At 31.7% G+C, this 60,948-nt stretch overlaps 1 protein-coding gene across 1 annotated transcript; it reads left to right on the top strand.

Moving 5' to 3' along the window:
• Positions 1-22,658: 22,658 nt before the first annotated feature.
• slou (homeodomain transcription factor slouch) lies at positions 22,659-47,250 on the top strand. Its single transcript, XM_085954470.1, has 3 exons — positions 22,659-24,217; positions 44,887-45,245; positions 46,684-47,250. The coding sequence occupies exons 1-3, from the start codon at positions 23,215-23,217 to the stop codon at positions 46,939-46,941; spliced, it is 1,620 nt and encodes a 539-aa protein (XP_085810596.1). The 5' UTR covers positions 22,659-23,214; the 3' UTR covers positions 46,942-47,250.
• The last annotated feature ends 13,698 nt before the right edge of the window (positions 47,251-60,948 follow it).

Below are 60,948 nucleotides of genomic sequence, written 5' to 3'. Positions count from 1 at the left end.
ATTCATGGAACAATCAATTAGATTTGATATACTATGGATTTTATGAACCGAGATAGCACATTGGACTTCAGATATTTATAGATTCCAAAGTAACATTTGTTGGCTATCTTCTGATTTCTGTTTCCATACCGTTATTAGCGGTGACAATCGAATCAGTATATGTAAAGTGGTCGTGTTTTTTGGATAAGTCAATCTGAATGGTTATATTTTCATGTGCTGCATAGGGTTTATGACTTATCATGTATTTGGTCTCTGTGGCATTAATTTTAAGGCCATTTTTTTTTGGCTTCACATGCGAGCTTATCAAAAAAGTTTTTAATCTCCACTTCCGATTGGCATCTATAGGTCGTTTGCGTATGCCATGATCTGTATATGTCATGGTAGATGGTGCAATTAAATTTCTGAAAAAAATTTTAAAGCGGTTTTTTAATTTTCGAACGAAAGATACTGAGAGCGATATTTCGAACAAAGAATGAAGGTGGAGTGTGGTGTATACGTCACAACCGCAAAGTCTAAAAATAATTTGAGAAATCCAACACAATCCGAGACTTTACCATTATTTATCGGCTGAAATGTATGGACCTGAAACGGCTAGTCCGGAAGGTTTTTGTTGCAGAGCCATTTGGGTTCAATTGTTTTGAAAGACCCGAGTTGCTGTAGTTGGATGGCATGGCCCAGGATTCTCGAGCGATTGGAATTCAGGCTGTTGCACCACAAATAACCAAATAACGATGGCATAGATTAGATGATTTTAAATGTGGTGCTGGATAAACATGCTAAAATTCTCGTGGACAGCCAAACAGAAAAATGAGTCAGCCATTAGTGAACTCCAAACTCGAGACAAATTCTTTACAGCTGTCGGTTACCTGCGCTTAACTCTAGCCCACAAGGACAATGACAACCTGGACAAACTCATTGTATTTGGTTAGACCGAAATCTAAATGAATGAATAAAATTATGCTGAACACGGTCTCTGGGACTACCCGCTGACGCGATCTGTTTGCCGGGGTCCGTCCACACACGGGTCTAATTGGCTACGCCGACTTAATATCAACCAAGGTGAACTTTGAGGCATTTAAAAATAATTCTGCGTCATTTGGAGGACGAAATAATATCGATCCCTCTTTAGATTCATCAATTTCAACTTCTCTGTTTCGGCAAAGTGTACACGGATACAGAGGATACGTCTTTATGTCACTGAAGATAAATGACGGTAGGAGTAAGTCCAGGATTCTAATTTTATTTTCTAAACTCTTTCTTTACGCACCAAAGTGCATAGTTGTTACATTAGTTCCGTACAGCTTCATTTCAGGACAAGGATGTAAGTCACTAAAATCTTTTTATTCAGATACATTTATAGCGTCATGGAAGGTGTACAAATCGCGGCTGCAAATGACGGGTGGAAATGGGGTAACTCAAATCATTGGACCAAATAAGTATCGTGATCTTTCCATTGAGACATGTCCAAATGAAACACTCCGACGCGACGGCCAAATCATTTGAATCACGAAATAAAAAAAAATGATTTAGTTAAAAAAAAAAAACAACTTAATTTGAGTAGTTATACCTATTATCTTAATTCTGCTCTGTTGCGTGTTTTCGGTATTCGAGAATAGAATTTCCTCTTAGTAGAATCTTATTGCGTGTGGTCTAAAAGGCGGCGAATCGTCACATTATAACTCGAGTTAAATTGCTGTCAGCCCGAGCTAAAACTACTACTTATAATATTGGTAGGTACTTTTAGATCTCAAATGTCTCCCTGATGATGCATTTTAAGTTAGTAAAAACGCTATAAAATTAAGCCGTATTGCTGAAATAGCGACCGATATTCTTAAGAGCTTCCGATTGTGCGGAAAGATGAAAGAGAATTTTTTTGATAGGTAAAATAGGTACCTAATAAATGACATTAGTAAAGTTATTGGTAGATGGTATTTCTTAGTGCTTTGAAGATCCATAGCTAAAGAGTTTAATTAAAATACTTATATACGAGTAGGTACTACTAAAATTGATATTTAGGTTGTTTCTTTTGTTAACCTATATTTTTTGTCTAGAGTTCATTTTAATAACAAAAATATGAATTACGGAAAATTTATCAGCACATCGATTGACCGCAGATTTCTCTGATTACTTGGATTACTTAGATACTTAGATTTGCTGCATTACCTATTTAGAAATGGATAAACAGAAAAATCTAAAAATAACTAATAAAGCTTGAATCATCCCAATCCATATTACGAGTATGAAACATATTTGTGGTGAGTGTAATGAAGAGATTTTTAACCAATTCATAGTTTTATTATTTTTTTATATTTATATAAAAAAAACATCGATTTTTATAAAAAAAAAATATTTTTTTATAAAAAGAAAAATATAGATAGTTGTCTTGAAATCGTTTTTATTTATATCAAATTTTAATTAGGTATGGTCACAATATTGAAGCTTGATTTGATATAAATAAAAAGGATTTCAAGTTAACCACATTTATATATTTATAAAAATCGATATTTTTTTAAATAAATATAAAAAATAATAAAACTATGAATTAGTCAAAAATCCCTTCATTAAGATATATAAAACTTAATAAACTAAATTCCAATAATAAACATGACCATAAAATATATGTAATATAAGATCGGACCCTTTAACAAATTCACATTTTATAACATTTTTTTAAAATTGTAAGTTTATCTTTGACTTAAAATATTTTTTTTTCTGTTTAATTTTTTTACATACATATTTATTTACAGTTGAAATTATAAATTATTAAAAAACTTTCTCAAATTGCAAGCTTCGTATTTTTCCGCTAGGTCCCTCTGGTAGGTAAAGACTTCGCCTTAAAGGGACGAGAATTTTCTAGTATACATAATATTAATCGATATTCAATACAATGTGAGACAGGTACTCAACGTATGTATCCCAGTGAGAGAATGAGTTAATGTCCTGCTTACAGAAATGGAAAATGCTGTCAGCCAGTGTAGTGTATTGAATTTAACGGTACCTTAAAAAAGACAGTTGCTACTAGTATACAATTCTAAGCGTATATTTTATAATGGTGCATTCCGAGAATTTAATTGCCACACCACGTTTTGTATAAAAAATTACCAATATTCATTTCATATTATTCTTCTTCTTCTTACGCATTTTGATCTAGTTTACAAATAACCGGATATATAAGAAAAGAAATTTTGATTTATTATTTAAATTCATATTTTTAATCGGAAATAGTGTTTTTGTATTATATTTTATTCAAATAACAACTTAAAACAAAGTTAATAGACACGATAAATCTGTCACCACATCATAAAACGATTCTTATATCAATGTGTGACACAAATCTTAGGTACCTACTTAGCAAAAACATAAAAGAATTTGAATCGAATAAACATATCCACTTTCTTATAAAAATAATTAAATTTTTAGATTCCTAAATAGCTTTTAGTATTAATAATGCAATGCTCTCTTAAACAAACTAGATTTCAGAAATAGTCGTTCATCACTAAGTTAATTAGTGTTAGAATAATAATACCCAGCTTTTGAAAATGGTTCAATTTGTCGGCAGACTAGGCTGACGGCCCTGCAATAGTTTGTCTGTCGGCAGGAGTCTATTATTCAAATCGTTTGAAGAGTTCTTAACACAATAATGCCTACTGCCGATTTAAGCAGGGGTGTGAACCTACTGTAAGTTTGACAAAAAAAACTCTAAATTAATATTTTTTATGTATAGTATAATATTGTTTAGTCACCAGTAAACAACAGACTGCCATACAAAATTATCCGTAAATTGATTAAATTTGATAAACTATATAATAATTAAAAAAAAAAAACTATTGAGTACCTAAATACTAAAAAAATAAATCTGTATTGTTTATATTACAATAGACTTCCAGCAAGAATTAACAGTCACTCAAGTTAATAACTACATTGAGTTATTATTACATCAAAATAAAATACGCAGGTACAGTTCGTGTGATTCATGAGATCACATCCTCTGGAAGTGTCTAATCAGCAGTTGGACCAGTCGGTCATTGCTACTTAGTACATACGAGGAAAAATTTTTAGGTTTTAAAAACTTTGCAGCATTTTTCGATCAGCGAGGAGGTATTTTCTCATCAAGAATTGACCGTAACAGGATATCAAAAATAAGAATTAAGCCCGCTCTAATGCACGTCAACCTTAATATATGGAATGTAATGCTCTCAGCACAACTTTAAATTGCACCTGACGTTCATTACGCCACTGTATATGTCCGCATAACGGGTCTGGAGACGTAGTGTAGTGGGTGGTAGAGGGAAAATCATGTTGGGAGAATTCCATGTCTACTATTAAACTGTTTGATTTTGTTTAAAAATTAGACGAAGGTACCAATTTTTTAAAAGTTCAACCCTAGTTTTTATAAAACCAAAATGTAATGTAATGTTGTTATTACTTATGTACCTACTAATTAGGTACCTACTACTAGTTAAAGTTGTTAACCATTAATAAAACTATTGGGTTTTGTGATAAAGCTTGTTTACACGGGCTTAGTGCTAATTATTAGTAATCATTACTCTCATTGATACGTGTAAAAAGGCCGTATTAGTAATAAGCATTAGTACCTTCAGGCCTGTTAGCACGTATCGGGATTAGTGTAAGTAGCGAGTACTAAGCTCAACAAACGAGCCCTTAACTAGGTAGGTCGGTATACAAATAATTGAGCATGTAAAAATTCTGTTTATATTGTAACAATAATGTAATCAATGCAAATAGATCATTTTTTAATTTAACGTCCACGTTTTGCATATATACCTGTGCTTGTACTGAGAGATCATATTGGCAAAACACTTGACGTTTCAAGCATTGTGAAAAGTTACTAAGTATTGAATATTTTTTGTCAGTAATGTATATTATAACATAAACAATTAGTATATTGTGTTGGTAGATACTATGAGAAAAATAATTGTTTAAATAATTTTGAACACTTCTGGGTAACGTTTAAGTGAAATAAGTAAAATTCAGTTAGTAACTGCGTTGCTTATACTTACCTTAAGATTTAATTTTGAAAGCAATGTCAAATGTGATCCCTAGTTGCCCGCGTAATTAAAAAGATTTATCGGTTTTACGCGGACATCTGTAGGTTTCGTGATTTCAAGTTTCCCCACCAAAGCAATCCAGAAAATAAAATTTGAAAAAAAAACATCTCGGAGTTTCTTATTCAGTGACAGGAAAATATTTAAACAAACCAATTTATTTCGAAGAGAAGATGGAATTTATTTGTGAAGAGGAACAAATGACATAATAGTCTGTTAAATTTCTTGAAACGGCGAATCCGTGAGGTTAAATGACTCTTGGGATTTTGCCATAATTATTATGGAAAAGGATTATGCGTCATGTACTTATATACCAATGTAAATTTTTGGCAACATTAAAGTATGTAAATGCATATTATAATATTCAACATGATAGAAACTCGTTCGGTACGTAGGTACGTAGTACGTACCTACCCAGTGGTGTAGTGCTAAGTTAAATAATGTTAGATCCTATACCGATTTCAAAAATTCAAAATACCGGTATTTGCGGTATTAAGAAAGCACACAAGTTTATATTTTCCGAAAATAATATTTAATGTTATTTTTTCAATACTTACTTCTATGTTGTACCTATACCTATCCATTAAATTTTGTGTAAGTATAAGTTTTATGATGCCAAAACACAAAAATATTGACTGAAACCAACAAAAGTTAAATAATGATAAAGCAACATCCCTCAAATATAGTTGTAGAATTGTCAAAACAACCGTGCCATATATTTCCAATTATTCTATAACTATTAACCCAACGTTAATAGTACATCCAACAAGAGTTGAATTTGGGAGAGATTTTCTTGCACTCGGACGTATTTGTAAACATCAATTCTACAATAGTATGACCTATACATCATATTTATAAAGGTCAACATAATAAATGTAGGTAAGTATGTAGTTTAGGTTGCTATAAAATAATGTTATAAATAGATTTTAATAGCTATATTTATTGATATGTACATCTTTTATCATACACCAATACCAGTATTCAATAAGAAATACCGGTATTAATATATTCAGTCACTACTCCAATCCCTACCCCCCTACTTTTCCAAAGGTAGTTTGCTTAATATTTCGATGGTTAGGTATAAAACATTGAATTTCATTTAAATATGTTTAATCTATTATGATAGGTACTTATATATATAATATATTTAAGGTCCTTCTCGATTTTCCTATGTACACGTGCATACTATTTGCACTATTAACGTGATTATTGTGTGTAATAGAATACAAAGAAAACTAGTTGGTTGGTATGTACAAACAATTAAATACAGGTAGGTGGTGCCCACGATGACCGAGCGACTTACGCGTCGGTTTATAATGTCCTGGGTACCAGGTTCGAATCTTGTCTGGGAAATATACATATTGTTTTTCAATTTATGTTTGGAGTAAAAGTATAGTGGTTAACATCGATTTCTCGTAAAATTAAGAATCTGTTAATACACACCTCAACTCTGTGGAGGCCCATGTATGATATATTAGAATCGGACATGGTCATTGATTTTTTTATGGTTAATAGAAGTCACAAAATAAATAACAATAGGTATTTTTAGCTAAAAATATAAGTAGGTACTTATCCAATCGAAGCATTTTTAGGAACTTCTATTAAGTATAAGTACAATATTTAAAAAATAATCGGATTATAAAATTATTTTTTCGTTAAAATTTTACGGTCAGTGATTTCCGGGCAAGAATACTTTCAAAATCCTTTGTAGGTACGTAATACACTACAAAACGAAAGACAATTTTTATTATCACTATTGTGGATGGCTTTGTATCATCGGTTCCCAACCCATGGGTCCCGCGATTTAAGGAGGGTCGCCAACTAAAAAATTGTGATGAAAAGTAACATATTCATATACTTAACACAAATTTATACAGTGAATAGTAAAAGACTTTCTTCACGTTTATTAAACATTGCAAAATGTGTGATTATGCGATAGTACCTACGTATTATGTAATTTTTAATTATTATCTCAATAGTTAATCAATTTAAATGATGAACAAACACTGTAATTGTGAACTATGAACATTAACTTTTTATCTAAATGGGAAATTAGAGGTATCTGTGTGGGATAAGGAGAGCGGCGCGTTTAGTGACGTAGAGGCCCAACGAAATGACTGATTTTGAGGTCCGCTACGATAAAAAACGAAGAAAAAATAAAAAAATTCATTTAAGCGGTTTTTTTTTATTTTTTTTTAAATTATACAACCTTTATTCAAAATCTTTAATATAATTAACTAAGTATATCTTATATTATAGTTCCACTAATAAAAATTCATGTCAAAGAATTTTACTATCAAAGACGTATAATTTAATATTGGAACTATCTGCCTTAATTCTCAGTCACCAAGCAGCGCATAGCCTGCTTAGTCCCACTGGATGTCACTGATTTTAACATGATTTAACAGTAAAATCTAAATTCATATTATTTAACAAGCTATTTGCAGGTCCTTTTCAAAATAAAAGGTTATGTACTTTCTTCCTATCTGTAACTACTACATACCTATTTTTAATTTAATCTGATCTAGGAACTCGGCGGAGGCGCCTGAAGTAATATATTTAAACATTCGATTGTTAAATTATCGAATGACATTTTGACAGTGAATCTCGAATGACAGTGGATTGCACCATTAAAAACATTATTTCTGTTACGGATTCTTTAAATATAAATATTAATGATATTAGTACAGTATTAACAAAAACAACATGAAACAAAGTAAAAAGATTTATGATAATTGATATTATAATTAAAAGTCCAATGAATCTCTTTAAAAATACAAAAAATCACTCAAAATTGACGGAATGCCTTTAATTATACATTGTGGAACCCTGATATTTTGCGAAACACCAGTTGGGAACCACTGCTGTAGAACAGCACACTGCCCTAAACTTTAGCAATAGGTAGGGTGGCTGCCAAAGATCTTGACCTGAGGGCTCGTTTCAGGATGTGGGGGCCATGGTTAAGCTACTTCAGTCAGTAAACATTGCGACCCTCAGCAGTAACTAATAACGACTCCGAAGAAGAAGACAATTAATCGCAAAATAAATGTATACTCAACGGAATAATAACATCATTTTGTTTTTTGTTGAAAAATTTGCTTTTTCCGATTGGCCTACTTTACCTCTCGAATCCAGAATAATAATACGATTATTATTTGTCTCACGATTTGGTTGTTATCATTTTGTTATACCCTTAAAAGATGGCAGTAGATACACTGGTCATCGTATTATTGTAAAATAACCCAAAACACCAAAGTACATATTTAACAATGAATTGTTATCATCAAGGAATAATTTAGAGTGATTTTATAATAAAGAATTAAATTTTATATGCACCCGTCAATGACTTCTTCTAGATCAGAGTTTCTTAGTGTCAAGCTTATGATGTATTAGTAGCCAGGGTTGCGAGACTAGCCAATGCGCACCCCGAAGACATATAGGTACCTACGTTTTCAGTGATGTGCTGTGAACTTTGTTTTTAAGACCTAGTTAATAGTTATCGATCGTGCTAAACTTCTACCAGCGGCAAGTATACTCCAAAACTTTAGAACAGTGTACGAGTTTGTATATCTGGAATTGACCATTAGTAGAAAAGGTGGATGTGAAGCAGAAATAAAGAGGCGCAGACAGATTGCAAGAAATGTAATGACATGTAGATATTACTATTATAAAGAAGAATCGGGGAATTTCAATTGTCACGAAAATGATGCTTGTGCAAACATTAGTGCTCTCCATATTGTTGTACGGTGGCGAGTCATCGATCCTGAAGGCAATAGAGCGGAAGACAATTAATGCCTTCGAAATTTGGTGTTGGCGCCGAATGCTTCGTATTTCTTGAACAGAGTACAGGACCTATCAAATAAACTGGTCTCGACAACAGTGACGTCCCGTGGGGGTAGGCAGATTGAGCATCGCTTAGAAGCGGCAGTTACTCGAAGGGCGGCAAATTGAGGAGAAACCATTGGTATAATATGTAGAAATAGCTATCTAAACTGAGTACCTACCTAATAACGAATATATCTTTCCTTTAAAAATTTCGGCTCACTGGTTGAAAACATAATGTATTAATTAACATAAAAGATTTAACAGGACTGTATTTTTGTCGGGTTCGCGATGTCTAGTTTCCTTCCGTTGCTCTTCAACGTCCTTGGTGACCAGAAACGACACGAGCACGGATGATATAAAAAAAAATATAAAATATAAAGATAATATATATATGATAAAAGATTTTTTGGTGCGGACCGGATAACCTGAAGAAACTGGTGGGTTTTGGCTATCTTCTAGATACAGGCAAACCAGACAAAGAGCGTCGGCGCGCTGGAATGACCAAGCGAATGAGTCTACTGGGTACAGCCTTCTCTCTGATCTGAGAGAAACCAAAAGGGGTGGAAAGTATTGTTCGTTCAGAATATGACGAAATTTTAAGGTGATCACGATCCTTAACCATGAGGAAATGACAAAGAAGCGAATGTTGATAATGTGAGATTAAATAAACAGATATTTAACGAGGAATTGGTGCAAGCAATTTAACTAACTCATTAGATCATATTTTCTTCAGATCAAAAGCACACTGATAATAATATTTGAAGTTTCCCAGATGCAGGATTACAGCTCACGCCCCACGGTTTCAGAGACGACATTGCCACAACTCCACAGTATTTTATCCACGACAAAAAGTATGCATAAATGCAAATTCTGTACACATATAATTGCAATAGTTTTTTAGGAAAATAGACGAAATAAAGTTTGTAGTATGCAGATAGAGTGAAAAAAACTTTAAATAATATGTTTTATTTTATATATGCATGCAATGTACCTAGTGAGACTCTTTTGACTGGGTCGTGACGACTTTTTGTACAATACCACGTACATCGATTATTGCTTTACACAGATCGAACGAAAGTTTTAAAAAGTTAGTTTGTATTAAATATTTACTCTAGGTGAAACGCGTTTCTGATGTTTTATTACACCTCCCATAGAATATCTATGAAACGAAACTCATGAATACATACATACACAGAAAAGTTAGTGTTATCATTATTTTTGTTAAGGGTAGACATTGTCCCTCACTAATTTGTTTTATACTTTACTACCAACAGTACCTACTGTATAATCTTAACATGATTTATTTTGCATTTTCCCTTCCTTTATAACAGATAATTAATTTCTATTCTTCAGCTATTCGGTATTTTTCCAAAAAAATATTCTATAAGGAATGTAGTTGTTATGTGTTTGGTCAACTAGCCGGTTATTATTGTATTGAGACGGTTGCATTTAGATGTGAGATGTGATATTACATAATAATCTTATAAGGAAACACGCGTGAGTATTTATACCATTTTGTATTTTGTACATAGCACACTTACACTGGTGATATTACACAGCAGGATAACACGAAGGTATATTAATCTATATTTTACACATAAACGTCTATCGTGCTCCTTTTAACTTATTACCTCTATATATTGAAGATATCTAGATAACTGAAATTTCCGTGTCGTTATTGTCTATGCTCAAAAAATGAGCATAGACAATAACATGTCAGTTGTAGAGTTGGGTTCTCCACAATTCAAGCCACATTGCAAAGTGATCGCACTAAATCCAATTTAATCGTAGTTTCGTATCGTATTTTTTGTTCTGTGACAAAATATAATATACATTGATTTACTTTTTTCGAATACACGCACAGTTTTTTTAGCCATAGTTATTTTATCAGCAATGAATCGCTTTAATAAAAATTCGACATTTATTCTTCTTTCTTTCTTTAAGCCATTTCCGATCCTAATAAGATCATATAGGCCTCCACAGAGTGGAGGTTTGTATTAACAGATTTTGTTTTTACGAGAAATGGATGTCAGCCACTTTCTCAACCTATTAGGTCCATACTCTGAGTCATACACAAATTGAAAAACAATATGTGTACTTGTCAGACCCAGGATTCGAATCTGAGACCGACAACGCAATACGCCATCGCTTAATACTTTGGACGCGGAAGACGCACACGGTGTGTAATGACCAGGCGGCCGATCGATATAATTAACGTGCATTTTAAAGGGGGCAATTAAAATCTCATTATCTCTTCAGCAGCGAAAGCGTTAAGCCGACATTTATTAGGTACCTAAATTTCCACCAAGTACCTACCACATTCGACGGATTTTCTCTTGGAGAGACTACTTTCAATATTCCGCTTTTTTAGTCTAGGGATGAACACCTGGCTTGCATCTATAACTAAGCGTGCTTGCTCACCTACGTTTGGTTATCGAATACGCGTGGCTGTCACATAACTCTCATAAATATTACGATCGTTAGTGTATATTTGTGTCGTCCGTGGATTAGATATCTCAAATGATTGCACTAATTCATGAATGACCCAAGTCATTCAATGATAGGATTTTCGTGTCGTATAATGACAAGAGAAAAAAGATCGACCCATTGAGAAGGCTGTACGACACCCAAATCAAAAGGGTTACGATCCTCAGTCATGAAGTCATGACGAAGAAGAAGAAGTAATATTCCATTCATCTAAATATTTTTTTTCATTCCCGGGAGATCCGGATCCCCACCCCCCTCCCCTCTTGTGTGCGCTAGGGGATCTAGGGTTATTGCGTTTCTGACGATGATAATTTTTTACTATGAGGAAACTTAAATTTACGGCTTTTTCAATAACAATAATATTAGTATAAAATTTGTAGTAATAACGCACTTTAGTAAACTCTTAGAACTAATTAATCAAATCATTATTTTTTTTATTTAAAACTAATTTTATTTGTTTTGTTTCCGTTTACCGGGGTTTCGGTGTGTCCTGTTGTTAGTAGTTATCCGAAACTTAAATTTAAACGTAAACCGGCAAAACGATAGCAATTGACTTACCTTTACCGAAATGCCGACAAAATCGCTCTCTGATCAAAGGCCCAATCGAATCAGTTGCATCTAATAATAAAATAATAATATCAGATTCGATTAGCCAAGCTTCGAATCACGACTTAGTTCCAATTACGCCCCATAGATGGTACCGCTCGGCTTTTCCACATGAAATGAAAACGCCGCAAGAAAATACCCGAATTATCAATACGGATTTGGACATCATTTTATTTAACTAGTTTTCATGCAATCGTCGCAATCGTGCAATGAATGCTGATATTGCTAGATAGGTATAAATATATTATAATTTATTTATTAACACAAGAATTGGATAGATACTATAAATAATATTACGTATTTTAGGTATAATATTCAAATACTAAAACATAAAATATCCTCGAAAACAAACTCGCTGCGCGTTATACCTATTAGGCCATTGACTTATTAGATTAAACGATTTATTTTATCCAATGAATGATTCACAAGTAGTTACATACATAATTTGAAAAACCTCAGAAATATCAGAAAATATATATTTTTTTAATATTAGTATTGAGCGGGTCTTGAACCCACACCCACTGGATGTGCTTTACCAATTAAGTCATTTGTGCCATACCTTCAACAACAAAAAAAGGGCGTCCGAGTTGTTTATCAACATTAATATTAGCGACTATATTAATGCGGCGACCGTTGAATTAAGAATAGGTACTTATATAATTTCTAAACGGCGTCAGGATCTTTCCAAACTTTAGTTTTAACGTAGTACTTTTAACGTTACGCACATTTTCTAAATATTTTTAATTAAACTATTTTTTATTCAATGGATAAATCGCAAGATGTTAAAAATTAACATAATATTAAATTTTATAATACTTATATTATATTTTTTAGGAATTAAAGTAAATCACAAATAATGGTCGCCAATATTAACAAAATTTGATGAACATCCCGGAGGCATAGTTGTTGGATAATTTAGACGTGATTAAGTATGACTCAGATGGCTTAATTGATAAAGCATATTGAGCTGAATGGGTTAGATGTAAGTTCAACTCAGCTCTATTGATAACAATATTTTTTGTTATTTATGTTTCTCTGATAATCCAAATTATAATAATTTTATGTTAACTCAATATTTCGGTAATTTGAAAATTGTTGTAGGTACCTTGGTACGCGCCAGAGACTGGTATGTATCTATATTTCTTCTATTGTGGAACATAAATTATTCATAGTAGGTACTTATAGTTAGTAACAGCTGTTTGTATTATTATAGGTATTTGTTTTTAAAGTATTGCTTTCCGTGACCGACTGCGTATTAGGTACACGCTTTAATTTAAATTTTACTTGAAATAAAATATTTTAACTAGGTACCAATTACCCTTTAATATTAAATTTATATGCCAATCATTTTTTTTGTTCAAATTTGCATGGGATATCTACTTTAACTTTCAAAATATTGTAATATAGACTAAAATTAATAAACGCTATGGAACCATTAAAGCTAACTACTATTGATATTCATGATTTACTAAAATATAGATAGATTGAGGTGGCATAGTTTTATAAAATGAAACATTACCTACTATAGATACTATCCCATGATATATATGATTATTGATTACAAACCCCCATAACTTAGATGCCATAGTAAATACCTACCTACTTAGTAACTTAACTTTGAACGAGATTCCTGAAGCGCTTGTGCTGGACAGATAGACTTCATCCCTTTGGGTAATTTAATGATCGTGTTCCGATTCTGTTCACAATCCGTTACTGGCCTGCAAAACACCCTTATTTCCACCCCCCTCTTTCAACCCCTACATGCTCCATCAAAGACTCGTTATATTTTCGACCTGCGATTTACAATATGTTATGTTATGATTCTGTATATTACGTATTTTTAATTAATACCTATCAATTTATTGACAGTAGATACACGTAGGGATTGCAATACCGGTATTCCAAAACCGGTATTCCAGTTTTTATCAATACCGAAATTCTGGTTTTAAAAATCCAAAACTACCGAAATTTTCGATATTAAGAAACCATACTCGTTTACGTTTTTGGTCGATGAATTTAATGTTATTTCTTAATTAGTTTGTACTGTATTTCCTTTCAATTGAGTGTATAAGTTATGTACTGATAAAATGCAAAATATTGACTGAATCCAACATAGGTGAAATAATAAAACACAATTCATTATATATACCCATTTATAAAATTGTCTCGAGAAATAAAAACATCCGTGACAAATGTTCAATTATTCTAAAATAACATTATTGATGGTTGTACAAGTAGTGGTGAAATGAAGAAGCTTTTCCTGCAGCCTTATCAGCTTATTTACACTTAATGATTTTTCAATATTTTCAAAATATTTGTTAAAATCACCAATAATTCCACAATATTGTGATTAATACATATTTTTAAATGTCAACATAATAAATGTAGGTAAGCAGGTTTTTTCTATAAAATGGTGTTTTTAAAGGATTGTAATAGCTATATTTACCAATAAGTACTTATTTTTTAACGAATACCGGTATTTATACCGGTATTCAATGAGAAATACCGAAAAACCGGTATTGATATTTTCATTCGGTATTGCAATCCCTAGATACACGTAGGTATTGATTACGTATCTGATGTATTCCCTTGATGTAATAAATTAAAATGCAAGCCAAATACATTTCTTGTTTGTTTCTGTCATTATTAATCGTCATCAGTACCTACTTTTAGTCTCCTGGGTAGGAAATAACTTCCTCAAATAATTATATTCTTAACATGTCTCCGAAGTATTCGCTCTTTAATTCTGAGCTCCAAGCATACCACGCCATATAACCACTGAAAGTTATTGAATCTTTTACCTAGAATCGAGTTTTCACTGCACTATAATATATGAATATAAACAAATAATACATTTTTATTGACTTACCAACATTTTACGAGAATGGAAACTGCCATTTATGTATCCAACATTCGATCGCAAAAGTAAAATCACTGCCATTTTAATATGCCTACATATTTAATTCGGTTGAATGCAATCATCGCGTACCTAAGTAAAATCGACCATTAAGATATTTTAGCCAAAATGCATACTAAAATGTACATATAATAATGTAGGAGCAAAAATGGTAATTCACTTTTTTTATAAATAAGAATATTTAAAAAAAATCAATGTAACAGAAAATAATTCAATATCGTATACATACAAAAAAGTAGGTAGGTACATTGAGTAGGCTAAATATACCCATATCTCAATAGTTTATAAAACAACGCCACCCTTAACTCGCCAACTAAGCTTAACACACGTAGCAATTTAGTTGAACACAAATATTGCTCTCCCAATTGGCAGCACCAATGAAGAGTTAAAAGAACAAATATTTATTATTATAATATAGGTACCTAATGTTATCGATATTTTCGATTTTGTTTTTGATAGTAGTCTTATGTAGGTGCTGTTTTGATTAAGTTTTTTGATAATATTTACGTAATCAAGCAAAAAAACAAATGAATAATTTGAAAAGTGAATAAGTAATAGCAGAACCGATTTAATTTTGTGTTCTTCATAGTCTTGTCACTAGTGCGTAAGGCACTGGTTTTTCATCCGGGGACTCCGGGCTCGATCCCAATGAGGTTACAATATAAGTATTTTTCTCAGAGTCTGCTTGCTTGCAATTGTCTCGCTTATATTTCTAATTATACTACTGTTTCACTACACTACTGTCATTCGACTCCACGGCTAGTTGTAGTGTTAAAAATAAAATAAAAATTATGCTTAAGTACCTAGGAATATGTATAATAATATGCACCTACTTAGGTATATCAATAATGTATTTCATTGACTTTCCATCGTGTAATAGTGTAATAGATTCTTATTGGAAAATATTGGTAATATAGTTTATCAAATGAAAAAGGGTAGGTATGCAGTGAAAATTTTAATACAGATTGAAACGCTTTGTTTTCTATAGGGGGGTGATGGCAGTTTATTTGACGGGATGGCAAACAGCCGGCGGCAAGCTGTAGCTGTTTGGGGGATGATAGCAGGAGAGTAAAAAACAACCCCATGACTCTGACGATTGTCTGATTAACTTATGCATATTGCATTATAATTATTTTTATTGAACGCCCAGTAGGTTGAGGTGGTTAAAAAAATATTTACGTATATCTATGAATTTAAATAAAAATACGACAACCAAAATGTATATATCTTGACATAGAATGTTTAGTTTTGTTGCTTTAGTCTTTATAATAATAATTGCTATAATTAAATGGTGAACTGTTACTAAAAAGAAATCGTGAAAAATATCTGATAATTGACTAGGATGGTTTACCTACTTACTAACCGTCTTACTCCATATACGCACCAGTATTAATGTGTACCTATAGCGAGAGTATCTACAAGACCGCATCATTTCTCCTGGACCATTCCCACGTCCCGCATCTCCTGCCATGTCAGACTTAGGTACAACGCGGAAATTATTCTTATGGCAAAACTGCAGTGAGGCAATAAAAGTTTCCACTCTCAGGTGACATTGGGAATAGTACATCCGCCACCTAGGTCCGACGAACCTATTTACGAACTTTTTACTTAATATTTTCCACATTTAGGTTTTGAGAATCGGTAGGTATATGCACCGGATCTTGTGGCTTCGTAGTGACGTCCCTAGGTAAAATTCCACCCTTAAACAGACTAACAATGCCGTCCTCCTTTACTTTTAGTTAAAATTGTTAGGTTCCTAGATAAGAAATCTTATTGTGTATTAATACCATGGCCCCCATATCCTGAAGCGGACCCTCAGGCTAGGATCTTTGACAACCCCCCTACCTATCGCTAAGTTTAAAAGCAGTGTGATACACTACTTTATTATTTTTCAAATTGTGTTTCACCTCAAATTAAGGGCACCTATTCACTATTCAGTGTATTATTAACATTTTTTTCTATTTTTAATACATTTACTTCAATCACGCAGTTGCCGAGTATCGACACGCAATAATACAAAATTACATCGTTAAATTATTATATATTGTAAAATGTTAATGTTCATGTAGTGTAATATCGCCACAGGCGACTTTTTTTACTATTAAAGCGAATTTGTGATTTGTGATTATCTTACTTATTTGATCAAGTCGCCACGCGTCCCCCCCCAGATCCCGGGCCTCCAGGCTAGAGCCCTGTCAGTCCCCCCCCTTGTGGGGGCCATGATTAATAGGTACACCAAAAATCTTAAATTCACATAGGAATATATTGTGAATTAGAGCATTTCCACGACAATTAGGTACTCTCAAACAGAGGTGGTTTTAGGTACGTGAAGGTCTGTGGCGCTGTGGTTAAGAGGCACCCTTGTGAAAATGTTGCTTGTGTAATAAACCACCATTGAAATACTTATGTATTATACCGGGCATCAATACGACAATAGTGACAGTATTGTCAGAGTTTTTTTATGCTTCGATTATTTATTAAACTAATATGTATGTCAATACTTTCTAATGACGCGACCGCATCGTTCGTTTTATGGAAATCACCCACTGCTGTCATAAAAGATTTGTATCCGTTTCTTCATGGTGCAGCCTCTATGCAACGCATGACCTACCTACTCCCACAGGACGTCACTGCAGGTACGACTGTGTAATAAGATTACATAATAGGTTTTATGTAACTCTGTAAAATATCTCATACGTGAGACACAATTAAATGAACGCATTTTGAAATAATTGTGCCGTTTCCGATATTATTGTGACGTTAAGAAAGATGCAGATAAGATAATTATTTTTAAAAACATGTCTAAATAAAAACGTAGTTATGTCAAAAATCACCTAGAACCTAGGTACAAAAAATCTTACTGAAATAAAATGTATACCCTTATATATGTATATTACTAGGTAATAATTAATTTTAATTGTTATATTTATTTTTATCTCGTCATGATAAGTTGCATCTTTGGTAAATAATCATGATTTTAATCAAATAATATATATACAATAATTAAAACAGTACAAAGCACTCCATACATCAAAATAATATAATATACCTATAATGAATAGTTCAGGAAAATATACCTACATACCTACATCAAATTAAGAAATTAGCATTAACAAAGGTACCTGCCTATAATGATTTGACAATAAACATTTAGGCCTACATAAATGAAAATTTGCTTGCTTTAGTAAAAACAACATTCTGGAAGACCACGCATCACCACCTTCAATGAAAAAAAAAATCCTAAACATGGCTACACTTCTTTTCACGAAATTTGTAAGTACTACTATAATAAAAATACCACGTAAGCGATAGTTTTGATAGAAAATATGACGTAGTTAGAGCCAGAGATAAAAAACGATGCAATAGGATTTCCTGCAAGAGCACTCGGAAATAATAATGGTAACACTAATTAAATTTATTATTATATTATTTAACACTAATTATAATAAATTGCAATCTGCACAATTTGAAGGTTAAGTTGTTTCACTATAAGTACATGTTTTCCATTCCGCAACGGTCATTTGTGTAAAAATACTTTCTGCTTTTATACCTACAACTTTTTAACAGTTTGAATTCCAAAAAAACTTGATAAATAGGTTAGGTAGTTAAAGGTAGGTGTATAATGGATTAGATATAAAATAATTTTCATAATCTTGATTAATTTTATTCGACATTTTTCAATTTGCTGCTTTAACTTATGAGTTTAATTTGAAATCACGATTGTTATTTATTCATTTCAAGTTATTGTTATTTGATATTTCATTCGTGAATACGAATTTCACGCAAGTAACTACAACGAATAGATAATTAATTTATTATTATTATTAATCGTAATAGATTTCTTTAATTTTCAATTTTGGGTAGGAACTGCGCAAACACCTACCTACCTATAAACCTATCTACCTATTACCTGTATTTATCTCTTCATCGCTTCAGGCATAGTCTGCCAATATAATCTCTAATTCAGTCATTACCTACTGGTTTGTTGAGTGTAGGTACGTTTAAACACTTTATTGCACATTTTACAACGTTTTTATTAGCTCGTATTCTTATTTGTCCGGTGGTTGTTTATCCGGTACAAATCTTGCAATCGATTTTTAACTAACTTCCCGACTAGCTAGACATTTGAAACTTTTAGCATCAGAACACGATGCCAATGCATTCTTTTAATACTTTTAGCCATCTTTAAGTAGAATTGAATTCATTTTCAGTTAATTCTGTTTTGTATGAAAAGTTATTTCGGAAGAAATCCGTAATCCAATCCACTATTATTGGTTGCTAAGTGGGTGGTCCTAGCAACTAAATTATGAATATATACGTGCGTTACTATGGAAATCAAAATGACATTTCAGTATTCTATATTTGTTTGGTTGTTTCTTATTTACTTCATATCAAGTACCTACTAGTTTTAGCACAATAATTCAATAGAAAATTTAAAAACGTTGTATATAAAAAAATCTTTTTATCTTGTATTTATTACTGTACTGATATGCCTTTTTGCCGGATTACCTCGCATAAAATTAAAATCAAATAATATTCACTTATATGTATATAGTATATACCTACCTACGTATGTAATAATAAGAAAATAAATAGACAATAATATTATATATATTACATCATTTTTACCATAGAGCCGGAGTGCAAAGTTATGATTGTTATGAAGATTATTATACGCGAATAAGGGAAGGTATGGTAGGAAATTACAAAAAACCACCGCCCTGGATCTAGGTGCAGATTGGTAGGTAGGTACATATTGATTAAAAAAGAATTGATTTAAACCAATTTACGGTATTTAAACGACACAATCCAATAGATAGATAGATAATCTGTGGTAAAATTATAAATGTAAGTATCTAAGTAACAGCCGCGAATGGAGACTTGTGAGAAGGGATGCTCTTGAATGCTGCTGAAATTAAGTCGTTTTATTTGTCAAAAGCAAAATAGCTTGTATCTATCTAATATTTATTAAGAATTACATATTAAAAATATTTATTATATTTGAACTTATTGTCGATTTATGTGGAATGTAGGTACCTACTTTAATATATGGAAAAGGGGTAGGTATGTACTTTTCTGGATATTTTATAAAATTTTATTTAATTGTCATTTATTATATACCTGCCTTATTAGATAGGTAGGTATAATTAAAATTATACGCTCCCCAGAATCAGACATTGTTAGTGATTGTACCTATTACCTATGGCTATTTTTTTCCCTATGCTTTCTGATATTTTTATATTTAATAAGTATATTTCATTAACACCAGTTCTTTTAAATTGTAGATGGCATATTTTGAACATCCTAAATGCCTCGATTTGTTATGTGTGCATACTTACATTTTTTTGTTTTAAATGTTTTATAAGAGGGAACTCAGAAATAATGGGAACTGAAATACCTAACGGGTGTGGAGTAACAGTCAACCGATCTCGAGTGTGGAAGAATATGGAATAAACTTTAACACGTATGAAGAATTAATAAGCCTGTCCTTCATTCTGACAACTGCTCTCGGTTTATGCACTGACGCTCATTCAATGAGGTTGCAACAAACACTATTGCACGTCTATAAATAACGCCTGATTTATTTTTGTAGAACACTCACACATTCAAAACCCTGCGTCAAAATATAGTGTATTGGGATATAGCCTATCGGAATTCTATTTATAAATCTGTTCTGTGTTTTATACATAATTAACTTCTTTTAAAACATTTTTCTTGTTTCAATTACCTACTTACCAAACGATTTTGATATTTATATATTTAGGGGGATTCAAAGGCACATCATTAGTGAATACATCCACAGCATGATTAATATTATTTGAATTATATGATCATTGTGTAAGGTAGGTCAAAAATTCAGTGGCGAAGGGTGGAGGTAGGCTGTTAAGATCCGCCATAAACAGTGCACATTAAACTTTTTCAGACATACATATTTGTTTTCATTGAAATAAGACTACAATTTACAGATAGTGTTGGTTAGTTGTTAAAATTCAATTAAACCCTGAGAAACAAAGCCATAATAGATAATAGCCCAAAAATACATGTCTATCTATAAAATATCTAAAATTATGCAATTAAATCATACATAACTTTGCATATTTCATAAATAGAATAATATTTTCTATTTATTATAGTTTGGTTTCGTCAGGGCTTAATGAATTAAAAAAGTTAACCAACAATATGTGTAATATGTATTTTTAATGCAACGAAAGAAATAACTATGAATGAAAAAGTGTGCACAATTTTGTCGTAATGCCCAAATTAGACCAAAACTATTATGTTTTCGTAAATAAATGCGTTTACAAATTAATAAATCTAAAAATTCTCAACACCACTGCACATGGATGTACTGATAAATATGACTATATTTTAAAACATTAGATCGAGAGGTTTAAAAGAATACTATTTTATGTAATAAAAATACTTTATGCAGTCATCAAATGTTTAAAATAAAAATAAAAGATAATAAGGCTTCAAAATTATATAAATAGATTATCTACAACGTTTAAGGAGTGTCCAGGCTTATGCTCTGAAAATACCATAATTCTCCATTTTGACCTACGTGACGCATGTGGGCCCTAAGCCCACGAAGGTATAGATATCTATTTATATCTAGGTATATACCTAAGTAAATGCGTATTACCTGGACATCGTGCAAAATAATCATTGTTGTCACACTATTACAGACAATGTTTAATTATAATTACTAAGAATAAAGTTGGTTTGATACTAACCTACCTACCTAATTTAATTTGCCTAGATAGATAGCTACAACTTTTATTTATTTTCAAATATAGTTACATAGGAACTCCATCGAATATGAATTAAGTATCTACCTTAATATTATCAGTTTATGTATAGATAATATTATAAGAAGTGTACTTTCGTTAATTATAATAGTAGATAGTAGTTAGTTAATTCTACTTATTTATTTGTTATCAAAACATTGGACACCTTTTAAATAATATACTTATTGTACCTACTTATTAATCTGCAAACCGGAATAATAATATAATTAATATTTACTAATTATTCTGACATTGAAAACATTCCCAGTGAACTAATCATTGTACCTAATTATTACGAAAGTAATTTTCCATACACCACAAATCTGCGCGAAGATCGTCAACAGACTGAAAACGAAACCCCCTGTCTTTTCGCCTCCCGCCACCCTTTACCCGCCCCCGGATCGATTAAATGTTCTAATACGTTTAACTAAATTGTTTAAAGTATATCGGTTCATTACCCATGCAACCTACCAGCTACCGTCTTAGTATATTTCTCGTCTCACTCTTAAAAACGGATCTCTCACGTAAACGTTCCCGCCCAAGTCATTAAAACTACATTAGAAGAGCTTTTACGTAACCACGCCCTCCGGCGAAAGCCTGCCAATGGCAGGCTAAGCTTTTGTATTACCCCGATCACGTGACTACGGCTCTTATATCCCACTCTTTCTACCAAGGCGTCTTTCTCGAAGAGGCATAACGCCATACTTTTGCAGGAAGGGGGGTTATGTTACCGAAATCATGGTTTATTTATCTACGGAGCTTAAAGCTCACGTCAGTATAATGCTAAAAGCCATGCGAGTGTCACGTGAATTTCAACCGTAAATACACGTAATTTAAAATCTGTTATCGTATTTATTGTGGTGAGATTTTCTGATGTTTTGCGTCTGGGGTTATGTTTGTGGAGTTGCTTTTGGGGTTTTTGCATGGGGCGGGACAGGGTTAACAAGAGGAATTTAGTTAAACGCAGTCAGACGTTCGTGAATGTTTGCGGGGTGAATGTTGAATTAGTGTTGCCACTGGAAAGGTTTTAAACCTGCGGACTTAAATAGTGCAATCGTGTTGTGGGTTTATTTAATACTACCTAAGTGAAATGATTAGTTGATTATGTTTGCTCACCTACATGACATTAGTGACTTTTAGTATTTTTTCTAAATTGACTGAATTTAATAAATATATTTTAAGTCGTTCGTTTAAAAGAATATTTTTTTCCACCGATTCATTAAAATATACGTACGTTGCTTTATATAAATAATTACAGAATTAATTAATTTCAAAAACATCCACATATATGTCCGTGAACAAGTGAAGTTATTAACAAATATACCTAATAATTATGAATCCACTCACTTAAACTGTCCAACTTCAACCAAATAAAAATAAATAACAATAATCACTTAGGTACCTACATACGAATAAAAAATGAAGTTCATTAAAATATACAAGTTATCCTGATTCTTTTAAAATGACATCAAACTTTACTATAGTCGATATAGATAATACTTTCTCATAATCAACGTGACAAATAATGACAATGGTAATGATGCAGAGACTTGTGGAGACAAGACAAGAGCCTCAGCAGCATCAGCAACGGTCTCCAAGGAGCTCACCAAAGCTTCTCGGAGACCATCCTTCTCATCTCCACAATACGGAGACCAACGATCCCGAAAAACTCAACGATAACAACAATAGAATACTTGACCAACGCTTAGAATCTCCTGAAGACACATTAAAGTATGAAGCATTCAGAAGAATATCGCCAGAAATAACTGGCAGCCATGATAAAATATTTGTACACGAAAAAAGAATGCCAATTATTCCAACAACTATAAAAGTGACATTACCTACTGAAATTAATTTAATTGGACAAAGAAGATTATCAGAATTAAATTCTGCAAATAGAGAATTGTATTTGCAGAGGACGAAAAAAATGAGGGACAGGTGCGATTTGGAAAATAAAATGGATACAACAGTTGATAACTCAGAAAATGGCGACGATTACGACAGACGCAGTGATGTTAGTGAAGAATTAAACGTGGACGAAGTGACAGATGATGTATTATCACCGGTGGATTTAACGAGGCGACAAATGAATTCAGCTAAACATTATCCTTTTACACCACAAGGCGGATTATTTTTACCTAAATCCGACATGGCTGGAATTAGTTTATTCGGAAGTCCACAAGATCATTATGGATTGGGTCAGAATCAAGATTACAAATTCAAACAAAGCAGTATTGATAAAGAAGAGAGCATAGGAGCGAGTGAAGGAGAGAGGCAAAGACCTGATAGCATCTGCAGTGATTTAAGTAGACATTCCCACAGCCCGAAGGCGGGGAGTCCCAGGATACCGACCGTCGGGAGTTTAAACCCTCACAGAAGATTGGCGTTTTCTGTTGAGAATATTCTAGATCCTAACAAGTTTACTGGGAGAGTTGGCGAGATGGGTCCAGGTTTGAGGCTTGCTGCACTTCCGCAGGCGTATTGGAGGCCGCATTTTGATTCTCTTGAACGAGATGGAAGTGAGTCAGGTAAAATATAATCACTATTTTATTTCATTATTTTCTACATCTAATAAGCATCTACATACTACGCAATGTTATACTTACTTTAAGGTATATACCTACTTGATGGAGAATGAACTGGTATTCAAATTTATACAATTTTATTATTTCATAAAGTTCAGTTTTGGCGATTTGGGTTTAGTGGGATAGTTCTGGACTCAAAGTATCGTAAATAATGCAGTTTTTTTATCTGTGGGAATAAACATATTTATTTCTGTCACTGTCTGCCATTATATATTTTTCAATGACTATTGGAATGATGTATGCATTTTAAATGAAAGGATTTAGTTTTGTTGTGAAAAATACGTTTATTTATTTAAGTACCTACTACATTCACTTCTCATATCTATACAGTGACGTCCCTAAGCATAATGACATCCTTAAGCAGACTAATAATTCAGTCCTCTTTCATTTTTATCTTAAAATCGTCTCTAAATTCATTAGGTTCCTACTAAGGTATCTATCTATTTTATTATTTATTTGCTATCTTAAACATCCACAAAAATCTTTATATTGACATATTTAGGGTATGTACTACTGATAATGAGAGCTTTTCCACAAAACCTGCTCTAAAATCAGTGATAGTTTTAGGTACCCAAGCGTTGGTTTGTGTTGAAGGCACCCTTGTCAAAATTATGTATGTGCGATAAACCGTACAATATGTATTACAAGAACTTTTAGCTATGTTTTCAGGATTTTTATCCTTGGATTATTTATTTTAAAGTAAGTTATTATATAGATATATAGATATATATAGATATTTTCTAATAAAGGGACCGAATCGTCTGTTACATGGAAAACTGACACTGCTCTCAAAAGTTTTGTATTCATTTCATCATTTACCTACCCTCCTTTAAATGTGTTGCTCCTATGTACCGCATGGCCTGCCTACTCCCACGGGACGTCACCGTATCCATACTTGTACTGTTGTACACCCACACTCCGTAGACAAAACTCAGCTCTCTTATTAATCGTTGTTATGTAACTATATGTACCTACATCCCACGTTGGCCGCGCGGCTTAAGCGTCGGAGTATAACGTCGTGGGTCCCAGTTTCGAATCCGGGGTCTGGCAAGTACACATATTGTTATTCAATTTGGTTATGACTCAGAGTATGGACCTACCTAATAGGTTGAGCAAGTGGTTGACATCCTTTTCTCGCAGAAACAAAATCTGTTATTACAAACCTCTGCTCTGTGGAGGCCCATATAATATGATCTTACTAGGATCGGACATGGTCGGATATAGGTAAACATGTATAATATTATAATGAGTATGAGATAAAAAAAATATAAGTATAAGTAGATACCTTAAAATTACCTACAATTCTACAGTTGATTATTTTTAAATGTTAAATTGTTGTCTTGTTTAAATGCCAAAAATATTTGATGCCAGGTAGGTATATATTATTATAATTTATAAGTATTAAATTAAATTGATACCATTTTCAATGAAAAACAATATTTAACAATGTATCGTTATAAAAAGTTGTAATGTATTGGGAGTAGGATAATTCAATATTTTCTTAGTATCAGATTACTTTCTAAGCAGAAAAGTATTGATAAAATAAGATAAAAGGAATGAATAAAATTCTAGATTGAGCAGTTCTTGTGACATTATATTTCTTACAGAGAAATAATTAAATTCTAAAACGTGCCTAATACGCATTTCTTTTGTCAAGTCTGAGAAAGTACTTAGTACCTAATTACAGACATGTGAACAGTATATGGTAAGCTATTCCCTTATTCGAAAGAAAAAAATAACAATTAGTACCTAACCATAATATATATTAGGTATACTTATTACATTTATTTTTTAATCACTTGTAATAATTGGGTAGATATTTTAATAATTGAACAAATAAGTAGGTGGGTACATACTAAATATTATTCCTACCAATGTAATAAATTAATCACCCATAGTAAATCAATAACAATATACCTACAGTTATAATCAACCAATGAGCGTATCGACTGAATCGTAAGATTTTTAAAATAAACTGTAGCATCGTTATTTAAGAAAATGTATAATCAATAGTTACTAATGATAAAGATAGTATTTAACACTAATTGTGTATTGAATACTTTGTTAAGCAAAATAAACCTTTCATTGTATGGATTGGAGTTTCTCTGTTAGAATAAATATTGAATGATTTAAATTAACAACCAATTGAACGAGTTAAACGAATATATTTTCCCATTTCTGAATAACGCAGCAACCATAAGCATAAAGTAAACAAAGACGTGACTAAAGATCGTAGGATTAAAATATACCTTAGTTTGTGGTCTGTGTTCATTTGTCCGAAATGGTTAATTTTCAATAAAAATTACAAATTCATGATTCATTCATATCATGGTTGTTTTATTTTACACTCATTTAATTGTACGTAGGTATCTACGTAGGTACATTATTAGCTCGTACTATCAAGAAATCATTAAATTTTTAAACATAGAACAATTTTGTTTGACATACGGAACTAGTAGAGTTATAAAATAGGTACCTACATGTGCAAAAGAAAGGAAATAATACTGAATCAATGCCACTGAAATAGTTTTATAAATTAAATTAAATGATTTACATCATTGACTTTTCTTTTTAACTGTTCACGAATCTTGTAGCAAACGTGTAACAATAGAGGAAATAGACACAACTTTTTCTTCCGTAGTAAATTTTCCATGAACCATCCATAAAGGTGGGCGCGAACCAAAATCTTCGTAATAAGCTGCTATCTCAATTTTATACTAGATAAGTACCTATATACCTAAGTATAAATAAATATATTCAAAATAATAAAAAAACGCTAAATCGAAATAGCGCCATAAAATAATGAAAATCGGTGTAGCGTAACGGCGATCAAGCCCCCGGCATTTTAGTTTATGATCGAAACAGCAATCCGGATCGCCGATCCGTTTCCAGATAGCGCTAATCTGGCTTCCGAATCGCGCCTTTTCCAGAAGGCTTTCTTTTATTCCCCCCAAAATTCCCCGTCGGCCGGTTTCCGCTTGACCCTTTGTGCAGGGGTGTGGAAAATCAGGTAGTCTTAAAGAAAGCGGTCGGGTTGCTTTATTGCCGTAGAGGGTGCACTGCCTGAAACACGGTTTAAGGAAGCGTGGAAAGTTTATTACGGCTACGTACCTACCAATCAGATCGGTGTGTTGATGTGATTTTTGAAGCTGATTTTTTGTGAAAGTTATGAATATTTCATTAAAAAATCGTTTTTACTTCATTTAATATTATAATTTAACATTTGTGTAAGTACAGTTATAATCATCAATTAATTTTACTTAAATATTGATACATACAATTTTTTAACTACTTAAGTCGTTTCTTTTTAAATTCCTACTTTTTTGAAGAGCAGAATCGCTGTTTCTTTTCTACTGTGTGGAGAAAAGGCGATAACAGTATTACGGAAATGTTTCTATTACTTAAAGGTGCTTATTTAAGTGTCAAACTCAAACGATTTCAATTCAAAATGCATTATGTCAAACATAAAGCATTAAGTAATAAATTGTATATTATATTTCACCATTTATATTTGTCAAATACATCAGGCGTTTTGCATAACAATAAAGTGAGTTTCACTTCGTGGTTACATACGTTAAAAATAAACGCATTTTTTAACATACAAGTACAGCACCGTACATTGACAATTCAAATGGCGTTTACATAGCAAACCTCATTATATTTAATATCATTATTAAACAACCTAATTAAAATGGAATGAAAAAAGTTGTCTGTACGATTCTACAATTATTATGAGTTAACGATATTGACACCTGTAAACCAATGAATTACCTACTATCCCGCATCTAAAAATATGAAAGGGCCCTCGTCAACGACCCTACTGCTGCATTGGTCTATCGGCTACACTCTACCCCTATACAAAATTAATTCTTTCTCAAACCATCAATGTCTCAAACAGACAATTTTTTTTTAAATTAAAACTTCCTAATTAGTATATCGACTTTTTCGAGAATTTTAATGAATTTAAATTCTAAAGGATTTACGTTATCTAGTTATATATCAAACATTATTTATTTATTTTGTATTTCATATTATTTTCTTATATACTTACTATATATTTATTATATATACTTACTATATATGAGGCGTCTAATTACAAAAAGCGACAAGTCCACAATTCGATATTTGCGGGAAACAACGTTTTTATGTTTCAAGCTTCAATTATTTGTTTTAACGTGAGATTATTTTTAAAATTGGACGTAGCGCTACTTGAACCTCACTTTTTAATTTATTCCGCATAAGGCACATATTTCCGTGGCACTGTCATGAGTTTACCGGATGGGAGACGCCATTTCCAACATTGAACGTTCCCTTATTGGCTGACTTAAACACGCGCGAAATCAACCAAGCTTTAAATAATATGAAACACGGACTTGGCGCTTTTTGTAATAAATCGAGACATAAAATATTTTATTTCGTAGGGTTTTGTCGCGTTTTGAAATGTATAGATTAATACATATTATGTAAAATTATACAAAGAATACGTGCGTATTTTTTTCTCGATTTTGACCAAATGTGGACTTATCGGTTTTTGGAATTAGACGCCTTATATATACTATTATTACTTTTTGTCAACATGTCCCATTAAATTCCTGGTTAGATTGCTTATAAGTTGTGGCATTTTAATAGGCTTGTTAAATGTATTAACCGTGGAAATATAATAATATGTAAATCCTAATTAGATACGTACTACCTATAGTAAGTGAAAACTAACTACACCTAATCTGTGTCATTGTGCGTTGGCTATTGAAGAATGTGCATAGTGCCTGAATGAGAAAAAGTCTAAGGAAATTGCACCGATGGGCGAAACTTTGGAAGCAATCTAAAAAATATGTATGACCTGGATAGGAATGAAAAAAGTATAGCGCTTAGTCGAAACAAAAATTGCTTTTGTAATTTAATTAAAATCTTCCATTATTACACACATTTTTTTTCTTTTTAGTCCCTATATATAAGCCCTAGTATAGAGTATAGGCAGTTGAAATTGAAGATTTTTTTGAGCAAAATAACCTAATCACTAATATAAGTTTAATTCAATTTTGAGAAAAGCTTGATAAATTCTTAAATTTAATAATCACGTACCTATTAATAATAACTACAAAACCATAGCACGATATTTTTATTACTTTATGTTTCACATCACAACATTATTACATATACCTAACGTTTAAGAATATCAATTTGAATTTTGTGTATTTTTTACAATGTTTTTATTAGGTCATATTCTTATTTGTCCGGTGGTTGTTTATCCAGTACAAATCTAGCAATCGATTTTTAACTAACTCCCAGACTAGCTAGACATTTGAAACTTTTAGAATATATCATAACACGATACCAATGCATTCTTTTAATACTTTTAGCAATCTTTTAGTAGAATTGAATTCATTTTCAGTTAATTCTGTTTTGTATGAAAAGTTATTTCGGAAGAAATCCGTAATCCAATCCACTATTATTGGTTGCTAGGGATCTGGGGTCCTAGCAAATAAATTATTAATATATACGTGCGTTACTATGGAAATCAATATAAAATGTCAAAATGACATTTCAGTATTATTTCTATCAAGTACAAATTTTTTTGATCGTTTAAGCTAGTCAAGTCAAGTCAAGTCAAGTTTAAATGATTCATCAGAAAATTTTAAAACGTTGTATATAAAAAGTTCTTTTATCTTGTAATTATGTAATTATTAGTTACCTATGTAAACTTTTGAATTTCGAATAAATCTAGTTTACAGTAAATATTTTTTTTTAATTTATTTAAAAGTCTTGACGAAATTTTAACTATCCGTAAACATTTTATGGAAATTAGGCAGGTAGGTACCTACTATTTGTTTTAAACTCTCAGCTGTATTTGTCTTCTGGGTTTTTAAAGGTGGTATACCTAATACTTAACATACATTATAATATGTCAGAATATGATAGACATTATGATTAATAATGAAGAATATCATAATGAAATTATATAATGCTAATAACACACAATGGTGTTTAATATCAAAGTCAGGTTAAAAGCAGTACTGAAAATAACCCCTGGAATTCTGAGAACCCTTCATTATTCCTAAACTGAAACCATCAAAAGAAACTTTGATTACAAACCGTGAACAAACCAGAACATATTTTTTTATTACCTATTTTAGAGTAATATACTTATTACTCTCGTTCTCTCATTAGTTTCATTGGCTAAATTAAAAACTATTTAAGTACCGATGTCCCTATATATTTATTGAATACAGGATACTTATTGTCAACATTTTTTAATTATTTGCCAATTTCCTTTTTATATCCTTAATCATTCACAGTTGCTTATAAAAACATCAATATACGCAGCTGGCGTAGATAGACCGTCGCGTCGGATTTTCCAAATTTTCTTTTTTTTTTACCGCAATCTCGTTTTCCCGACGCTAACACCACACAGCCACTCGCTTCAAGCTTGCTGCTCTCCCCTACCTCCGCAACCTCTCACACTTTCATCGATAGGGAGGGGAAAACTTTTAAATATGTACCCCCAATTTCACTATTGTTTAATTATTAATAATTAATAACACTACTTTAAAAAACACACAAGTTGTATAACTTTACTCCAAAATCATTTTAAAATTCAGCTATTATATCTAACTAAATGTAGGTAAGTATATTATTTATGTGACGATCTTCAACACTATTTACTAATATATTATGATTGACGAATTTCGTTTAAGTCAAATTGAGGTAAAATAATTTACTTAGCTCCATAATATTTAGAATCACACAGTTAAAATATATAGTTAGTCACAGTAAATGGTAAAACCCAAATCTATTAATTAGAACATTTCAGAATTACAGTTGGACATGAATGTAGGTACGAAAGAAAATCTTCAATTTGTGTATTGTTATAACAGTCGATACCTATATACCTGTAAGAAGACTAGCGCAGACTCTTATGTATTTTTTCAACTGTAATGATTTTAGGTAAAAAGGTTACATTAGTTTAATTAGTCCATAATGAACCTTATTCTACATAACTTAACATTGTATTTATAGAGTTTTTTTACGGTGCATCCCACTGGGTTTTTCTTGTTACTTGCTCTCGATCAAACAGACAATGCACAAACAGCATGTAAATTTTCGCAGACGCAGGATTCAAACATGCACTCACGTCTTCAAAGATGAGTAGGCACTAATATCATCTATCAACTAATACAACCACAGTGAGGATATAAAAGCCTTTCAAACTGTTATTTTGTTTATGCAAGAACCCATTTCAATAAGTACGCATAATTGCATGATTCATTTTTTAATATTTATTAAAGTAGAGCTTGATGAATTTGCCATCACTCAAAGATGAAAAGACGACATATCATAATAGCAGGTTGCAGTAAAAGTTTCGACTAAAAAGTCTTTTATGAAAAATATAATGTTTGTTGATCTCGCTATTATAATATCTATTCTACAGAAAAATCATTGAATTTTAGCCGTTACACAATCAGAAGATCCCTGAATATTTTAACCATTAAAATAATACAATACTTTTAATAAACAATGTGCTTATAAAGTTCGATGACCGTCTGTTACTCACCCCTACCCCCCTTAACCTACTATTATAGTCCCTGATCCTCCTGCTTTCGTATTTTCAATTAATTCGTCCTCACAACGCCGCAAAATGCCCCTCCTACCTCCTCTCTTTCGTGATCCGCCCCTGGAATTGTTTACCCCCTCCGTTTTTTTCGACCAGGGGTGGATTGGATCGGATCAAGGGTGATCAGATGACCGTCCGTAGCTCAGGAAATGAGTGAAGACTACTTTTTATCTATTTTTATACACATTTATTAGGTTTTTATGGCCCGGGCACCAGAACGGCAAAACAATTTTATAATAAATACTGTCAAAACACTTCAATAAATTTTTAGTGATGTAATATTATGTAGGTATTACTTAAACACTGTCTTCAAAAGACAACATCATTTTTTATCATATACCTATCTACTTTGATCTTATGCCAATATTAGCCCTATGGTTGCATAGTGCTGTTGGTGCGGGCTTTAATCCAACATCTTACAAAATATACAAGTTATTGTTTTTTTTTTTTTTAAATATGTGTTTGACCCAGATCAAGAACCCAATAAGTTTGACAAAAGACTAACAATCAATTAAAAATATCTGTTATGATAAAGCCAACGTTTTATAATAAATAAGTATGATAAATGAAAAAAAAAACATTTTTCATTTAAAATCATCAAAAAACTATTTGTTATTATTCGTAAAAAAAATATATTGTTTGTAATTTATGAAATAAATTGTATCCCTCTATAAATTTGACTATTATATTGATCATTTATTTATATAATATATATATGTGTATGCCTAGGTCTATGTCAGAAAATAATAAATCGTAGCTATACAAAAAATCATCCAAAGTAGGTAGATATGAAAAAATCAGATAATATTAATTTGTGTTACTATTGTGATACTCAAAGATAGTATATCAACGTATATCAATCGTCCAGTAGGTACAAGTGTCGAATGAAAATAATATAGGCTTGATTAAATTGACATCGTGAAAATATTTAGAATTTTATTACTAAGTACCGAAGCATTCTTATATCTTAATTAAAAATTATATTATGAAGTCTATCGGCACGTTTATTTCTACAGTTATTCATAACACAAAGAATATAGTAGATACATATTAGCGACATTTTATCAATTAATACATCAATGGAAAATGAACGATAATGTTGACTTGTAGTAGGCACCTATTTACCTGTTTATATAATATCATATTATGATTGATTATAATATAATTTCGATGAATGAATTATATTTCTTATTCATTTCCTGAACATAACGTGACTATCTACTTTACAATGCAATCAAAATAAGATAAATATTGTTGAATTGACTTCATCATCATCAAGGAATTTTTTTATCGAACAAGAAGAAAACTTCTTTTTTAATTAGTTGTACCTACAATCCTATGTACTTACCAGAGTTTTGTTTTTACAAGAAATGGATGTTAGTCTTGCTCAACATGTTAGGTCCATACTCTGGGTCCAAACACAGCTTGAAAAATGGCAAGTGATTTTTTGCCAGAACCGGGATTCGAGCCCGTACATTATAAGCTTGATGCATAGTCGTTAGGTTAATGAGGGTAAATTATTTATTCTAACAAAATAGATAAACTTAGGTATCTACAAATTAAAAAAAACATTAAGTATAAAATTTTCTGAAAGATCAAATCTTATCATAATTTATTATTGTATGATTATTTTTATCATTACAGATTTATTTATTAAGTTTTTTATTATGTACCTACCTACTAAAAGTATTTTGAATAATTCATAGTTTTGATGATAGTTTCAACAGATATTTTAAAAAATATCGATTTTTCTAAAGAATAACAATCTATACAACTTAAAATCATTATTATTTATCACTAAATATGTAAAATTTTTCAGAGAGTGTATTTATAAGTCGTAAAGTGTTTCCTACTTTCGAAATTAATGGAATATGAATAGAAAAGAAATAATAATATTTTGACTTGGTTTGATAATTATTGGGAGCATATAAATAATCTAATGTTTCTAAGTATATTGGAAGTTACTTGATTACTTAACAGAGAACTTATTATGATAATGGAATAAATTATCTCACGTCAAAAAACCGTTTGAACTTGAATGAGATTGTTAAACAATCTATAGACACATAGGTAAATTTACATATTATATTATATCGCTATTTTTAGCGAGCTTTTGAACTATTAGGTACTAAAATAAAATGTATTTATTAGTAATAAACTCATTATATATAATATATTCAATCAAAATTCAAGAATTACATATATTCAACTGAAAAATAAATTAATTCTGTGGACCACCGGGCCATTTTCCCCAACCGATCGCTAAGCCCGAATTTCTTTCCGGTGTGGGTTCGAGTCCCAGTGGGGGTGTATCTGGTCTCTGTGACATCCTGATTAGGCCTCCCGACCCTCGCAGTTGCGGCTCATGTAATTGATACGTATCGGAAATGGATTGGGACAAATATATCGCAAGAAGTATGAGAGCTACAACTCGTGACAAAACCAACCAGTCAATCTATCTAGGTATTTGTATTACGCAATTTGGGTTTTAATCATAATACCTGATTACATGATTCAATTACGGATATTAATAATATAATAACATAGTTAAGAATATTTGTTGACATTTAGTAGATCCCTAATTACAACAGTTATGTATTATGATTCGAAATTTACGTTTTATATATAAATCCATACTTGCAGTCCATTTCTCTATTCTGAGCTAGTCACATAAAATTCCCGAGATTGTTCTACACACCTTTCTCTGCATTATGAGTTAGAGTATATTAGCATACTTCTCATTACGAAAAATATAGCCGAGATTAGCTATAATTTCTCTTGTTTAATTGGCTCATCTGAAAACCTCTTTTTTGGTAATTCGGTTATCCAATGATATTTTCTACATCCACTTTATGAAAACCTCTAATTTTCTTATTGTCCAAATCCGTAGACCGTACTGGTGTGATTTAGCATCTGATAGCCCTACGTCGACAGCAATGTCTTGGTTGCAGAAGAGATGTTTCATTTTTGCCAACTCAATCCTGATATTGATATCATATTCATCATCTGGGCTCCAGTCTTCATGTAGACGGCAACCAATGTATTTTACTATAATAATTAAATTGTTTATTATTCAAGACTATGATAGGTACTATACAAAAATATTGAATAAAACAATTTTTCATTGAATGTACATAATTTTGAAATAACATCGTAAATATATCTATAAAAATACATCTTGGACCTAGAATCAAAATTTATAAAATAGAGTTTTTACACTGTCTTTATAGTATATGTACTTAGGTCATCATTTCTTCTACAATTTGACATGCATCTTGTCTACCTTAGAGGTTTTTCGACAGTTTTATTTACGAAAAATATATTTGTTCAATATTCGGTGCATGTACCGAATCTAACTTAACATTTATGTATCTACGTAGATATGTAAATACTATTAAAACATTTAATTGATTGACAGTTGTGATGAATAAAATTCGAACCCAATTTATTTGATTATCTAGTAAATTCCAGATCACAACATTAATTTATAGTCAATAATTCTTTGAGACAGTAGGTACATAATATGTGCTTTTTGACCATAGTCTCCCAGAAATTGATAACTGAGTCTATACTAATATTATTATAAACATACCGGAAACAAATAAGTTTGAGGTTCATATAATATATTATTGCAATAAACCTACCGTTCACCTAGCCATAAATATTACGTAAATTCATAGTCTTCTGGGAAGTACAATAATTTACCTACCTTGCACAATCATATGGAATAATTTTCATCAAGAATATTTTTCTAAGACTTGAATAACCATGTAGGTACTTAATTGGAAAAAAATAATGATAAAGGTGATGATTGGAATAAAGCTTTTCTCTTCTAAAAATAGTCGTCTCCTGGCAATTGGCATAAATGGACCATTTATTTATTGAATTTAGAATATTATGTATCTATCTAATAATTTCACTGTTCTCTCTTATCATCGTATTTTTGTTGTTTTTAACTACTCTTCTTTTAAAATATATAGGTAATTCAAATAAACTGATATTTCTTTTTCTAATATATTATTGTTTACATAATATACGAAAAAAGATCATTGCATTATAATTCACTTAGTTTGAACATTAATTAACTATGTCTATCTGGAACAGCAAGTGTCTATATATGGGTATACATATGTTTGATGGAATTGTTCGCTAATCAAAGCAGACTTGAGTGCTTATTAATAGTATCTTAAAATGTGACCTCCCGTTGTACATAAATCACATATATCAGCAATTCATGAACATTAGTAAAATGGAGGTTTATAATGTTAGCCTAGCTCTAGCATAACGTGGTGTGGAAAGGCAAATGTTAGGCATAAGCGTACCTTAAGATAAAAAACGAAATAATTGGATAAGAACAACAGAAAACAATCTGTTTAGTACTCAGGAAGTAACAAAATGATCGAAATCCTATTAAATCGTCGAAATGATTAAGGTTTGTGAATGTGCGTTATTATTTGTATTAAAAACGCACCGAAATAAGAGGCTTTGATTCAGCTTTGAGAGGCTTCCATCCAACAAAGGTTTACTTCAGGCTGGTGATTATTATGATGATACATATTATTTAAACATATAACTTCAAACAATTAGTACAATACTCAACTTAATTTAAAAAATGTATACTTACAGTCGTGTATACTTATATTATGTGTAGATATCAAATCACATCGGTGCTCGTCCCAGTACCTATGTAGAATGATGACAAATAATAATATTCGGATGTTCCCCCAAAATTCGCGAGGGTGATTTTAGATTTCACCAGTTTGTCAGTATAGGCTGATAATGTGACTGCAATACCTGTTTATCGTAACAGAATACCTGCCGCCACATATCTACCTACATAACAATCTACCTATAATACCTATAAGTTCCCCTATGCTTACGTGGGTCGACAACCTATCATATTATAATATACGACAAAATACAAATTAAATCAAAAAATAATCCTACATTTCATTCTAATAGCAATTATGACTATTACTTTAACTAGGTGAGTATATCTTTAATTAATTATATGTAAAAAAAATCCAAAATTATAAGATTACACATGATACATTATTTACACATGATTTATGACCGACCTCCTTTGGCGGGTTTGTGTGTTGTACCTACGTGAAAACTATCTAAGTAAATTGGAGTGCCATTTATATCTGATGATAATTGTGCATTATATAACCTAGATATAAGAAAAGTTTGTTTATTTATTATCTCGACCTTTCATAAGTATTTACTCAACATGTTAATACTGTCCGACAAGAAGACCTAGGCGATAACCGGCAGTCGCTGGAGTCAAAGTGCGATTAACTAAATATGAGGGGCTTGTTAGTTCACAGTTTTAACACGTGGACAACTCGTCGATAACCAGAAGTCGTTGCAGTCGAAGTGCGGTTAAAAACAAGAGGGGCTTATTAGTTCACAGTTTTAACACGTTGTCAAGAAGATCTTGTTCGACAGTAAACTTATGACATTCTATATAACATTTTCTGTAACAGTACATTTAATTATGTTGCTTTATGCTGTAAATTATGTTCACTCAAAGAGGAATGTTTGGAATTTTAAATCTTGAATAAAGAAAATATAATTTAATTTTTGAACAATATTATTAGCCTGAGCAAGTAAGTACCTACGACACAACTAAATTTGTGTGAAATCTATTAGTCAACGTAAGTAATATATTACTAGTTACGAATGAAAAATATTTGATCTTGATTTCTACTTCTGCCTCCCGCCATGCCAGACATGCAGTGCGTAGATAACTTTTGTAGCACCGCTGCAGGGTGAGGGTGGGCCTGCCACGACGGCGGAACCCTTGCGGTTATGCCACAAGGGTTCGCAGTGTCGCACTCTCTGAAGGGATCCGGAACACATGATTCAGCCACGTGAAGCATCTCTTCGTGATTACCTCAATCACCGAGGGCTCGAGGAAACTCGAGTGTTTATAACGCGGTCGTACCAATGTACCCCTAAGATTTGGCGAAGACATCGATTCTCAAAGCTCAAAAGCCCAGACTTTTGAAGCATAGTACTATGCCATGTCTCACAACCATACAGGAGCACGCGTTGAACAATTGGTCCTCACAGCCTTGACCTCCATGCGACTATAAGTTGGCTGAAAGCAAACCCCGCCATACCCATGCGGATTCCAAGGCCACTGTAAATACCACTATCGTCGTATTAATTATTTTACCGTTAATACTAAAAATAACAAAAAACGTTTAGATATAAATTCTAATGAATTTAAGTTTTGTACTACTCCGTTTGAGTCGTTTTTTGAGACCCGGATTTCGCCTTTTGGCATTTTCTAGTGCCGTGCACACTCACCAAAGGTAAACACACACTGAAAACGAGCACTCTTAACTCTAGCTTATATAATAAATCAATACAATAAAGTAGGTAAAAACTCCATTACAGTATTTAAATTCAAATTCCATTAAGTACCTTTGGTTGATAATATTAATAGGTTAGATATAAGTTTATGTATACTTTATTCCACTAAATATTAAAATATAAATCTAGGACCTGTGCCATCTTGACGGTTTGGCCAATTGATAATGTACATCAGAACAAAACCGTTATTGGATCTATATTTATTTTAAGTGGAATAATAACACATAAACTTATATCAAAACATTTTAAAAAGTTTTTTGTGATAATTTATTATATCATGAATAATTTATAATATCGGCTTAGGCTTGAATTAAGATGAATGTGTCTTCGGGGATTTTTTTAAAATTTGCTTCTTTCTGAGACTATTATTATACATTTTTTATTGATAAATCAAATCAAGATAAAACAAGGTGAGAATGTTATGCACTCCTGCTTATAAGGGGAGGGTTGTGGTTGCCATAGCTGCTATTGGAATTAACACGCGGAAGAGGCTTTCATTCAAACAAATCTACATGGGGTAAAATATCTGCATCCCTCACTCAATAGAACGGTAAATATAATAAAAAATCCAAACACACTCATATTTAATCGAATTATTGACCGCGTATAGCAGATAAAACTGGATAACTGAAAAATATTACTTGACATTAAAATTAGGTTCAGTGTTCTGTATTTTTTTCTTTAAGTTGATCAATACTTAATTATAAAAATTTATATCAATTTATAAAATATCAAATATTTACTACAATATGGCCGTAATTGTAAATCTGTCATTTCTCTGCACCATGCTACGAGTGCCATGCTACCGTTTTAAACATTTCATTGTTATAGCTCAATACTAGATACACCCACGGTGGCCGCGTGTTAAGCGTTGGACTATAACGCCGTGGGTCCCAGGTTCGAATCCTGGGTCTGGCAAGTACACATGTTGTTTTTCAATTTGTTTCTGTCAGGATATGGACCTAATAGGTTGAGCAAGTGGCTGACATCCATTTCTCGTAGAAAAATAAATTCTGTTAATACAAACCTCTACTCTGTGGAGGACCATAATATGATCCTATTAGGATAAAAAAAAACTAGATCTATATGTCACCTTTTTCTGACTAAAAAATAACCCCGATTATTGCGAGTTGTGACCATATTATGGAATTATAAATGTTGTAACAATAATTAACAATTATAGAGCCACGTTTTCAACTTGTAAGTCTAATATTATGTGCAATCTTTGGATCCACGCTGAAAATGGGGCTTACAGAAGAAAAAGCACGAGTTTTAAACAGCAAATAATAATTGTTAGATTTTCTGACTGTGATGAACGAACTATAGCGAAACTATTCCAGACGATAAAACAGCAAGACCCTAACTATGTACCCATGGAGAAAAGGCCATATTATGCTAAGATGTAACGCCGAAAAAGGGGAAGTTTTTTATATTCCCGTATGATATTACTATCCATTTTATCTCTAATTAAATAGCTCAAAACACCGTCATACTTTTGTTATATTTTATTAAAAATTGTCTCTCAAACATTAAATTTGTATATCCTATCAAAAATACTGAATTTCATAAACGCTCACAGATTTTCAGATAAAGCAATTTGACTTGTGAAACTAATTACAATAATTATTCTTGTCTCGCTGTAAGCAGCGGAACTTTTAACAACGACAATTAGTAAGCAAGAAGCCTTACGGATATTAAGCTCATTCTTAACACCCTGTTACAGAAAGCTCCCGGGGTGCAACAGTTCCAAGTTTACATACTGTCGATAAAAGGGGTGAAACTTGAGAGCTTAATTTCATGCCCATAGATTTTGATTATAATACCGGCTATTATTTAATGATATTTTATTTTTTAAGACTTCGTAGAATTTTCTTGCTGAGTTTAGAATAAATAAACTACGAGAATAGAAATAAATAGATTTGTATTTTTATGTTTTCATTTTTAGATACGATTCAAAAAATGATACATCCAAGATGCAGGTGCATAACTTTTAGATATTATAATACAGAGCATAGCAGAGAGAAATTTTTAGAAGAATTATCTAAAATACATACTTACAATAAATTAAAAAATAACTGAATTTGACATTATCATTGGGGGGAACCGTGATACTATATTTGGTAGGTAACGCAATAGGTACCCCATTAATATGAATAATCGTTTATAATATCGAGTTCTTACATACCTATCATTTGATTCAGAGCAACCTATTGGGTTGGGATAATTCCATCTCTAGTACCTACACAGGCCAATCACAAACTTTGGATCCAAAACTAGGTGGTCCTATTTTATGGCTGTCCCAAATTAAAATACACGTAATTTTGATTGAAGACAAATCATCAAACATATTGTTGGTATGATAATTAATTACACGACATAAAACAGAAATTGAAAATATCGTATAAAAAATGGTAATTGTGGCTCAAAATTTAAATAAAGTTTTAATAAAACCTCATTTAACTTTTAGCCTGATTATTTAAAGTTAAAATTTTATGACAATTTTTTATTACAAATAGGTATTTTAAATGCGTACATAGAAAAAATATATCTTTTTTTCACCAGTCACTTTTTTGTGAGCAGTAGGTAAGTGACGATTATTGTATGAAATATTATTTTAGCAATTTTTCATTACCTTCCGCAACACAGATTAATCTGTCGTCCAGACCAGAGTATAGAGTCGTTTCGTTATTATTTTACTGCCTAAAAATATCCAATACAAAACAAATCCGGTGTCGTAGTCCAATACTGTTGTGCTATGAGTATAAATTTCAATCTAATCACAATGTGCATTGCAATGCTAACTGGAATTATATTCTAAAATCCTAATTGAAACCAGTTTCGTTAATAACTATCAGATAGCTTTACATAATTTATATTAAAAACATCGTAAATTATTTACCTACTTTACTCTGTCACATTGCACCCATAGGTCAACCACAAGCTTATTCCACGTCATGCATATCAGTAATGCATGTAAATAGTTCATGTAGCATTCATTAATGAAATCGACACGAGTGTTTACATCGATCACCTGTACTGTATTATTCGTGTGCATCAATCTAACAATTTACTTTACCATTTTGGGCCAATGTTGACCTTTTTCTAGCGTGTTTCTTGAGTTTTTTTGGATGTGCAGTAGATACAAAAAAAAATATATTATAATATTATTTAGTTCAACACAAGCTTGAAATTTAGCATAATGTTTGAGGCTTTATGGTAGAGAAGGTTCAAAAATTTAATAAGCTGTTTGGATACTATCCATGGCATCATATTTCAGAGTTTCTCTTGAGTATGCTTAGCCAAAAAACCTACGATATTGAAATTACATGAACTCTGCCGTGTCAACTGAAAAATATCGCAGATATCGGGAGAATCGGTTGTTCGTTCTCCCAAGATCAAGAACTAACCTACCATTACCAATGCCAATTGGGAGAGCAATAACTATATTGAACCAAGTCCCACATTTTCTACTTGCATGAAGGTGAGTTTAAGTAGATGTTACTTTATATGTTCTTAAATCACGGTCTAGGTACTTAGTTCATTTGGTGTAGTACCATCTTATCTATAATATGTATATTTCATTTATTATTTTAATTTAATAAAAAATGCAAATTTTTTATAGTAGGTACTTATTCCACTTGTAATGAATAAATCTAAACCAGTTCCATCCGCCTCAGAGGGACATTTTAACATTGTTGAAAATTATAATACAGTGCATTTCCACCATGAATTAACAATTAACACAATAAAATATATATTTTATTTCCTCTTCTGATTATGCGGCTTTTTGTTATAATTGAATACTTTTACATTTTCATTATTTATTTCATGTCGTATTGTGAAAGTCTTGAATTTATGGTTATTAATGTTATGTATTTTAATTTCATTTTCCGAGGGTAGCACCTGTAATGAGTCTAAAAAGTAAAAAAGGATGAGTAAATTACCACATACTATGGAGATAACCCATGTATGAATGAATGCATAAAATATGTTTGAAATCTTAAATGAATTATCAGTTTTAAAGCGATAAATTAGTTTTATTAATGGCATGCACAATAATATTTGTCGCACTCATAATACGAACCCGATTAAATAATCGCCTTATCCCAATTCAGTTTATTCAAATTGAAAATATCTGTCTGATTCAGTTACAGCAAGCTCAGCCTCCCCAATCTAAAAAGGGGGGGAAAGGCTGAGTGAAAAGTTTGGATCGCTTAAAAGTCTCCAAAAGGGGGGCACTGGGGGGAAATGACCTTTCCGCTTTGCGTCACAAACACTTTACCGTCTGAAATGAGATCAATTCCACTGAACGGTTTTCCTATAATAAAATCTCTGATAATAAATCAATGCAGTGATAATTATTTCCATAGACACTTTATAAATTAATTCGACTTTAGTGACTATTTCACAATATTTTCTTTATATTTTATGATTTAGGTAGATAAATATTATAAGTAATCAAGCATCTCTTTCCCAAAAAATAATATATTCCATACTTGTTGAAAAAAACCTTCTTATGACGTGAACATGTTGTATAAATATATTACAATCAACCTGTAAAAAAACATTATTTATATTCAAGTCATTTCGCATTGCGACTTAATTTGTAGAAAGCTTCACACTTGAGTTATGATGTGTGTTTGCCAAAGCCGCAGTTTTACAAGCTGATAATATAAATAGAAAGATAAAATAAAATGAATTAAAATTGGGTTAGTTAAGTTTTTCACTATCAATCTGTATTTGCCATTGATGACTGCGCATAGTGCACGAAGATGCCTCAAATGGAATATAGAATAGTGGCTATAAAAAAATGTTGTTTTATCTATACGTGTAAGTACCTTTAATTTTATGTATATCATTTTACGTTATATGATGCATATTAAATTGTAGGGCTCTAAATAGAGCGGAATACACTGGAGCGCCATTCTGGTTCATAAAATCCTTAAAATTATCGCTTCATCTCTTGGAAATATTAATTTGACCGTCTGAGAGATTTGTCATATAATAGACACTCTCACACACTTATTTCTATAAAATACATATACAATTAGATAACAATGTCAATATTTTCGTAAAATTATTGAGCGCTCCGGTTCGTAAAATTTTCCATTTCGAGTGCTATTTGTATGATTGTTTATTATTATTACCCCAATGACCATTATTTCTAGAATATTAAACGGTAGGTACTTAGCTAGATATTAAAAATATGATTTTAATTAATTTAATATTACAAAGCTAATGACTGCTTTACACGCCAAATGTGGAAAAATATTAAGTATACGACATCCAAAGGAAAGTGTTGATTTACTTATTATGACATCTCTATTTGAGGTTTTATATTATCATCTACAATTCAAGCTGACAAGCACATTGCGGGTAAATACTGACATTATAATAATCGTTGTAAACATTAATTATGACTAAGAACAATAATTTATTATTCAAAAAATGTTATGGCTTAATAATACAGTTTATTTTTTTAAGTGTTACTAAATTAATTTTAGTAACAACATATTTTTCATTTTAAAAACATTCACGTATGTAATAAATTAATGAATAATTTTGCTTAGAAACATATATTGTAATATCTATAATATTATTCAAGTACAATTTTTTAGTCGAAAATTAAGACTAGTAAGTACTTATGTACATAATAAAATGCAGTGTCGGGTTTTGGGACTTAAGAGGCCCGAAGGACTGCATTAAACGCCATAAATTCCAACTACCAATGTACTTGTACAATGTACTATGAGTCTTTTTTTGTGTAGTTTATTACTATTACTATTTGAGTAGTTATATTATATGCCCTTTTGATTTTAGTTACAGGGATTTTGTTATGCTTTGGCTAATATTTTTATACTCAATTTTTGAGAAATTTCTACCTATTTTTAATAATTATGTGACTATTTCGAGGCTCTCTTTTAAATTTTCTCGCGAATCGATTTCGTCATCTAAGTCAAAGAAAATCGCCACGTATACGTGTTGTAATAGTTAGATGGAAAGTATTGAGATTTTTTAGATTGAAAATTAAATCTATAGAAATGAAGACACGAGGAAAGAATATGTGAAGAGTAATATGCAACCGCTAGAGTTAGAGAAAACGTAGATGATGATATTTTGAATTTTTGTCGTGTGAAGCGGTATGCGCTTCGAGTTGCTTGCGCGTCAGCGCGTGGTTTTGGTTTTTCCATATTTCAGGGAAATCAACGTTAAAATTAATTCGTTCCGGCTTTCCATAACATATTTCGACAGAATTAATTTTGAAACAGATCTTTATAGTTGCATCAAACAGTACGAAGGATTTAATATCCACTATCCTAAATACTTTACCCCCGACGATGTCGTGGGTATGGGTTAGAATCCCGGGTCTGGAAAAAAATCACATGTTATTGTTAAATGTGTGTTTGTAGAGTGTATGTGTATACTGTAATAGGTTGAGAAAGTCACTAACATCCATTTATCGTAAAAAAATTGTTTACAAAACCTCCACTCTGTGGAGGCTCATATTATCTTCTTAAGATCGAACATGGTAAAAAATAAATTCCTGCTCATACTTTGGATTATACGTTTATTATGGTCTGTTTTATTGATAGATTTTTTTTCGTTTTTTCCCCAGGTAAAGACCACACCCAGCATTCAGATGCCGAAATGGACGATGCAGACGGGGATGACCAAGACAACCTCGACGACGACGCTCTCACCCAATCAGACCTGGACGACTGCGGAGACCCCAAGTCTCCTTCATCGGGTCGCAGAACTGGTGCCAATGGCTCAAGGTCAAACACTGGAGGAAGTGGGAGTGGGAAGGGCCAGGGTGGCAGCGGCGGTGGCGGAGGGGCAAAACCCCGACGAGCCAGAACCGCGTTTACCTATGAGCAGTTGGTGTCTCTCGAGAATAAATTTAAAACTACTCGATATCTTTCGGTGTGCGAAAGACTCAATCTGGCACTGAGTTTATCACTTACTGAGACACAGGTATGTTCACAATATATACGATAATATAATATGGTATTGTTTATATATGATGAATTGTATACTACAGAGGCGGATTTAACTATCAGTGAGCCCTATCCAGCTCCGAAAAATACATATTAATGTTATAAACAAAATTTGACTTCATTTAAAAATAATTAGTGTCATAAGTGCATATTTCCTAAATCGATCTAATGCTCTCAATTTTATTGTAATCGTCGATAAGTGAGATGAAATAGCTGAAATATAAGTTTTTTTCTATTTAATGTAGCATGGATGAGGCACTCTATAGAAGGTTTTAATTTGATTGTATCTCCAAAATAACATTTCTTTTTTAAAAATATTAAAAAATATTTAAGTATGTACCTACCTACCTATATTAAATACAATTCAGGATTATCTGAAAAACTAGTTTTAAAATACTATATTTTTTTAATAATTGATTTAAGAGATGATAACCTATTGCTAAATGGAAATTTTTGGCTGTAGAAATTTAGGTACTTTCTTTGAAATAAACGTCTCCACAATATTGCAAGACCAACATTTTCATGTTTTTCAAATTTTGTAAAGGATTTGCGTATTTTTTTTATTTTTGAATTTTGGGCACTTCTCACTGCGGGGCCCCACTGCTGCGCGCACTCATTGTTTCGGTTAATCCGTCCCTGGTATAGGTACTATCTAAATTACTGTGCTTTTGAAACATTTTTGCCTGTTATCGCAAGGGATGGTTTCCAATCCTGGTGTCCTAAAGCATATGAATAGGTATACATGCGCCTGTCAATTACCTATTGGTCACAGCCATGATTTATTCTGGATCAGAACCGTTTCCTCGTGTCAAGCCTATAAGACACCATTAGCGAGGGGTGCGAGACTAGTCAACACGTATGCAGACGTAGACATTTTTGGTGACGTGCTATGTATTTTGTATTCGAAATTAAATTTTTCTGTATAAAATTTTACTTTCTTTTTAAATTATTATTATTATATATATATATATATATTCTTTTCTCTCTTGTGGCGATAATATTTATTGTAGTTTAAATCTCATGTTGTGAACTTCTTTAATACAGATTTCTTATGTTCACAATGTTTTGTTTTCTTAAATTAATTAATTAATGTTAAATATCTACACTACAATCGAACTGATTAGATTTGCGAATTATGTATTATAAATAAAACTTATGATTTTAAGCTCCTAAGAAGATTTGTTAAATTCTTTATTGGTTTATTATAATCAGAATGATCAAACCTCTAAATTTCATGAATATCTATGTTATATGTATTGATATCTAAAATAATTTGTTAATAATATTATGTTTTCAATAAGTGTATGTAGATGTATCTATCGTAAGATGTTAAAATAGATTTTCCCCTAACGTAGTCTGAATAAAAGAAGGTAGCTGTTAAAATGTAGAATATTAAAAAACATTTTCTCATTCAGGTAAAAATCTGGTTTCAAAATCGCCGCACGAAATGGAAAAAGCAAAACCCCGGTATGGATGTCAACAGTCCGACAGTCCCGCCACCGTCGTCCGGGGGCCCATTCCCCGGTGGGCCCCCCTACGGAGGAGCCCTCCTCTACGCTCCACACGCTGCACACTATGGCTTTGGAGGATCAGGAGCCCCATACGGACCGTATTTCCATCACCTAGCAGCTGGCCATCATCACCACGCGATGTCACACTCGCATACCGCGTGATCTATGCTAAGTGAATGTGGTAGGATCAATTCAGCAAAGTGAACCCATTGACTTAGTGGACCTGAAAATAATTAAACTAGTTTGTCATTATGTTGATAGCATTATGATAACTTTGGTAAACAATATATTATATTAAATCCGTATAAAAATATATCCGCATATTATTGAGTTTTCAAAGCCGCACAATATGTCGATTTAAATAAATCGAACTTTATTTATTTTTAAGTTATTGTGCTTTTACGATTTACAATGTAAAAATGAAAACATAAACATGTAAAACGTATAAAATGTAAACATGAACTATCTACTAAAAAAAAATGATTCTTAAATTCAATTCAAATTACAATCGAACACTTAAACTTGAAAAACTGTAAATAAAACTATAATTTAAAGTGAAATTAATTATTTAAAAATGTTTTTGTTGTTTCTAAAGTATCTTTAATATTGTATATTATGAAATATGTAAAATTATTTTTGTGTTTATAAAATATCGCTAAATAATAATTAGGCAATAATACATGTCATGATATTATAATAATTTGAATTTCTATTAATTTTATTTACTGGTTGTATTGTTTTTATATTTTGCATTATTTTTCGGTTTTTTAAAATAGTACAAAGTTTTTTTTTTATTTCATCGTCTAATTACAACTAATTTATATATTATTATCGATTTTTTTCTTTACATACGTTCTGATCCTCAGGTTACATTAACTGTATAAAAAATATTCAATTTCTATTGTAAAATTGATTATTATTTTTCAATACTTTATCTTTACTCTAGGTAGGTACTAGATAAATGAATAGGAAAATGTGATTTTGTCAATTATTTCATGTAAATATGAAAAAAAAAATGTTACAGAAACAACTAAACTATTCAATAATGGTTTTTACCGACGTAATAATATTATTTGGACACAAACATTTTTATTTAATTACGTTGATTGTAGATATTTTGTCGGGATGTGCAAATATTATATTATTATTTTAGATTCATTTGCAGTAATGCTTTATGTTATTTTAATGCTCAAATTGTAAATAAAAAGATAACATACCAAACAATTTTAATAAATTGCAGCTATTTGCCAAAAGTATTAAAAATATATTCAGTCTCGATTCTGTATAAGTACCTACATAAAAACTGTTTTAATAAATAATTCAATTGAAGTTATATAATATTATGCTTTGTATTTATGAACTGTCCATATGTAACATACGCATTGTAAATAAATGTTTTCGGTTAAGTTAATATTTTCAATAAAGCATTCAATTTGATAGTACAAGTGAATATCCCAATCTATTTTTACGTTCGCATCTAATAAATAAATAATTTTCAGGCAACGATTATTTTCAAAATAGACGATACACAAGGAGACATGTTTTATTTTATTTGATCCATTACAATTTGTTATATAATCCAGTGCAATATTGAAGTAAATAATAATACCTAGTAGTTATAATGATGTTGAAAGAATACGTAATAGACTTTGTGTATATTCACTTTGACTGTTATATTCTTTTGTAGTTCTGCCAAGTTAAATGAGATGTCTTGATGTTCCATAAAATGACAACCGCTTAATGTTTTTACTTACGTACCTGTAAAATACAATTTTATTTGTAAGCAAATAAACTGATAACAATCGTAATACTGATTCGATTCTGAAGATTGTTTTTACAACATTTTTGTTTTATTTATATTAACAAATGATTTGAAACATTTTATTTAATAAAATGGCATGCCCAAAAGAGGCATTACCTTCAAACTTTACATAACTTGACACACTTGAGGATGTTGCGAATGTTGATGTGTGACAATTTTCACAAAACTCTAATTATTTACCTATATAGTGAAATAGCATTATGTTTGCAAGATTCAATAAGGCCAGCTAAACATCTACCTGCCTACAAGACTGAAAATACATATTTTTTGATCTGTTATAGCATAAAAAATGTGTAATGGCTACATTAACAAAATAGATTTCAATAAACAGTTGATAGTACAGAATTAATGTAATTAGTGTAGATTTACTTTACTCTTTAGCATTCCCATTGCATTTTAGCTCGATATTGACAGACCATGGGGATATGCAGGTCATTCATTGTATGAACGTGTTACTTTAAATGACCAGACAGTTAATGAAGGAATCCAAATATTCCAACTGTTCATATCAAATTCAGGGGTGATGACCAGTTTTTCACATGTTACACAGACAAGATTTACTGACTCTACAAGTTTTTGGATGCGTATATTAGAGTTTTAAAGATTTCCAATGAATTTATCTGTTCAACTTATTGACAAATAAATATTGAAATTCAAAGATAATATTTTTTTTAAAATATAACTTTTAAGTGTTAAAGGGCATAGAATGCCACAGGACCGTGTACGAAGGAAAACCAACATGATTAGCATCTAGCACCTTGTACACCTACCCGCATAAGACGTCCGCGCGAGTTAAGGTTTTCATATTAATCTAATATCTTGATGCTTTGGACACCGATTATTAGACTATGCAATATCTTCCAAAGGTCGAAAAGTAGTTTGCGTGACGGTGAAAAATTTACTGTCGGCTCAATCCATGTATTAATGAGTTTATATTTTCATACTGGAAACAAAAATCAGAGTAGCAACAAACCAATTAATTATTTAATTATGTAGGTAGTGAAACCACCCTAGAACGTGATCAATATTGGCACTGTACGATTCAGGTTTTATAATAATAACAGAATTTTTACAAATTTTCGTCAGACTATAGACTGCCCCAATAGGATTTTCTACCTTGACATATAGGCACAATATATGGTAATTTTAATGCAGAATTCATTGAATTACTTCATGGAAAAGTCTGGTGGAACTAGAGCCACATTCTGGATATTCATATTATATTTAAAGAGCCTCATCATAGTATTCTCACGTAGTATTAAATACACAAATTCAAATATAATACGCGCATCTTGTCATTTACAACATTTAGAAAGGAAAATTCGCAAAAATACAAGTATAATGGGGAAAGAAAATACATATATTTTGGTTAAGATACTGGGAGCCGCACTTAACCAAACGAAGAGCCGTATTTGACAACGTCTGCACTAATACAATATATAACGATGTAAGTACTTACCTAGTTATATGTATTATTTTTTGTTTTAAGACAAGTTAATATTCCTAAGAACTATTTTCTTTATCTTTATTTAATACAAAAGTTATAGTTAAGATTGTGTTTAGTAAAAGGGAAAGAATCTTTCTAAAGATTTGGTTCTACATTTACTTACAACATTTCCTGGGATTATGTGCTATAGCTTCAATGAATTGATATAATATATCGGAATACGTCACAACCATTTCGATAATTAAATACTTACAAATAAATAAGCAAAGCAATGAATTGACACCGCCCGAATCGAATCTAGCCAAAGCTCTGAAAAACACCGCTCAAAATAACCGAGCTTCGAAAGCTCCATTCATTCAAAAGAAAAGCATTATTCCGTGAGAAGTTTTTATTCAATACCGATCTTGTAGTCAAGTGAGACCTATGTATGTTGTTGATACGTCAAAATGTTTTATGAAGTGTGGAAAGAAAATAGGGTAGCCCGTGTCATGAAAATTACACGTTTGCAGTTCGCTGTACCACAGTTCACTGTAGTTAGAACATTTGGCATTGATATCAAATTCATATTTAAATAAAATACGTAATAAAAATCACAAGGGAAATATAAAGAAAGGTAAGTTAATTAGAAATACAATCATATCGTATATATTTATATATAATTCTGAATGATTCAAAAGTAGTTGTAGTATTGCAATACCAGTATTCAATTATTGATCGATTTACCGGTTTCAAAGATATAAAATACCGGTTTTAACGGTATTAAGAAAGCATACGCGTTTATTTTTTTTGAAAACGATTTTAATGCTATTTTTCGTTATTTATATTGTACCTATATTAAATTAAATTATACAACTACATTGACTGAAACCAACGAAAGTTAAATAATAACGAAACAAAATCCCTCAAATATACTATGGAATTATCGCGATGAATTAAAATATTTCGAAAAATAAAACATTTTTGGCAAATATTTTTAATTATTCTATATATAAATATTGATTCAACGTTGATAGAACATCCAACAAACGTTGAATTTGAGAGAGATTTTCCTATACCTGGACATGTATTATTCGTAAAAATTCTAGCAGTTCTAAAATATTATGATCTATACATATTTATAAAGGTCAAAATAATAAATGTAGGTAGGTACTTTAGGTTGCTATAAATAGTATTTTAAATAGATTTTAATAGCTATATTTAATGATAGGTACTCTTTTTTTCTATAATATGTTTTGGCGAATACCGAAACATCGGTACTGAAATATTCATTCGGTATTGCAATTCCTAGTTAGCAATTAGGTGCTGGTAAGTATTATGTCGTAGCTTTCAAATAAAATCAGTTAAAGAAATAAATGTTTTTATTGAATCAAATAAAATTGTAGCATTACTGTGTCTTCGTAGTGAAATGATCCACGAACAACGCGTCATTAGCTCATGGTGAACTGTGTTACTGTGAACTACACACATATAACCATGTAACCATTGTAATCGATTATCCAGCGGTGGTTTTGTTTGATCCAAATAACGGAACCGATTTCTTATAAAATTCAAAATTAGGTCTCAAAACAATTCAAACTAGTGAGACAATAATTATTGAATTATACCAAAATCCTCCAAAAAACGCGAATTTTTGACATGTTGAGTATTAAGAATTACTCGGAGCATCTCAAAACTATAACAAAATCCTTGCATCTACCACCAAAGAAACTTATAATATAATCTGCCAACTACATTATTACGTAGGTACCTACTTGTATTTACAAAATAAACCACTATTAATGTTATTACGTACTAAATATTTTCAGTGACACGATGTGATTTGAAGAAATATTTATACTAGATTTTACGTTGGTAGTTTAAACTAATCGTTATCAGGAATACAGCAGCAAACACATTTTGAAAATAGCCTATAAACTGGATTATTTGTTAGGTAAACCTAAACAACCTAACCTAACCCAACCTAACCTTACCTAAGCTAACCCGAACTTACAAATAATCCAGTATATCGGGTATTTTCAAAATGTGTTTTCCGCTGTATTCCTCATAATCGAACAGTACCATTAGGTTTTCTTTGGTCCCAAAATCAAGCCTTGCCTCCAATCTCCAAGTCCATAAATTCGCTACTGAAGGTAATGGGGGAATTTTTAGTTCATAATATTATACCCTTTCCAACAAGTCCAGCACAATGGTATAAAAGTGTCATCGTGACCAACTATAAAAGATGGAATTAATTATGAATGATCCATATTTATAAAATTATGTCACAATCATATTGGGTATTTTCTTCTACCACATCTTATTAGCATATTAGTATAGCATATCGTAGGTACGTAATAAATGATTTACTCCCGCGATACGTAGATATGATACACTCGTTGTTTTTGTTTTTCCAAAATGTTTTAAAATGGAAAACAATATATTATATAATATTAAACAGTAACATTACTTAAAATATTAAAATAAACACAGTGGGTTACATAGTGGTTAGCTATTTTGCTTGTAATAATATAATATCTAGTATAGAATAGTCGCGAATAAGTAAATGCTATCTCGATTCAACGCATTACCAGTCGTAGGCCGCGCTGTGTAGTGTTAATCAAAAAAGTCCCGAAATTTCGATTAATTATAATAATCCCCCGTAATCCTAAAATATTGTGTTGTATGGTTTTTAGAACGAATTTAGTCAGAAGTTAGCCACGTGGTCAGTATTTAAACGTAAGCTTGGTATGAATTATTAAATTGGGTAAAGGGCTTAAAGGAACAAAGGTTATATTTTTTCTCATAATCACATCGGAATTGAACTGTTTAATCGTGTTTTTTAGATATGAATATACGTTATAATATAATTTCACGACTTATTCACAAAGTTAAAATAAAAAAGACACATTTTATTTCTATTCACGTTATGCAACTGTATTGTGTGTAATATAATATAATTATTGATTATTGATGCCGATCCAGCGCGGTCCGATGCCGCTACACCACTGCTTATAGGGTAAATATTCAAAAATACTTTTGGACCAATCTCTGTACCTACATGGATTATGGCGACGCCACACCGGTTTAATCACGAGCTGTACAGTGGCTGGATGAGCTGAATAGTATGGTGAAACTAACCAATAACGATTAAATGGCTACAGGCTCCGTTTAGTGTTAAAAAGACGACTCCAGAAAGTTCTCCTGAATCTTCGTGTATCTAGCTGGCATTCTAAACTACCTACGGGCTAGAAGATGCTGAAAGGCAATATAGAATATGGCAGACTGCAGCACCAATGAAAAAAAAAAATTGACACTATTAGGAAGGTATTTTATATAAAATCGGGTGCCAAATTTAAGAGGGTCATTTTTTAAACTGAAAGCCTCGAGTCTCATCTAATTTTCGACTAGAGTGAAAAAAAAACAAAATAAAAACGCCTATTCGGAGGTAATTAACTTAATAAAACCATTCGAATGTGACAAATCGATGCTACAAATTCTATTGAGTAAACGCTTCGGCTTACCCGCCAATAGAGGGAAATCAAAATTAACATAAAACACCTTTTCAACAATACGAAAAAACAACAATTTCCGATTCGCCGCGCATTTAATTGAAGTTAAAGAGACGATAAATTAGTCGGCTTCTGCCTGGGAAAAATATTCCACTTTTTATAAAATTCCGAGTTTATTCAACAATGGTCGGTTTATTGTGTGTGCTATTTTTGTGGTTGTGGCTTATTGTAAAAAATTCCGCCTAGTAAAAAATAGACTTTGCATTCCGTTTTCTTCTATTGAAGCTAAATTTTCAGGTTAAACTATTCCGATCGAGATTTTTACTGTTATTTTCAGAAAATTAGGTATATATAAAACATTCGGCATTTAGCCAAAAAAGACAAACCCACCATTCTTATTCTCGTAAAATAAGTATTGTATTCATTCACAGTAGGTGTGAGATTTTAGACATACATAATTACAAAACTTACGTTAACCTCAGAATTTTCCCCTGAATTCTAGCAGACTAAGGATAAAAATCAGATATATTAAAAAAATGATTAGGTATGTAAGTGGTTTTCAAAATATCTGATTTTCTAACGTATAAGACTAACACATCGAAAAACAGTGGGCGCCCCTGCGGCTATATGTAAAACCAAAGTGACAGCTGTCATCTAATTATGTCAATTAAATATTCGTGACTAGAATGTCGCATACGTTTTGTTTCTAACAAAATAAAATGGTTTTGAGTACCGTGCTCCTATACTATATATATGTCAAACACGGGAGACTATTATTCAAACGATTGAAACCGGTTTAACATATATATTCATGGCCACAAAGGGGGGGCTAACAGTGTTCTAGCCTGGGGGGCCGAGCTCAGGAGGGGTCCGGCGAGGCGAGTCGACCAGATACGTGAGATAAACACACATCACAAATTTGCTTTAAAGTAAATAAAAAGTCGCCTGCGGGGCGATTTTCTTTCAATAATGTTATTATTTAAAATTATGTGGTTGTACGATACAATTTTTATTTGTGTATCGACACTCGACAACCCCATAATTCAAATGGATGTATTAAAATTAATTAAAATATTAAAAAAAAAAAAAAACACTTAAGTTACACATTAATAATTGTACCAAGTACATCATTTGGAAAACGCTACTGTAGAGTGTAATACTGCCTTTATCCATAGCAATAGGTAGGGGGGCCCGCCAAAGATCCTAGCCTGGGGGCCCGCTTCAGGATGTGGGGGCCATGTCTATATTCTTAATATAGGTACGTAATATTGCAATACTTACTTGCACTTACTAAAGTATTTTCCAACTACTAGGGATACTTGTGTCCAATTCCATTCAATTAATCACTGATGAAGCAATTATTTATATATTTATTAAAAAATCGTTAAAAATGACAACAGTTATTGAACATTTATATAATTTAAAAATATTAGTAGGGTTTGGGTGCAGGTTTGTTAAATAAAAGAAATTTTACTAAATTATTACCAAGTGCAAGTAGGTATGCCAAAAAATTGTAGTGATCCTGACACCGGTTAGTAATTAAGGTAAATTACACATTGATTTAAAATACAAAATCCAATTGCCAAAAATGAACGCAATTTAGAAAGCGCTTTAGAGAGTATTGTAATAACCACTAGTTAAGTTAGTTTAGTAGTCGGGTCACATGGGTGCAAATCCCAGGGGCGCATGTTCGAACCTGCTGGGTGTAATTTTTTTTTAAATATTTTTTCTAGTGGTTATCTATTTCTCAAAAGTGTTTTCAAATTATGTATGTTCAATAAAAGAATGTTACATTCTTAAATCCTTTGAATTATTCGTTGAATAAAAGATATAGTTTAATACCAATCATGATCGCGAAAAGCGACATTGCCATGTTAATGATTGTTTTGGAAAATTTCATCTTAGACATTATAATCAGTTAGTATTATTATATATCGTCGATATCCAATGCTACTAAGCTTTGCTCGTTTACCATTATACTTATACCATTCGTTTACCATTATACTTAATTATAAAACACTGCGAATCTATATATTTACATATTTTTTTTTATTAAATAAATTAGTGTATGTATATTGAGATAGTTCGGTATATTCCCTTGTACTGATGAATAAGTATATCGTTTGTATATTTTTTAATACAATACTTCGTATAAATGTAGACAATCTGGCACTTCACATACTGATCCACGGAGCCGTGATAATGACGAGCAATGTTTGTCATCAAAATAATTTGTCTGAATATCGTCACTCAATAGCGGATACACGGAGAATTAATAGGCTGTGGCCGCACCGTGAAAACCTTTGAAGAAGTAACTCATTCAATCCAAGCGAACAGAGCTTTCGGCACAGAAAGCTTAAAAATAAAGCACAATGCAGACCTCAGATTGCGAGCGAGCAATTAGATGCGTAATTAACGCGCGGCCGCTCGCCTCTTAGGTATAACATAAATAAAATGAAATTATTTAGTTTCAAGACTTACAAACAATAATTAGAATCTTGACGTATAAAAATATCCATCAAAAGGTTCTTTGATATAATCGACTGATGTTCCTGAAAATGTGTAATTAAATCACATGAAACGGTTATTAAATAAAATAACCCTGTATTTGATGGATACTATCACCCGGTTATTTGAATTCAATAAATCAAGATTATTGGATATTCTATCATATTTTTTAACCATTATAATTTTGATTATAATCAAAAATCGTACATAAAACACATTTAAGGTGCGAGTTTCAAAGGCTGCAGCCCGGTGGACTCATATTGTATATATTGTCAATTTTGTGATAAATAGTGTATTTTAATACCGTGATATTATCAGGTACACGTTGAAAAATCAATATTTGATTTGTGGGAGACGTAGAATTCTTACCCGCATCAGCAACTTTAGAAATATAAGCTATATATAACCATGGACTACTAGTTAACATTATATTATTCATCAAATTAGTGCATATAGGTAAGCTACATATTATTAAATACAATTTTGGACGTGTATTGGTCGAACTCCTCTCTACTTTATCTCAAATGATGGTACAGCACAAAATTAAGTCATAGCCTCCACTTGGCATCCGTATCCACATTATCTCAAAATGTCTGTCAAATCAAGCTGATTCTATGTAGATTGTAGATGATATATATTGTACTTTTATTTATTAAGATACTTTTTAGTGATATAACAGTGATATTTTAATTATGCCATAACGTTTTTTCATTTAAAATGGTAAAAACGTTAAACGATCTATTTATATTTTATGTATATGTTACGCCGAATGTGCGAAATTGACTATTACATGAAATAGGCAAAATTTTGCCTAAATCATGAAAAATGCAAGCCCGTTGCCTTATTCATGAATTAGACAAAATATCTGCCGAGTTCGTGAATTTGACAGTGATCTTTCTGCCTAGTTCATGCATTGGACAAATTAGATAGTAGCGCTACGGTGGTGTTTTTTGCAACTAAACTAAATGTGTCAAAATTTACGTATATATTATCTATGGTCAACATAGATGGTCGCGCTCCGATGATATTTTTTGCAACTAATCAAACTCACCAAATGTGGCAAATGTCATTGATTATAATATAAAAATATACCAATCAATAACTACAATGACGTTCATATCCATTTATTATGCGCAAAAAAATCTAGAACTATAATACTCGTATTATGATAGCGGAAGAATTTTATTAAAATGTATTTTCGCGATTTGATTCGTGCTTGGGTATCAATCGTGCAATGGTCGATTGTATGTTTGTGATAGTTTGTTGACACTTGTTAGCGAACCTCAAAATGGACATTCTAACTAACCTAATAATAATAATATTATATTATGTCCAATTATAACTAATACAACCATCCGTATTAAATTTACTTTTTCTACTGTCAAGTTGACAGTTTAAGAATTCCATACCTCTGGCGAATTCACGTACTCGGCAGATAATTTACCTAATTCATGAATAAGGCAACGGGCTTGACTATTAAATGAATTAGCCAAAATTTGGCCATTTCATGTAATAGTCAATTTCGCACATTCGGCGTAACATATATTATATTAGTAAATCTACCAGAAAAAATGTTTGATAAAAATACGACGCCGGGCAAGACTCGAATCCAAATCCATTGGATACAAGCTAATGTGATTTAGTAATTGAGCCACCTGCGATTACGACGAAATTAACTAACATTCATACATCTGAAGCTTTTCATAAATTGCATGAATTTTGGCAATCGGTTTTTGTGGTTTAAATCATGTACACATAATCGGTATATACCTACTCTAGCCGACATAAGGATCTCTCCAAATTTTAATCCTGACCTTGTTCTTCTTGATAGTCATTTAATTAAATGCTTAATATTTATTTTATTCAATGAATAATTCACAGGATTTAAGAATGTAACATTTTTATTGGACATTATCTAATATCTATATAAAAATTAATATGTGTTTGTTTGTTTGTGTGTTTGTTTGTTTGTTTGTTTGTTTGTTCGTATTTAATGCGCAGCCATACCGTTCATCCGATTGCGATAAAACTTTGTCAACTTATTGCTTGCACTTGCGCGAAGAGTATAGGCTATACTAATATATAAAAATGAATGTCTGTCTGTCTGTCTGTCCCGTATGCGTTCCTATAACATTCATCCGATTGCGATGAAATTTTGGTAAGTCGTTGTATGCACACCCGTGAAGGTTTCTGAATTAGAAAAATCATCGTCTTCTTCTTCTTCATTCTATTTTCTTTTATTCGTATGGTTCCTATACCATTCATCCGATTGCGATGAAACTTTCATCAGTTGTTGTGGTAACACCCGTAAAAGTTTCTGAATTAGTGCAACCATCTTCTTCTTCTTCTTCTTCATTCTATCTTCTTTTATTCGTATGGTCCCTATATCATTCATCAGATTGCGATGACACTTTTGTCAGTAGTTGTGCCAACACCCGCGAAGGTTTCTGAATTAGCACAACCATCTTCTTCTTCTATTCCATCTTCTTCTATTCGTATGCGTTCCTATACCATTCATCTGATTGCAATGAAATTTTGATCAAGTGTTGTGCTCACACCCGCAAAGGTTTATGAATTGATACAACTATTTTCTTCTTCTTTTTCTTCTATTCGTATGCGTTCTTATACTATTCATCCGATTGCGATGACATTTTGACCAGTTGTTGTGCGTACGCCCGCGAAGGTTTCTGAATTAGTACAACCGTCTTCTTCTTCTTCTATTCGTATGCGTTCCTATACCATTCATCCGATTGCAATGAAATTTTGATTAAGTATTATGCTCACGCCTGCAAAGGTTTCTGAATTGATAGAACCATGTCTTCTTCTTTTTCATCTATTCAATCTTCTTCTATTCGTATGCGTTCTTATACCATTCATCTGATTGCGATGAAATTTTGACAAGTTATTGTGCGCACGCCCGCAAAGGTTTCTGAATAAGTACAACCATCTTCTTCTATTCGTATGCGTTCCTATACCGTTCATCCGTTTACAATGAAACTTTGGTGAGTTGTCGTGCGTATGCCCACAAAAATTTCTGAATTAGAAAATCATCATCTTCTTTTATTCGTATGAGTTTCTATACCATTCATCCGATTGCGATGAAACTTTTGTCAGAAGTTGTGCGCACACCTGCAAAGGTTTCTAAAATAGTATTACTCGTATATAAAATACAAAGTTTGTTGTTTGTTTGTTCCATCCAATTTTGTTTTTTTTACTACATATTAATAACATTAATATCGTTTGCATATTTTGGATTCGATTTTAATTTAGTGTTCTTTTGTTTGACCTTTACTCCTATTAGAATTATTTTCATATTGCCATATTGTATTACACAGATATTTAAATATAAAAAAAATAATTACCTCTTATAATTTTTTAAATATATAAGATAAATATAACCACGAAGCGATCATGTGCGAAGCCGGGTACTTTAGCTAGTTAATTATAAAATATCTCAAATATTATACCTACTCTTCTTCAAAGACTTTTTTAGCAGGAGTTTTCAAATTATTATGTTTGCGTTATATTCGTATTATATGCGGTGAAAATAAAATGGTTCATTGATTTTTTAATATTTTAATACAATATGTACTTAAATTCGAATGGATTTAAGTTTTGTACTACATATTCCATTTGAGTCATTTTTTGTGACCCGGGTTTCGCCTTTCGACATCTTCGGGCACTATGTGCACTCACCAATAGTAAATACACATATAATACATTATAAAGGTATTTCACTGTGACCACCGTTGTACTGTTACACCTATTGAATGTAATATTAGTGATTTGGTATTTAATTATCTATTAGGAAGAGTTTTTTTACAAGTTGTTTGTTATATTTTTTTTATTTTTATACTCGATAAATGAATTAATAGGTAGAAAATAGGGGTTTTCCTTACTTTGTTGTATCAATTTATTATATATAAGTTAGAATTAACTATTTTTGTTGTCTGTGTGTATTTACCATTGGTGAGTGCGCATCATGGCCACCACGTCCTAATGCGGGCTCCACGGTCAGGATCTTTGGCGCTCCCCCTACCTATCGCTAAGTTTAATGACATGTGTGACGCACAACAGAAGCGTTTTCAAAATTGTGTTGGAGGTAAAAGTGAGGGCCTACAGGTTATTTTTAGCGATTTTTGTAGTTTTAATACATCTACTTGAATTATTGAGTTGTCAAGTATCAATACAAAACAATCAAAACATGTATCTTACAACCTCATTTTTAAAATGATAATATCCTTCTGATCTATATAAATGATAATATCCTTCTGATAAAATGATAATATCCTATCCCCTGTGAGCCCAGGCCACTAAGCGAGAGCCATGTCACCCCCCCCCCCCCTCCTTGTGGGGGGCATGGTGCGCATAGTTCCTGAAGATGCCGAAAGGCGAAACCCGGGTAGCAAAACACGACTCAAATGAAATAGTATAAAACTTAATTCCATTAGAATTTAAATTCAAATTACATCAAATACCCTCGGTCAATAGTATTAATATTATAATATATTATATTTACTAAATATGGATTAGTTCACCAGTGTGACAAAGGATATTATAATAATGTCAACATCAAACCGTATTCTGAATAGAAAAAAAAACTATTATCGAAATATATTCCTTTGAAATAAAATTACTACCTATTTGTGAAAATAATATTAGAATCTGGATCATCAATAAACGTTTTATCATATAACCTCGTTTATTTCAGCAATAAAGCCATCAACCTCTTTGAACCAAATCGCCAAGCTTTGTGTAAAGTTCGGAAGTTGACAGAAAAAAAATGTCGGAAACAATTACCATGTCATCACATATATCAGAATAAATACACAGCCGAACAATAAAACAACAAAATATCGTGTCCTGTTTTACTCCATCGCTTCCTATTAGGGTTCATTTTGGAT

The sequence above is a fragment of the Rhyacophila brunnea genome, unplaced genomic scaffold (assembly GCF_057557595.1).
Source record: "Rhyacophila brunnea isolate RB1 unplaced genomic scaffold, BYU_Rbru_1.0 scaffold_4, whole genome shotgun sequence".
Taxonomy (NCBI): Eukaryota; Metazoa; Arthropoda; class Insecta; order Trichoptera; family Rhyacophilidae; genus Rhyacophila; species Rhyacophila brunnea.
The sequence above is the reverse complement of the archived record's forward strand: the minus strand, read 5'-3'. Positions and strand labels throughout refer to the sequence as shown.

What these genes read in the sequence shown, in the direction of transcription:
- slou (XM_085954470.1), top strand. Translation starts at nt 23,215, where the DNA reads ATGACAATGGTAATGATGCAGAGACTTGTGGAGACAAGACAAGAGCCT. An exon ending in ACGAGATGGAAGTGAGTCAG is followed by an intron (nt 24,218 to 44,886) that starts GTAAAATATAAT and finishes TTTTTTCCCCAG; the next exon opens with GTAAAGACCACACCCAGCAT. An exon ending in TATCACTTACTGAGACACAG is followed by an intron (nt 45,246 to 46,683) that starts GTATGTTCACAA and finishes TTTCTCATTCAG; the next exon opens with GTAAAAATCTGGTTTCAAAA.